The sequence below is a fragment of the Sabethes cyaneus genome, chromosome 1, assembly GCF_943734655.1.
Source record: "Sabethes cyaneus chromosome 1, idSabCyanKW18_F2, whole genome shotgun sequence".
Classification (NCBI taxonomy): Eukaryota; Metazoa; Arthropoda; class Insecta; order Diptera; family Culicidae; genus Sabethes; species Sabethes cyaneus.
In genome coordinates this window covers 116,728,005-116,800,093 of record NC_071353.1, presented here as the reverse complement: position 1 = coordinate 116,800,093, position 72,089 = coordinate 116,728,005, and the positions used below count along the sequence as shown (strand labels likewise).

Genomic DNA, 72,089 nt, shown 5'->3' with positions numbered 1-72,089 from the left:
AAGAAATTAATGTGCATTGGTAAACACTTTGAAATATATAAAGCTTGAAATCATAAAACAATTTTACAAGAGCTTTTCAAAAAACGAATTTCTAAAACATATCCGAAATTACAGTGGTTGTTGAAAATATTATCCAGCAAATATTCTAAAACGACCTAGTTTTGAAGACATTCAGAAGATTAACAAGTAAAAATAATAGAAATAGAACTTAAAAAGAATTTACAGTGATTGCACTCATGCGACCTTTGGTCATATGATGACGATTTCCAGCAATATCTTCAGATTAAAGCAAAAAACGAATTTCTAAAACATATCCGAAATTACAGTGGTTGTTGAAATTACCATCTAGAAAATGTTATGTTGGCAATTGCGTGTGACTGTCAAAGAGTGAACGTTGTTATGATATGCTAACAATAAATTTTTGTTCGTAAAAAAATTGAAATAGAATTTGAAAGAAATTAAAGTGCGTTGGTAAACACTTTGAAATATATAAAGCTTGAAATCATAAAACAATTTTACAAGAGCTTTTTAAAAAACGAATTTCTAAAACATATCCGAAATTACAGTGGTTGTTGAAAATATTATCCAGCAAATATTCTAAAACGACCTAGTTTTGAAGACATTCAGAAAATTAACAAGTAAAAATAATAGAAATAGAACTTAAAAAGAATTTACAGTGATTGCACTCATGCGACCTTTGGTCATATGATGACGATTTCTAGCAATATCTTCAGATTAAAGCAAAAAACGAATTTCTAAAACATATCCGAAATTACAGTGGTTGTTGAAATTACCATCTAGAAAATGTTATGTTGGCAATTGCGTGTGACTGTCAAAGAGTGAACGTTGTTATGATATGCTAACAATAAATTTTTGTTCGTAAAAAAATTGAAATAGAATTTGAAAGAAATTAAAGTGCGTTGGTAAACACTTTGAAATATATAAAGCTTGAAATCATAAAACAATTTTACAAGAGCTTTTTAAAAAACGAATTTCTAACATATCCAAAATTACAGTGGTTGTTGAAAATATTATCCAGCAAATATTCTAAAACGACCTAGTTTTGAAGACATTCAGAAGATTAACAAGTAAAAATAATAGAAATAGAACTTAAAAAGAATTTACAGTGATTGCACTCATGCGACCTTTGGTCATATGATGACGATTTCCAGCAATATCTTCAGATTAAAGCAAAAAACGAATTTCTAAAACATATCCGAAATTACAGTGGTTGTTGAAATTACCATCTAGAAAATGTTATGTTGGCAATTGCGTGTGACTGTCAAAGAGTGAACGTTGTTATGATATGCTAACAATAAATTCTTGTTCGTAAAAAAATTGAAATAGAATTTGAAAGAAATTAAAGTGCGTTGGTAAACACTTTGAAATATATAAAGCTTGAAATCATAAAGCAATTTTACAAGAGCTTTTTAAAAAACGAATTTCTAAAACATATCCGAAATTACAGTGGTTGTTGAAAATATTATCCAGCAAATATTCTAAAACGACCAGTTTTGAAGACATTCAGAAGATTAACAAGTAAAAATAATAGAAATAGAACTTAAAAAGAATTTACAGTGATTGCACTCATGCGACCTTTGGTCATATGATGACGGTTTCCAGCAATATCTTCAGATTAAAGCAAAAAACGAATTTTAAAACATATCCGAAATTACAGTGCTTGCTGAAAATGTTATGTTAGCAATTGCGTGTGACTGTCAAAGAGTGAACGTTGTTATGTCACGCTAGCAATAAATTCTTGTTCGTAAAAAATTGAAATAGAATTTGAAAGAAATTAAAGTGCGTTGGTAAACACTTTGAAATATAAAACAATTTCACAAGAGATTTCCAAAAAACGAATTTCTAAAACATATCCGAAATTACAGTGGTTGTTGAAATTACCATCTAGCAAATATTCTAAAACGACCTAGTTTTGAAGACATTCAGAAGATTAACAAGTAAAAATAATAGAAATAGAACTTAAAAAGAATTTACAGTGCTTGCAATCATGCGACCTTTGGTCATATGATGACGACTTTCTACAAAATCTTCAGATTAAAGCAAAAAACGAATTTCTAAAACATATCCGAAATTACAGTGCATGCTGAAAATGTTATGTTGGCAATTGCGTGTGACTGTCAAAGAGTGAACGTTGTTATGTCACGCTAGCAAAAAAATCAGATGGGTAGTGTACAAGACACGACCGCATGTATAGGTGCCGCAGGACTACGTAAGTCTGTAGTGATAGTGGCATGCTTGTTCATGCTTGTAAACATTCGATTCTTCATGTATACATGATATATGCAACATATATACATGCTACATGCTTTGTACTTAACATAACATTTATCGAAGTAGTAACATTGCATACGTTCAATTCTCAAAAGATTGTGCATTTGAAAACAATTTAACAAAATCAAGAACACAAACTATTGCTTTCCTGCTACCTTACTGAAATTAAAGATTGTTTTTATTATCCATGGTTTCCCACGTTGAAGTGATTTTACCAATTCAATCCTATTTTATCAACAGCACATCTTTCACTACACTTCTAATGAAACGGCAAGCATGTGTATTCATACAGAGTCGTATTATAACCGAACCGTACAGCTGTGGCACATTTTTCCAACACAGATATCAAATTCGCCGAGGTTTAATCGTCTCACAGTAAATTTGCGATCTGTTGGGACAACGAACTTGTGTATTTTTTTCTGGCACACTTCACTAACACATACATCAAATTGGACTAGGTTTAATCGCGTTCGTAAGAAATCTGTTGGCACGAGGGGGCTTTGATACTCTCTCTGGCGTACTTCCCAAGCAAGGACATCAAAATGGTCTAGGTTGAACCGCGGTGTTAAGGAATCTTGTTGAAATGAGGGAACCTGGTCACTTGCTTTGGCTTACTTCCCAAGCACAGATGTCAAATTGGTATAGGTTTAGATCATCGTAAAGAATCTTCTAGCCAATCACGAAGCGAGAATTCTGGTAAAACATAGGTTCATTATTTTCAATTTTTCAATAGTTCAACATCAAGAATCCATACTTTTCTTGATTTGGGTCAATTCTTAAAAGATTTTTCGATCGATTGGTGTAAGAATATTGAAAATCTATCGGAAAACCACAGAGCTATTAGCGCTCAAAACCTTTCATTTTTCGTGACGCTCGCATTTTTCGATTTTTTGGAATGACACCCTATCTCAAAACTTGCCGTAAGACGTAGTCCTACGTCAAAATTCCTGTTCGTAAAAAAATTGAAATAGAATTTGAAAGAAATTAAAGTGCGTTGGTAAACACTTTGAAATATTTTCTATATTTCTAAATATATTTCTAAAACATATCCGAAATTATAGTGGTTGTTGAAATTACCATCTAGCAAATATTCTAAAACGACCTAGTTTTGAAGACATTCAGAAGATTAACAAGTAAAAATAATAGAAATAGAACTTAAAAAGAATTTACAGTGATTGCACTCATGCGACCTTTGGTCATATGATGACGACTTTCTACAAAATCTTCAGATTAAAGCAAAAAACGAATTTCTAAAACATATCCGAAATTACAGTGCATGCTGAAAATGTTATGTTGGCAATTGCGTGTGACTGTCAAAGAGTGAACGTTGTTATGTCACGCTAGCAATAAATTCTTGTTCGTAAAAAATTGAAATAGAATTTGAAAGAAATTAAAGTGCGTTGGTAAACACTTTGAAATATTTAAAGCTTGAAATCATAAAACAATTACAAGAGCTTTCCAAAAAACGAATTTCTAAAACATATCCGAAATTAGTGGTTGCTGAAAACATTATCCAGCAAATATTCTAAAACGACATTCAGAAAATTAACAAGTAAAAATAATAGAAATAGAACTTAAAAAGAATTTACAGTGATTGCACTCATGCGACCTTTGGTCATATGATGACGACTTTCTACAAAATCTTCAGATTAAAGCAAAAAACGAATTTCTAAAACATATCCGAAATTACAGTGCTTGCTGAAAATGTTATGTTGGCAATTGCGTGTGACTGTCAAAGAGTGAACGTTGTTATGATATGCTAACAATAAATTCCTGTTCGTAAAAAAATTTAAATAGAATTTGAAAGAAATTAAAGTGCGTTGGTAAACACTTTGAAATATATAAAGCTTGAAGTTATAAAACAATTTTACAAGAGCTTTCCAAAAAACGAATTTCTAAAACATATCCGAAATTACAGTGGTTGTTGAAATTACCATCTTGCAAATATTCTAAAACGACCTAGTTGTGAAGACATTCAGAAGATTAACAAGTAAAAATAATAGAAATAGAACTTAAAAAGAATTTACAGTGATTCTGCAAAATCTGCAGATCATAATCCCATAGTTATAGTTGTTGAAATTGATGTAGCAGGTCTGAAACGTCCTCGCTTAGAAGAGGAGTGTACGACATCATGTTTCTTAGTCCTCATACTTGATCGGATGTTACATTACTGACTAATAACTTCTATTACTAATAACGTAACTAACTCGCTGAACAATTTGGTTTTTCTAGAACGGCTATTAAAATACGAGAAACCCGCATCATAATTATAGTTACCAAGGTTAACGAAAGCGATGATCCGATCTGCTGGTAGTATTTCTACAGCTGCAGTTGGCAACGATATTGGTTTGAAGAGAATTTCGTATCGTATTTCGGAAATTGTGGAGATCGTATTCTCGTGTTTGATCGGATGTTATTACTCGCTGAACAATTTGGATTGTTTCTTGATTACGAGTAGCCCACATCACGATTATAGTTAATCATGACGACGGGATCGCAAAATGAAGGTAGTATTCCAATCCAGTTGTTTCATATTGTTGGCCGTCGTCAAGCGTAGCTCACGTCCTACTAGAAATGAAATATCATTCGTCTAGAATCGAAATTGTTGATGTGGCCTGCAAAAATCAGGCAAAAGATTCAAAGTTAGAATGTTTTAGGACAGAATTGATGTGCCTACTGAAAACACAGTGTGTATAAATTTTATATACACAATAGAATTGAACTTACCACAGTAACTTTTTCCAACCAAACCTAGAAACTTTTTACTTTGTCTTCGTGTTTTCCACATAAAACTGTTACACGATGCCAACATTCTTTGAGTTCTCGAGTATTACAGGAACAGATAGTTTACACCACCACATATATTGTTAAAATAACAAATTATTACTGATATACTTGTAAGGCTTTGTAGCTTCCACTTAACCAAACCGAATTATGTACGATAAAGAACAAGACCGGCTATTTAAGAGCTAGTAGGTAAACGTTAACGAACATTCTACGTAAGAAATAAGTTTCTACCCTCAATCTTAGGTAAACTTCGTGTCTATGATTGGAATCATCCTTATTGTAGGTAACACCGAACCCAACATACAGCAAAAATACCATTGGATTTTCGATTAACAAAACATTTCCAAATATTTTCATTTCATAGTGAAAAAAGTTAGATTAACTTCTACACTTTAAGGGGACATAAACGACTAAAGATTTTGAAAAAATCAATATTTTTTATTTCAGATTTTGATTTTGCAGTCTTTTCCGCTTATTTTGATGCTAATTTTGTAATTATCCGACCAGTGGCCGAAAAACGATCATACACATAAGCATTCCAGTGCGGCGTGGAACAACTTCAGCGGAATAAAACGCCGCTCCTGGAAAACCACGATTTTCAAACTTTATGTACCTTTTTCTCGGAAACTATACAACGTTTTGGAGCAAACTTTTTTTTGTTTTGTTGGCTTTTATAACTTTTGAGTGTCGTAAATAAAACACAGCTTGAGAAAAACGAAAAAGAAGAAGAAAAGATGGCTGAAAAAATAAAATTTTGTCTTCTTTTTCTTCTTTCTCTGGCTGTGTATCGTTTACAAACCTCAAAAGTTATAAAAGTCTGCCAAGTTTGTACCAACAAAACAAAAAAAAAAGTTTGTTCCAATACGTTGTGTAGTTTCTAAGAAAAAGGTACATAAAGTTTAAAAATCGTGGTTTTCCAGGAGCGGTGTTTTATCCCGCCGAAGTTGTTCCACGCTGCACTGGACTGCGCGGCAGAGACTGCAGAATCAAAATCTGAAATAAAAAAATATTGATTTCTTCAAAAATTTTAGTCGTTTATGTCCCCTTAAGAGGATTTTAAGTGGTTCTTTAAATTTTAGGTAAACCAATTCAATTTATAGGTTATAGGATGATTCTATACAGCAAATTTTCTTTATGATTTCATAGATCCTATATTGTATCATACCGACTCGGCCTATGATGTTTGTATCATGCAGAAAATATACAACCTCCAACTCATTTCAATCTACTGATAATTCGATCCACTTAAGAAACCCTTTCAAACATAATTTATTTCAACCCCCTAAAAGTAGTGTCTAAATCCTAAGTAAACATTTATCCAGGAAAATCCGCTCTGTCACGGTCCCTCTAAACCTGATCACAATTTTTACCAGCGTATAACGGAGATATTTACGTACCGAGTAAAAATGGTCGGTCACCAAGCACAGCTAACTCTGCTTGCCCCACGTGAGCTTCGGAGCGATGATGACTCCGAATTGCCGGTTGCCTGTCGCGATTACGAAATGGATTGCTTAGATCCCTTAACCGCAAATCCACCTTCGTGTAATCACCAAAAACGACAATTTGCATGCAACCTTAGCCACCCCTAACCTCAATCCATGGCTGGCAATTCGACGTCAGTGGACAACCTTCATAAGTCTACCACACCGACTAACAAAACAAGCTAAATTGTACGCTAAAACGTTCAAAGCTAAGTCAAGCCTCACTCCTTATTCCTTTCCGACCGAGTCCCGATCCGTACGCCGCCGGCCGATTGGAAAACTACACGATTGCGTGTTTTGACAATTGTTGAAAATTAAGCTAATAATTGTGGGTGATTATAATTATTTAAATCACGACATACAACCTTTTTGTTTGCGTTTCTGGTTCTTCGGCGTTCGCTTCCAGAGGGGGTGAAGGTGGACGGTGGGTTTCACCTACCTGCACCGTGTACTATGATTCCGTGCTATTTAATCTCAGGTCTCGCCCCGCACCCGCAGGGACAGGGTCGGGCCGTGCAAATTGACCAAAAGTGTTCCAACATGCCCAACGTCGAGTCATGTTCGTTTGGCTGTTACGTTACTATCCTATGAGACAGGGAAATAAAAAAAAGTCAACATTAAGAAGATCTTCTCAAAGTTATACTTGTAAATTAAATGATCGAAGGTAGAGTACATAATCATTTTACTGAAAAATAATCGATACAAAAACCATGAAAAGTTTAAGTAGATTTTTTTCACATCCTATGAAACTGTGCCACACCGTTTCCCCCATTGGTTGTGGCAGTTAATACTGGAGTCATTTATACTAAATAGAACAGCTAAATGTGTTGTTCAGCTTTTGAATGGCACCACTCTACATCGGTTGGAATTTCCGCCGAATCGGAAGCGGAATATGTGCGTAAACAGTACCTAACGCAGTGAACGAAAAGGGAACTTAATTTGGCGGTGCGTTTTGGGGAAAATGTGCCTGACTTTCTTGGGCTTTTATTCAATGACTACATACAATACACAGTGCTACTGGCAAAGTAGGAAAGGTCAACAGGGACATAAAATATAATAAATTAGCACAAGAAAAAAACAACATCAGTTAGATGTGGCAGAACGAGCGCTAATTAAAACTCAATTTTCTGGTAGTAGGTTTCCGTTCAGCATAAATTAGCGAACGCCAGCGGCGCTGCTGTGCTGGTGGATTTTCCGCCTCGGGTGTCAATTTTCGTCGATAATTGTACAGGCAAGAGCTGAATGTTTCACCTACCTCGGCGACGCTATGTCACTAGTACTAATGATGGAGGAAGAGACCGCTGCGCGGACGGTAATAATCCGTAATACTACTCATTGGGACGGGGTATGACATAGAGAGAAGAAGATGAAGCGGATCCAAATCTTCCGGGAAAAGGCGCTTCCGGGATGAGAGTATGCAGGGTTGGAGAAGACGCGAAAGTTCTACCGGAAACACAACACGCGAGCCTAGTTGTGGCAAAATAAGAATGATGGTCTTGACGGACGACCCTGAAAGAACCGAAAAGCGGAAGTAGCATTTCGAAGGACTAGATGGAGCCAACCCTTACAAGTATACTAGCGCTGTTTGTCAAGCATGTCCACTTTCAAGCAGTTTCTTGAAGTAAAAAGATGAGAAGAAAAGCTGAACCGCGAAAAAAAGAAGCTTAAATGCCGAAAACTACGCACCAACTGACGCGATAGTTACCGTTCTAATTTTCACCCTACTTTAGGCTTAATGACCTTTTGCCGCCTCGCATTAGGCGCCCATCAATAATTGCCTGAGGCTAAAGAGCGTATAACCCAGCACATCGGGCCAGACGTTAGCTAGTTTTCCAACAATGGTGGCCCTTCAATCTACGCAAAGGCGTGGCTTCGACTGTGCTTTTTTTCTCAGCAGACTGTTGTAATTAGATCTCCGGGATGCGTGCGCAACCTTACCAAAACCGCAAGCATAAAAAGGACCCTCAATGAATTGAGTTTATGTTATTTTTTTCCCATTCAATGAATTGCGGCTTTCGAAGTCGATGCAAACACGTACTATAAATGTGGATAGGTGGGCAAAAATCGGTTAATGACTCTCAAAAGGAAAAACCGTAAATTATAAAAGATCAGGACCAGTTCGGTCGGAAAACGGAACTGGCTGCTGTGGCAGACTTACTAGTAACATCGGCTATTGAGAGACTCGCAGAGTAGGTACCTGCAGACCGTAACCATTAATGCCCTCCTCCAGTCACTAATATCCTGCTGGGCTGCGAGTCGGCTGGCTGGTTGGTATAGAAGCCGGTAATTAGAATCTATTATAAAGCAATAAATAATTGCATATCGTTCTGTTTCCTGCCTTCCTGTAATGCCAGATCCTGAGAAGATGCGAATGGTGCACTGGCAAGGTGAGGAAAATTTTCATGGCTGACTGCCCAGCGTGCCACTCAGAGCTTACAAATTTTGGCTCCATCTTTTCGTCCTACATCGACAACATGTTTGCGATCAGTCTTGGTTCATGCCAACTGCAACTGACATTCGGAAACGTCAATTCCCTAGGCTAATCAGGTATTCATGAGCTGAGAATACATCTCGACGCGCGCGTTTGCTGCGAGGATGGCTGCCAGTTCTCTGCGTTACATTTCCTTCGGTTGACGCCACTTTGGTTCACGCGCTTCAGAAAAACATGACGAAGATGATTTCATTAATGATGGGATGGCAATTTGCGTGCCAAATGGTTCTGTAAGGTTTTATGCTGCTTTTTGATGAGGGAAGGGTCGGGGAGGTGCGAAAATTACTATATCACATTTTTCACATCGCTTAAGATTGGAAGAAGAGGAAGGGCGTAAGAGAGAGGGAGGGAAGTCCACGTGATGGTATCCCCGATGCAATAATGCCTTCAGGCGTTCACCGAGTCCCATTTCATGAATTTTCTACGTGTGATTGGGTCGCGCTGGCTGGTGACGAAGGGAGCATATTTTGACAATCCGTGAACGATTTGAATACTCTATGTAGAAAATAGATTGAACATCGGTTATTTGCGGTTCGATGGAGATTGATGAGGGGCTACCGTGACAAATAGATCGTTTCACAGCAACTAGTCGGCCATTCCGGTAGTGTACGAACTTCCGGTGGTATGCGACACTTTACCATATCGAGAAGCGATTTGAATATTTTGATTGGATTTTCACTGATGGTACCAAATCAAGATGTATTTTTCGATTTGAATTATTTTAGCACATTTTCCACGACAGAGGGTTCTGAGGTCTATGTTTATGAAACACAATAATGAATGATTAACAATTACGATCGAAGATTTTAAGTAATTAAATAGCTCAGAAAGAAGGTCCTACGCAAGCGAAGTGGGCCGGAAATTTTTTTTACAGTCGTCCTTGGTTACTTGCAAAATTATTCAAGCTTGCCAAAATTTGTACATATTTGCAATTTTAAATAATGAATATGAGAAAAAAATACAACTGGGGGTGTTGCAAGTTACGCAATACATGGGTTACTTACAACGCTTTTCCTAATTTTCGTTTTTCATGTATATAAGCTTAATTTTCAAACCTCATTTAGACATTTTAGTAGGTATGCAGGCAGGTAGGCAATAGGGGAGAGTAGTCAACAGTGAGACAACAGGAACAGTGAGACATTGGGAATAGCTTTGCCATAAAACATACAAGATCCATGATATTTTCCTACAAAGTAAAGTTTGTGAATCTATATCACATAATACAGTTTGAGAAAAATTTGTTAATTTTTTAGTATATTTTTCAACAAAAGTCGTTTTTGGGGGGGTCAAAGTAAATTTTATTGCGATCATTTTCAGGCGATTTTTAACGGCAAATCGCATAACTAATCCAAATTAAATTTACTACATGGCATCTCATAGGAATTGGACCTTTATATGAATACTAGCTGACCCGACAAACTTCGTATTGCCACAAATTAACCTGTGTTGTACATAAATCATGATTCTCGGATGATCTTTGTCACAATCTCGAGTTTTGCAAGTTTCTGAGGAGTTCAGCCATAGATGATTCATTTTGGCAGTTACGTAACTATGAAAGCATCCCAGGTAACCAATAAGCATCACCAATGCTATTCAAATATAGGCCAATAAGCATTTAAGTCGCCTTAAATGCCACTTAAATACTATTTTGCCAAAATATACAGCTACTTTACTGATAACCTTCTTTTAGTGCTGACAATGCTAATTTACAGCTAATTACCGACACGAAGAATTTGTATACAATTTTGGATGCCAATTTACAACACCTAACACCCAGCAGTCAAAAAGCTAACATACAATAACGTGCAGTATAAAATGCCAGATACGCTGATTTGCTGCTTACGTTCAGGCTTATTAGTTACCTGGAATGGGTAGTTTAATATACAAATTTGCAATTTTTCCCCACAGTAAAGTAGAAAACAACTCCCCTGTCCCCTCATTGCATAGCCAGGAAGCGGATAGTAATATTCGCCATGATTGTACAACATTACGCCGAATATCATTTTGCGAAAAACCTTAAGCAGAATGTACCATTTCACGGAAAACTTTTTTGTGGAAAGTACCATTTCGCGATCCTCTCCTTACTCGCTGCCGCTCGTTTTAGGAAACCCAGGTAGCCCTAGGAAAATAAATAAACCTAGACAGTAGTGATTTCTGCGGGGAGCCTCCCCACAGTGGGCGGCGCTTCCGACGGCGGGTCGCCGGCAACACTCGCGGCCGTCTCGTCCTGAATGATCTAGTGTTACTATAGATAGTTTTTGTGGTCTTGTTATTGACTAATGTGTTATGGAAGAGTCTCGAATTTCTCGAGTTCGATTAGTTTTTGAGTTTCGCAAAAATTTCTGTTTTATTTGTATGAGAGTTCATATCCCCCTACCACAGGGGTGAGAGGTTTCTATCATAAAATAAATTCAAGACTCAAAAATCTCCTACATGCTAAATTTTGCTCCATTGGCTTAATTAGTACTGAAATTATAAGGAAATTTGTATTTCATTTGTATGGGAGCCCCCCCCCCCCCCTATTAAAAGGGGAAGGGCACAGAGAACAGACATCCATTCAGGAACAAATTTTTCGGGAATTCTTGGATAAAATTTCAAATTAAAATCACCTAATATGCTAGCGACACCACCACTATAGTTTCCCAACTAAATGATTCATTTGATTTGCACACTGACAACCTTTGGCTCCTCTGGCGCTAGTATATATGCTAGTGCCAGAAGCTAGCTGTTGTGAGTTTAGTGTAGAATTTCATGCGCCTTTAACGATACCATCACTATAGTTTCCCAACTAATTTGACATAAGTTTTATCCAAGTGGGGACCTTTCGCTTGGATGTCTGTTCTCTGTGGGAAGGGGTCGTAATTCACCATAGAAAAAATTCCATTTGCTTGATTAGTTCTCGAGATAAGAGAAAATTTGCATTTCATTTGTATGGAAGCCCACCCTCTTAAAGGGGAGATGGGTCATAACTCGCTTTCTAAAGAGGAGAGGGGTTTCAATTCACCATAGAAAAAAACTTGCCTCCAAAACCACTTACATGTCAAATTTGGTTCCATTTGCTTGTTTAGTTCTCAAGTTATGTAGAAATTTGTTTTTCATTTGTATAGGAGCCCCCCCCCCCTCCTAAAGTGGGGAGGGGTCCTAATTCACCATAGAAAATATTCTTGCCTACAAAAATACCCACATGCTAAATTTGGTTCCATTTGCTTGATTAGTTCTAGAGTTATGAGGAAATTTGTATTTCGTTTGTATGGGAGCCCCCCATCCCAAAAAGGTAAGAAGTCCTAAGTCATCATGGAAAAACCGCCACATGTCAAATATGGTTCCATTTGATTAATTAGTTCTCGAGTTATGAAGAAATTTGTATTTCGTTTGTATAGGAATCCCCCCTCCTAAAGTGGGGAGGGGTTCCAATTCATCATAGAAAAAAAATTTGTCTCCAAAAATACACACATGCCAAATTTAGTTCCATTTGCTTGATTAGTTCTCGAGTTATGAGGAAATTTGTCTTTTATTTGTACAGGAGCCCCCCCCCCCTCTTAAAGTGGGAAGGGGTCCTAATTCACCTTAGAAAATTTTTTTGCCCTCGAAAACCTTCACATGCCAAATTTGGTTCCATTTGCTTGATTAGTTCTCGAGTTATGAGGAAATTTGTATGGAAGCCCCCCCTCTTAAAGGGGAGAGGAGTTATAATTCCCCTTATAAAGAGCGGAGGGGTCTCAATTTACCATAGAATAAATTCTTGTCACCGAAAACACCCACATGCCAAATTTTGTTCTATTTGCTTGATTAGTTCTCGAGTTTTGCAGAAATTTGTGTTTCATTTGTATAAAAGCCCCCCCTCTTAGTGGGGGTAGGGGTCTCTAACCATCACTAAAAACTTTCCTGGCCCCAAAAACCTCTACATGCAAATTTTCACGCCAATTGGTTAAGTACTTTTCGATTCTATAAGGAACATACGGACAGACAGACAGACAGAAATCCTTTTTTATAGGTATAGATAAATATAGATGTGAGAAAAATCGGAATTTTCAATAATGCACAACAATAATGTATCCTTTATGCACAAAATAAACAGTACGACCTCTAAACTGTTCTTTGTAACCAAAAAATATGGTTTAAGTTCAATTCTAATATGTGTCTCAGTATACATTACTCGTTGTCTCACTCTTCCCACCTACTGGGGAACAGTGAGCCAAAAAGACACCTTACATTTGCGTTTGTAACTATTTTATCTTTTAACCAAAAGGGCTGAAACTTTTTTTCAGGCAACTAGAAAGATATACCTTTCAAATGGATTGAAGACCTCGTTGGTAACTATCACTAAAAAATTTTTTAAATTTTTGGAAAAAAAGTGTCTCACTGTAGACGTCTCTCCCCTACTGGAGATAATAATAGCCAATATTGCTTTCCAACTTCACCTATCGCCGTTTTAAAAATATCCAGTGAAAAAAGCACATAGAATTTTTCACAATTTTCAATTCTTCAGGAGATACCAAAAGAGAAAACTACGTCGTGCAGATGCAAACTAATTTTGTGCATACTGTTTAGTGTTCGACATCGTAAGGAAAATTGAAGTCCGGGTTCCGGTCCGGTCCGGTTAAAAGGCGGCACGATCTTTGTTATTCCGACTATAAAGACTAATAATCCGGTCCGATTTGGCTCTGTTCCGGTTCCGGGACCTGAATAAAGTCGGAATAACAAAGTTCGTGCCGATTTTTACCGGACCGGACCGGAACCCGGACCTCAATTTTCGTTCCGATGTCGAACACTAATACCACAGAGAACAGATCAACAGGCTCGAAGGAAGTAATCGATTTTGAAGTAGGACTACTTCTTTGATTTCTATATTGGGGTGCACTTCAGAAAAACGAAAAGGGAACATGTAACGAAAAGTGGTTATGGTTTACACGCTTATAACTCAGTCATCCCTCAATAGATTCTAGAGATATTGGTATCAATCGATTGGAAATTTTTCAAAAAATTCATTTCTACATAGTTTATTACATGTTTCCCTAACAGACATGTAATAATTAAGAAAATATTAGACGAACATTCATTAATTCAATATTTTCATTTTTTTCCCTCCCCACGTCAATGCTTCCCAAGCACAGATGACAGAAATATATACGAGATGAGCTATGGTTTAAGCTTCCTTTGATTGTATTTAGTTTACGCCTTGTAATAGAATCCGTTCGAAAATTGTTAGGCTTTAGCTGTTGCTGCTTGCTGCTTCTCCGGAATAAGGCATCGAAGACTTCCAAATTCACTGAGCGAGACGCCAACAAACCGAAGAAGCCATCGACTCGTCCGCCAGCAAACGATATGGTTTTCGCTGCTATCAATGCCCTGAATAATCAACGGATCTTCGCTGCAAGCCGTCTTCAAGTAAATCGCCGCCAGCCACAATTGTGACGTTTCAAGCTTGGTCACATTCGTGAAAATGGTTTTGAAATTAGGTAGCTGTCGAAAAGGTCGAAAAGCTGGTCCAAACAAAGAGAGCAGGCGCTTCCGATTCGTTCAAGGTTGATAAAACGGACGATAACAAATTAAATTTGCTAACTGCTATAAAGGCGGCTCCGATTAAAGCTGTACTACTGGAGTAAATATGCGGCTGCCCCCGAACAAAAATCTACTAAGCCAATGGAATCCACAGCAAAGGCACCGAAAGCCGCCAAAAGAAGTCGTTCCAGCGGAGAAGGTGGCACGAAAAAAGCTGCTGCCCAGATGTAAATTTCCTTGATTTGCATTACTAGTATCTGGTAGAAAACAATCAGTTCTTTTAAGAACTACTGAATAAGTGTACGAAGCAGTTAAATTGATTTTTCTCACATTTTTCCTCAATTTAAAATGAACATGACAAATTGGAAGTTTATCAAGTATGAACGTACGAGCCCGCCAGTAATGTTTAAGCTATATTACATGGCAAAATCCTCTGAAAAGCAAACTGCGCCACTTCGTAATTCGAGACGAAGCGTTTAGTGAGAAAATCGAATTGCATCTTCATGTATATATTTGGCCCTAAAAAGGGCTGATTGTTGGATAGTTACAGAAACCTGACCAGATACATTTACTATGAGTATTTGTACTTTGGTGACTGTTTCGGTACGTTCCGAGACGGCGCGCGCATGGCAAACTCACCCGGCAGCCAGCCACACTCACTATAACTTGATATTATGCTTGACTGAGCCGTAGTCAACAAACGAAAGAAAATAGCGTAGCGCTCCTAGCGGCGTGGCTTCTTCTTCTTCCTATCGCTTTTTGCGGCCTTTCCACTGGTTGTCGGTGCCATGACATGAAGACGATGATTGATCTACAGAAACTGGAAGCTTCAAACAACGTACAAAGTCACGCCTTATTTTCTTCTCTGCCATTCCCTTTTCTACGTGGATCAGCCTTTGTTACAAATTGCTGCCGTTTGCTCTGATATATAACCAACGGTAATCCGAGGAACCACATCATTTTCGCATAGGCATCGGTACCGAGAATAACGATCCAAAGCCAAAAAAAAGTCGTTCCAAGGAGAATGCGGTCCGAAAAAAGCTGCTGCCAAGCAGTAAATTTCTTCGATTTGTATTATTAATATCTGGTAGAAAACAATCCGTTCTTTTAAGAACTACTGAATAAGTATATGAAGCAGTTGAATTGATTTTTCTCATGAATGATATTCCTCATTTAAAAATGCACATGACAAGTTGGCAGTTTATTTATCCAAGCTTCAACACGTACAGTAATTGGATGTTTAAACGGCATTACGACAAATATTGCGAACTCATGTTAAAAGCATCAGGTTATTGTAACAAATGAACAAACATGCAAGCATTCACAGTTTCATTTTGTTCATTTTGTTTTAATAAGTTGCCTTCTTTCCAGCAACTTTCCCACAACAGATCCATTATGGAGTCGAAAAGACCATTATAGTTTTGCCAAATTATTAAATATAAAAGTTCCACACCAATTTCCAACAGTTTCAATAAAAGCGCTCGTTAATGAGCAGAAAAAGTTATTGAATAATTGTCCTGTACTATAACATACTTACTGAATACAACTGATCATATACCTACCTACATATGCAAAATTATGCCATTTCGTGATTCTTTCTGGAAAGCATGAAACGGAAAAGCCACATTACCTGGCAAAATTCTTTGAAAAGAAAACTGCGCCACTTCGTAATTCGAGGCAAAGCGTTTAGTGAGAAAATCGAATTGCATCTTCATTTATATATTAGGCCCTAAAAAGGGCTAATTGTATAGTTACAGAAGCCTGACAAGACACATTTACTATAGGCCGCTATACTTTGGTACCTTCCGAGACGGCGCGCTTGGCAAACTCACCCGGCACAACCACACACAACTGTGAGTGCACGTCTGCCATGCCCGTTGCCGTGCCATCCCTGTCGGCATTAAATGAAAGAAAATAGCGTTGCTCTCCTAGTGGCGTGGCTTCTTCTTTTTCCTATCGCGCTTTGCGGCCTTTCCACTGGTTTTCGGTGGCATGAAGACGATGCTTCATATTAGGTTGCTCTGCAGAAACTGGTAGCTCTTCATTAAGGAACCACCGGACACCGGTTTTGTTCAAACAATGTACGGTTTCGTTGTACGTTGTACCGCCTTTCTTTCGTGTCTATGATTCTCTACCCTACGTTGATCCGCCTTTGTTACAACTTGCTGCCGTTTGCTCTGGTATATAATCAGAAGTAAGCCGGCGAACGGCATCATTTTCGCATTGGCATCGGTACGGTGCCGAACAGACAGCAGAGAGTTGCGATTGTATCTCCCTCACTGGACTCGGCAAGGACAAACTAGTAAAACGCAGCGCAGCGGCAGCAGCAGCAGCAGCAGCAGCGGATCATTGTTTGGTGTAGAGTGCGCCGAACGCGTTGGTTGCCGGAGCATCGATCTATTATCAGCTATATTAGAACCAAATAGTTGCGGGGAGCGGAAGAGCTTGAATCAATGGAAAATGCTCTGTCCGGTAACCATTGTCACCTGGGAGGTGTTGTTTCAAACATTCAAGCCATTCTGCTGGCCGGATTTTCAACCACATAATTTACCACAACCCGTCCTTTTTAGGACGAACGAATTTGTTTATGAAGAGATGAAAATTTTCTGGTCCAAGCAAAGAACTGGCGCTTCCGGTTCGTTCGCCTACCAAACTTGCTAGCGAGAAGCAAGATTACTAAGTCAATGAAGACCATAGCAAAGGCATCGAAAACTCTAAAGCCAAAAGAAGTTCTAACGGAGAATCTGGTCCAAAGAAAGCTGCTGCCAAGCAGTAAATTTCTTCGATTCGTATTATTAACAGCTGGTAGAAAACAATCAGTTCTTTTAAGAACTACTGAATAAGTATATGAAGCAGTTGAATTGATTTTGCGAACGGCATCATTTTCGCGTTGTTTGGGTTACGATTTAGTGAGTGAGAGTTACGATTTTATTTCCCTGTCCGGACGCGACAAAGGTGGTAAAACTCGGCAGCAGCCGATTATTGTTTGGTGTAGAGTGCGCCGAACGCGTTGGTACCGGAGCATCGATCTATTATCTGCTATATTAGAATATTTGGTTGCGGGAGCGGAAGAGCTTGAATCAATGGAAAATGCTGTGTCCGGTAACCATTGTCACCATTGCCCTGGGAGGTGTTGTTTCAAACATTCAAGCCATTCTGCTGGCCGGATTTTCAACCACAACCCGTCCTTTTTAGGACGAACAAATTTGTTTATGAAGAGATGAAAATTTTCTGTATACTAAATTTCTTTAATTAAATTTCCAAATGTCGCTGATTCTTTAAATCATGAAGAATTTCTTCTGATTTGATCTATAAAACGTTAAATATGTGGTGACTCGCGGTCTTCTAACTCATGACGTTGCTTTAATTTTATTTTTGCTAAAAATTTTTGCCTTCCCACGCCAATGCTTCCCTAACACGGATGAGAGAAATATATAGGAGAAGAGCTATGGATTAAATTCCCTTTGAATCAAAGGGATCAAAGTTTGATTGTATTTAATTTACGCTCTATAGAATCCGCTCGAAAATCGTTGAGCTTCAGCTGTTGCTACTTCCCCGGAATAAGGCAACGAAGACATCCAAATTCACTAAGCGAGACGCCAATAAACCGAAGAGTCAACGGATCTTCGTTGCAAGCCGTCTAGAAGTATATCGCCGCCAGCTACAATTGTGACGTTTCAAAGTTGGACACATTCGTGAAAAAGGCTTTGAAGTTAGTTTTCAACAAGAGAAAGCTGGTCCAAACAAAGAACTGGCGCTTCCGGTTCGTTCGCCTTCCAAACTTGCTAGCGAGAAGCAAGATTACTAAGTCAATGAAGACCATAGCAAAGGCATCGAAAACTCCAAAGCCAAAACAAGTTCTAACGGAGAATGCGGTCCGAAAAAAGCTGCTGCCAAGCAGTAAATTTCTTCGATTCGTATTACTAACAGCTGGTAAAAAACAATCAGTTCTTTTAAGAACTACTGAATAAGTATATGAAGCAGTTGAATTGATTTTGCGAACGGCATCATTTTCGCGTTGTTTGAGTTACAAATAATAATGAGAGTTACGATTTTATCTCCCTTTCTGGACACGGCAAAGGTGGTAAAACTCGGCAGCAGCCGGTTATTGTTTGGTGTGGAGTGTAAATTACGCCGACCGTGTTGGATTCGAAACATCGATCTTATTGTCAATTGCAAGGAAAATTGTCCAATCAATAAGTGTGCAATCGCTCATAAAAGTGCTATTTTAGCTTAAATCGTTTCGGTTTCTTCGGCGCACTTATTGCTTGGAAGATAACGAAAAAGTGCGCCGAAGATACCGAAACGATTTAATGCAAAATAGCACTTTTATGAGCGATATCGCACTTTGGATGGTACAATTTTACTTGCAATTGACAATAAGCTGCTATAATAGAATATTAAATAAGCTAGAAACCCCAAATTTTGGTCGCGGAAGCAGAACGGCTTAAATTGGTGGGAAATGCTCTGTCCGGTGTTACGATTGGGAGACGAATTGCTCTACATTCGTAGTCCTACTTCAAGCCTGCGCCCGTGCCACTAGGCATGGACCCTTATACTTTTTTGTGTGTAAAATCTGTCGGTTGCGCCCTCCACACTCTTAAATGATTCTACCTGTAAATAGGTCGGATTTACTTAAAGCTAGGTTGGAACTACTCAAAATGCTCTTAAAGTGTACAAACTTTGAGATTTTGAGTAGTTTTTCAACCAAAAAATTGGTAGTAGGAACTTAAAAGTGCGTTATTTGTCATAGAGAATAATTCAATTATCGGTAGCAAGTAGCCAAAATTAGTTGAAATTTTTACCCAAAGTTTGAGTTTGTACACTTTAAGGGCATTTTGAGTAGTTTCATCCTAGCTTTAACTAAATCCGACCTATTTACAGGTAGAATCATTTAAGAGTGCAGAAATAGTTTGCCAAACCACCCCATCGGCAGGCAACCATGTTTTCGCCGCCAACATCTCGTGTGTGCGAAAATGAGATAGCATGTCAGCACTGTGTTTCACTCAACTGCCAGCAGTCTGATTTGGGCCCGCTGTCAAATTTTGAGCCCCGGACATGCTGTCGCTGACGTTCACTGCAGCTCGATATAGAGATGTCGATGGGGTGTGCCAAACGCATCAAAAAATATCCATATACCTTTATCAATATTTCTTTGTGCTGGAGTTACATAGCAGCGATGGCAGCGACATCAAGATTTAGTTTGTCACTTACTGCTCGAGGGGTGCTCTATTGAAGGATTACTCGTAGATTACATAAAAACCTTTTACACACTATTTGTCAATTACCTAGCAGTCTGTTCTCTGTGCTAATACTGTCTACTACTAAAACGCTTTTTTGACTGCCGCGGAGCAGCAAAGAGACCAGCTGGTCAAACCAAAATTCAACGCCAAAACCCTTATCCTGATTCGGAGTTGCGACAACCGACAACCAACCTTACTTACTGACTTAGTTGGTATTACGTCTTATGACAAGGGTTGCTTAACGTAATTCCTCCATCTAATTCGATCCATGGCAGCTCTCCAGTTTCACGGGTACCCAATCCTCGCTCCACCTGGTCTTGCCACCTCATCTTGTTCCTTCCGGATTCGATGCAAAAACCATTTTTGCAGGATAGTTGTCCGGCATTCTAACAACATGTCCTGCCCAACGTATCCGTCCAATTTTAGCCAGTTTCTGAACACTAGAAAAGCGCGAGTTCGTGGTTTATTATTCGCTTCCTTACACCGTTTTCTTGCATGCCAGAGATGCTCCTTAGCACCCGTTGTTCGAAAACTCCGAGTGCTGCTCCTTGTCCATCTCCTTGGGACCATCTCCTTGTCCTCTGCGAAATTCGAATGGGATCGGCAATCCACGCGAGATTCTCTCACAGCACTGAATCCCATCCAGCGTAGCCCCAATAAGTCCAGTAAGCTTACCCGGAAAGCCGTTTTTGCCCAGAATGTTCCATAGCTCCGGTTTACAATATCATATACGGTTTTGAAGTCAATAATCAGGCGGTGCATGGTGATTCGGAAATCGCGGCACTTCTGGAGGATCTGCCGCATGGTGAATATTTGGTCCGTTGTAGACCAACCCTCCATGAAACCGGCCTGATAACTTCCCACGAATCTATTGACTATTTACGACATTCGATGGAAGATTACTTCACTTGGGAAAGCATTATGTAGGCGGCATTCAGGATAGTGATATCGATTCCCACAATCTAGCTTCCTTGTAGATAGGGCAAATACCCGCGTCTTTTTACTCATCAGCTGATGCAAACAGCTGGTCAACTTGTCTGGGCTCATTTAAGTAAGTTCCGCTATAATACCTTTGTTTTGCTTCAGCCTCTAGATGGCTTCTTTACCTTCACTTATCGATAGGGGTGGCACATCTGCGTTGCTTGCTGCACCAATGAAGTCACTTCCTTTACTATCACGATCTTTCGACTGCACGCCATTCAGGTGTTCGTCGTAGTGCTGCATCCACCTTTCATTCACCGCACGATCATCAGTCAAAATACCTCCATCTTTATCTTTTCAAATTGCGGTCCGCGGCACAAAGCCTTGGCGAGATTCGTTGAGTCTCTGATAGAACTCCCGTGTGCGATACAGCTGCTCGAGTTCTTCGGACTCCTTTTCCTCCTGGTGGCGCTTCTTCTCCCGGAAGAGTCGGGTTTGCTGTCTCCGCCTCTGTTTGTATCGCTCCATATTCTAACGGCTGACTCTACGCAGCTTTTGTACACGCGCTGCGTTCTTCTCAGCCAAACTCCTCGTCAAACCATTCCTTACGTCGATTTAGTGCCACACGGCCAAAGACATTCTCCGCTTCGCTGTTAATTGCTGTTTTTAAGACACTCCAACAGTCCTCAAGCGGGGGCGGGACTTCATCCAACTCATCCTCTTCCGGCAGCGCGACTTTGAGTGTTAACGCGTAGCTTTCAGTGACATCCGGTTGCTTCAATTTCGTTAGATTGTACCGTGGCGGGCGACAGCATCGTATGTTGGTCACAGCAGCTAGTTTTTGACGTATCAGAACCAACCCCGGGCATCTACCATGCTTCCTGAAACCGTCACATTTTGAGATGGCACTACATGCATTTGGCTTTTAATAAGCACTATTCACACAACAGTGGAAGTGGCGCGACTGACGTGACCAAGCCAACGAAACTTAATCACGTATGTATCAATTATGTGATATGGTAGTGAAGATTTTTTTAGGAACAGTACATTGATGATTATAATTTACATTCAACCAAGAGAAAACGTAATTTTACTTAAATTACAATTACTGCTGGTTAGGGTGACCACACGTCCTGATTTACCAGGACATGTCCTGTTTTCACGACCGTTATCCTGGTGTCCTGGTTTACAGCGGAAAATCCTGACTTTTAAAATGAAATCCTGCTTTACTAAATAAATTTATGTACAAATGTTTTTAAAGTCCTGCTTTGTCAGTTCCTATAAAAACTTAGGTTATCTTATCTTCGATGCCTGATTTTACATTCTCAGTTTCGTAAATGTAGCATACTTGCAACTGTTTAAACTGCTGTAGGCCCGACGACGAGACGTGCGACAGTTGATCTTCATGGAGCATCAAGATCGTCATCGGGGTTATGAACGCGTCTATTGTCTACACACCGACACGAACGAGAACTTTGCAGCTTTTCGAGGCATGATGATCGAAAGCACTTTTTCCAAGCAAAGCTAACCACAAGCCCCCCCTTGGGATCACCTGATCAACGGGTATTGAGCCTAATCTGTTTAATTCTCAACGATGGCCGATTTTTCTCAAATATCATCAATATGCGTTCCCTACGGAATGCTGATACACCCTGAATAGTACCAGTAACTGTGCGCTCAAGCCTACCGACGGAATACAAAGTGCTCCCAGATTTTGTTGCGGCGTCTTTCTACAATAGCAAGAAATTTCGTGGGCAGTACCAGCCGAGCTTTACGAGAGACCGTGCTACTACGGGTCAAATTTTCTCACTCTGACAATTTCTCCAGAGTTGTCAGGAGTACAACATGCCCACGGTTAATATTGACGTGGATTCCAAGGCAGCATACGATACAGTTAAACGTGAAGAGCTATGGCAGTTAGTGCACAAGAACGGTTATCCAGACCAACTAACGCGGTTGTCTCCTTTCGAATTGTCCTTTGGACTGTTTGTTTAGCATCGTTATTGGAAGTGTGATTGATCTGACGAGCGAGCATCGGAACGAATGAGACGAACTTCAGCAAAAGTAGCCAACTCCTTGTCTTTGTAGACGAGTTTGATATCATTACTACTTCATTACAATCCACGCTAGTCCAAAAACGGAGGTTAAGAGGATTGGGTAAAAAATCAATGCGCCGCAAACCAAATATTTAGGGAGACCGCTAATAATTGTTTGCGATGCATTTAAGGTGCATTCAAGGATGCATTTAAGGTGGACTTTCTTTTCACTCCGCAAGATTTGTGCAGCCTTGCTTGTGGAAGATAGACGTGTATTTGTACGAAAGGTGTTGCGGACTGTTTTTGGCGGAGTACAAGTAGAAAGCAGAGAATGGCGCAGGCATATGATTCCCATCGTACACGTGGTGAAAATCGGGATGCTTCGGTGGACCAGCCATGTCGCAAAAATGCACCAGCGACTCTAGAAAAAGAGGGGTCTTACGTGCTGCGTAGCTCGACCAGATGGCAGCTGACTTGCGAGTGTCGAGATGCTCAGCGTATTGGCGATGAATAGCCCAGGACGAGTACAATGGAGAAAAGCTCTTGATATAGCATGAGCAACCCCGGGTCCGTATGGTATGCCTTATTCGTTTTTGGTCTCCTATTTGATGTTTTTCTGGAGCTTGCCAGGATATTTGGGGGCCTTTCATTTGATTTTCGGTACCATTTCGACGGTAGTTAGGTTTAGCTGGCTCACTGAAACTCACCATAGCATTTATACAAGAAAGCATTTAGCTCCACAATAGAGTTTAATTTGGTTATCTGTATGGTTGGAGTGGTACATCATAACGATCATATTTGTCTAGCATTGTTGTGAGAATTGTACATCTAAACACAAGGAGCGGAAGGTTAGGATGGTCGATTTATCGAATCTAAATCTTCATAGGCCGACGGCGATGAGTTTGGGTAGTCGACTAATTTGTGTACCTTGGGTCATTGGTAACGGCAGACAGTCGAGCAGACTAAGTTCCCGTACATAGACAAGACGCTTATTAGACCGGTTGTTTTACGGGCATGAAACTTGGACAATGCTCGAGGATGACCTGCGAGTACTCTGTAACCGTCGGCTTAGTCTCTGCCCAAGGTTTAGGAGACTGTCACGCGTGCAAAATATTTTATGAATGTCCCGCAATAAATTGTCAAGAGAATAGTTGGAACTCTCTATTGCGAACAGCTTTCCCCGATGACGTGTACGCAGCCATACGTCAACGGCTTCCACCCACCCACTACCAGGTGGCGGAAAATGGAGCAAAGCTAACATGGATTGCGGGTGGCGACAAAGAGTCAAGAAAACGATAAGCGATAGACAGTGGAAGTTTTAGCGTGAAAAGATCATAGATCGTTGGACAAAAGATAGCTTCAGCCATTACCCTGTCCGAAGTTAAACAGTACGGTACCGAAAAACGAAATACAGCCGCACAACTGGGACAGTGAAGACAAAACTAAAAAGAAAGTCTGCAAAGCAAACAACAGATATAGCTATCAGAAAATTCTTACGGCGTATTCCCGACCATGACCGCTCCAAAACTCGACGCTAAACAAACCATCTCGCTCTTAGGATCCCTGAGTTTTCTGCGTTTACCTGACGGTTACCAACCGAATTTGGTCCTCACATCCGCCGTTACCACCACATCGGTCTATCTTAAAGCTGAAGGAGCGTCCCTGCCAACGACGCCATCACAGTTACGCCGCGTCGTCGCCATAGCGCTTATTCAGAGCCACAAGTGCGCCCGCAGCCGGAAAGCCGAGAGTAGACCATCAAGCTTCGTGCCAAAAGTTATCGACCTGACCGCAAACGGATCCCGGTCAGTAACTCCGCCGGAAGTGAAACCCCTAAATGTCAAACGGTAGGAGTTACCGAGGGAAAGCCGGTAATAAAGGGAACAGTTTAAGCAGAAGGTTTTCAGGTGTTTTCTTGACAATAAGTCGCGAACGTTTGTAGTCACTGAGGTTTGTTTCAGGGGGTGTCGTAAGTGTTGGATAGTTACGACCCCGTCAGTTACAACTCGGAGTTTTCGGAATACGAGTACTAAGAACGATCTTCGGCGGCGTACAGGAAAACAGAGTATGGAGGTGGAGGATGCATAAACTGGCACAGCTCTATAGCGAACCCAGTATCTCAAAAGGTGGCTAAAGCGGGACGGATACGATGGGCAGGGCATGTTGCAAGAATGCCGGACAACTACCCTGCAAAGAAGGTGTTTGTCTCAAATCCAGTAGGAAGAAGACGAGCAGAAGCGAAGCGAGCAAAGTGGTTAGACCAGGTGGAGATCGGGCGGAGAGTACTCGGTGTCCGAGGAATTGGAGAGCAGTTGCCCACAGCCGAGTTGACTGGCGAAACGTTGTTCAACAGGCGTTGACTTAGGACGGCAAGATACATACTTAAGTAGGTAAGTAAATATTCATCGGCATGTTTGGACAAAAAATGTCCTGATTTTTAGTTGGATCGATATGGTCACCCTAATGATATATGATATATGAAAGATTTCAAATGCTAAACTACTAAACTACTGAACGAAACTGAACAGTTTATATGTCGTTGGATAGATAAAATGATCAGCAATTTTTAGGGGGGTAAGAGAGCGATTTTAAGGGGGGGCGTAAGAGAGGGGGCTCCTATACAAATGAAACATAAATTTCCTCAAAATTTAAGAACTAATCAAGCAAATGGGACCAAATTTGCCATGTGGGGGTTTCAGAAGGCAGGATTAATTTTCTACGGTGTACTGAGACCTCTTCTTCTTCTAAGAGGGGGGCTCTCGTACAAATGAAATACAAATTTCCTCAAAACTCTAGAACTAATCAAGCAAACGAAACCAAATTTGGAATGTAGGGGTTTCAGAAGGCAAGAATTTTGTCTATGGTAAATTAAGACCTCTCCCCTCTTTAAGAAGGGGGCACCCATACAAATAATATTCAAATTTCCTCATAACTCGAGAACTATTCGAGCAAAAGGAACCGAAATTGGCTCGTGGGGGCTTTTGGAGGTAAGATGTTTTTCTATGGTATTTTTTCTTCTTTTAAGAAGGGGGGCTCCCATACAAATGAAATACAAATTTCCTCATAACTCTAGAACTAATCAAGCAAATGGAACCAAATTTGACATGTGGGGGTTTTAGAAGGCAGGAATTTTTTCTATGGTATAATGAGACCCATCCGTCTTTTAACAGGGGGGGGATTTTTTCTATGGTGGATTAGAACCTTTGCTTTCTTTAAGGAGGGGAGATCCTATACAAATGAAATACAAATTTCTTCATAACTCTAGAACTAATGGGGGGGGGGGTTTAGGAAGCATGAATTTATTTATTTTATGATGCATTGAGATCCCTCACTCCTGTGGTAGGGGGATAAATCATTACCGATAAGAAATTTCTATGTCTCAAAGGTTGCAGGCGTTGTACTTATGAACCCCGTCCACGTATTTTCAAAGCCACTATTGCATTAAATGAAGAATTGGATCTCAATATTTCGCTCTTCTCTTTTAAACATTCACTTAAACAATGGCACTCACAGATTCTTATAAACATACATATGCCAGAAATGCAGTTTACATTAGTCTTTGATCTGATGATCTGATATAGTCCTACGTCACCCTTTCGTACAACCCTTAGGGCTGTATACCTTGTAGTTTTTTAAACTGAATCAATTAGGCCTCTTGCGACTTGGTCGCGCTGGTCCTTTAAGCTTTGAACTGATCAAAGTGTAGTTCTGTCGACTATGGAACAAACAAGATGACCATATCTGTAGACGCCTCGGAGACCGAACACAGTGAGTTTCTGCTTCACCAGAACCGTATTTCCAGGGCTTTTCATGACTGCTTTTTGGTTATCCAATTCGGTACCACCAATTGTTGAAGACGCCAGACTCCCAAGAAGTTTTAGAATTTTTAGACTCCCCAGGTTGGCTAGTAAACGGCTAAATAATGCGTACCGTCGGTGCCTTGCGCATCTGTAGGCATAAAAAACCCAACAGTGGTTCACGGCCTCTTATTCAGCAGCTCATCGTGGCACCTGCCGGAATACGAGCACCCTTGGAGCGAAGGAGAACTCTTTCGACTTCCTTGGTCCTCCGGTGAAACTCTGGTGTTGCAGGCTTTGCAAGCCGCTCTAACGAAAAAAACTGAAGCACGTCACTAAACGAAGACCAAGGAAATTCGGACTGGAACAATTGGAATAGACCATCGCGACGAAAAAGGACATGGATTGAAAGCTCGGGACGTGAAACTACCGATCTCTCAACTTTCAAGGGAGCACTCAAGTGCCCTGCGACGTATTGAAGAGCCGCAAGTTCAACGTCGTAGCACTGCAGGAGGTGGGCTGGAAGAGCTCAACGGTACGTACGTTAGGACACGGACATACCATCTACGGCAACTGCGGCTGCACACACGAACTGAGCACAGCTTTCATAGTGATGGGCGAGATGCGGAAACGAATGATTGGGTGGTGGCCAATCTATCCTCGAATGTGGAGGTTGATAATCAAGGGCCGGTTCTTCAAAATAAGCATCATCAACGTGCACAGCCCTCACGTCAGAAGTACCGACAACAATGTGTCAACGGTGACAACAATGAATTTTACGCGCAGTTGAAGCATAAGCATAACCGCTGCCCAAAACATGATATCAAGATCATCGGGGATTTCAATGCTCAAGTCAGCCAGGCGGACGAACACAAACCGGTGATTGGAAGAGTAGCGCACACCAGCTGGCCAATGAAATGGGCCTAAAACTATCGACTTTGCCGCCTCCAAGAACATGGCAGTGCGTTGTACATTCTTCCAGCATAGACTCCTATCCAGCTTTTTACGAGCCATAATGGCAGACGTACTCGTAATATTTGAACGGCATTTTTAGAATTTTGGAGTAAACCACAACTACAACTCGAGGTCACCAAATCAGACAGAATCGCAGATCAACTACGTTTTTATCGTCTGTCGACACTTCATAGACCTTATCGATGTCAGATGCTATCGAAGCACTAACATTGACTTGAACCACTACCTAGTAATGGTTAAGATGCGCTCAAAATTCTCCATTGTGAATAACATTTGGTACCAACAACGCCAGCCTTGGTCGCCAGACGCCGCGGCTGAAGCAGCCACACGTCGTTGCAAACTACGCGCACTCACTCGACGCTGCGCTGCTGGAAGAGGAAGAGCTGCACGAAGCCCCTCTCGAGGACTGTTGGAACACCATCAAAACAGCCATCAGCAGTGTACCGGAGAGCTCCTTCGGGCATGTGGTTCGGAATCAGCGGAAGGATTAGTTTGACGATGAATGTAGGAGGGTGATAGATGAGGAGAACGCAGAACGTGGAAAGACACAAACAGAGGTGATTGCCTCTCATGCCTGCTGTTTGACATAGCGCAATAGAAAGTCGTGTTTACTATGGGCTTCACAAGCAATTGCGGTCGAGCAAACTAAGCCCCCAACAAGACGCTTATTAGACCGATTGTTCTCTCCGGGCATGAAACAACGCTCGAGGAGGACTTGCGAGTGCTCGGAGTTTCCGAAAGACGTGTGCTAAGGGCGATCTTCGGCGGCGTACAGGAGAACGGAGTATGGAGGCGGATGATGAATCATAAACTACCACAGCTCTATGGAATTGGAATGGACAGGGCATGTTCCAAGAACGCCGGACTACTTTGCAAAGATAATATTTGCCTCAAAACCGGTAGGAAAAAGATGATCAGGAGCGCAGCGAGCAAGATGCTCAGACCAGTTGGAGCGAGATCTGTCGGAGAGTATTCGGTGTCCGAGGGGTTGAAGACCAGTTGCCCACAACCAAGTTAATTAGAAAAACAGGCTTTATCTTAAGACGACAAGCCACTTAACTAAGAAAGGTCTATAATATCCGTATTCCTGAAGAAACACGTAGACTGCTTACTGACACCGTTGCTCGGTTTGTTTCAAATGTCCATCTCCAGTGGGATTTTCCCGTCGTGTTGGAAATTTGCACATATGTTCCCTGTACATTGAAAAGCAAGTTAACGAGATGTAGACAACTACCGAGACATCACATCGCTAAGTGCAGTTTCGAAACTATTTGAGCTGGTGGTCACGGAACCTCTGCTTTCCCACTGTGCTCTGTAATATCTAAGTGCGGATCAACATGGCTTCACTTCCCAGCGCTCTACCACTACTAATCTGTAGTGTTTTACATCATACATAACGGAAGGTATGGCACAACGAGCTCAAACAGTAGAATCAATATATATAGAATGTCAGTGTCGCTGTTTTTCTATAGGACTCATTGTGGTAAACATGATGCTAACAATCTGTATCAAGTCTGTGAATCGGGAACTTTTCGTTGTCAAAGTTGCTCATTGTTATTGCTGTTGCAGTTGAAAACCGTAATAATCGACTCGCGACATTCGCTTTTATTCTTGTTCTGTGTGTCGCAACTACGTCGCACGTGGTGCGCTGTGATCGCACATTGATGCGCTGTACAGCGCACCACGTGCGACGTAGTTGCGACACACAGAACAAGAATGAAACCGAATGTCGCGAGTCGATTATTACAGTTTTCAACTGCAACAGCAATATTTATCTGTTCTTTATCTGTGCGCTGGTTGGTGCTGTCATCAGTGCGTTCTCCGCTGTGTTTTTATGCCAGTGAAATGGTTTTAAACGTTCTTTTTCTTTTCGTCCGGATGAATAGAATTCCACAACTGCGCCCTTTTGCACTGATTTTTTCAGAAATTTGAAGCAAGCGAAGTTTCCAATCACATTACTTGGCAGCCATAATTGTAATTTTAAACTGGTTGTCAAAGTTTGACAATGAGATTCCCCTTTTGATGAATCTCAGGCACGCACACATTTGCATATATAATGTAAATACATTATCTGAACATGTGTGATGTTTACCACGCGCACTGCAGCGACACTGGCATTCTATATATATTGATTATACTGCTCAAACAGATGTTTAATACACTGACCTGTCAGCAGCCTTTGACAAGATAAACCACGCCATCACAATTGCAAAACTACATAGACTGGGTGTCGTGTTAGCGACAACTTTTTGCAATGGTTTCGCTCATATCCTCACCGATCGACAACTGGTGGTTGCCGTTGGCGATTATCGATTCGATAGCTATCCAGCTTCATCAGGCGTACCTCAAGGAAGCCACCTAGGTCCTCTGATTTTTCTGCTTTATTTCAACGACGTTAATCTAGTCACTAAGGGCCCACGGCTCTCGAATGCAGATGATCTTAAAATGTACTTTCTGATCCGCTCGACTGACGACTGTCACTTTCTTTAAAATCAACACGTGCCGCTTGGTACGACGTGAACTATATTATAGTTAACCTGGAGAAGTGTTCAGCAATATCGCACGATGTCGATAGATGGCATGACGCATGGATGGCATGAAAGTTTTGAAAAGTGGGCTCTTTTTGCTACCAACGGCATTACAGCTCTACAGCGGCGTAAATACTAAAGATAAAGCTTTACTTCCACATGCCCCACAACTTTTTCTATTTCTACTTCGCTGAAGTCCAGTAATCAAAAGAACAAAATCAAAGCGAAAAGTGTATGCCAAGCTTGTCTGCGACTAAGTCTGCTTCTATAATACCGTCAGTGATATGGGAAGCATTTGCGGAGTCCCGGAGTGTGCTCTGAGGACCTAAATAAGAAAATGGGAAATGTCCATGGTAGAATCAAATTGGAACGCCACGAATATATCCAGACAAGCAAAAAGATTCATAAGACCGAGTGCAGCAAAAGCCCGGATCTTATTAAATCTTAGTAAAAAGGATCTTCGGGTAATTACTGGTCTGTTGACTGGTCACTGCCCGAGCAGATATCACTTAAATAAAATAGGTAAAAATGATACTACTGAATGTCGTTTTTGCCGACTAGATATAGAAACTGCTGAACATAGGTATACTCTGCAACTGTGGAGCATTATTCAATCAAAGGATGTCAATATTTGGAATGAAGCTATTAGAGCCTTTCGAAATTTGGCTCTTTACGTTGAGATTCTTTACGTTGAGAGTTTATAAATGCCAACAGTTCTTGGGAATCGCTCTAAGACAGCTCTGCTGAAGCAAGTTATGGGCAATAAACATTAAGGAGTTAAGGAGCTTGTAGTTTAGCATTAGCATATGCGTAGTTAACGAACTTTCGTGCCGTCCGTGCACTATATCATCTATCGATATCGTGCGATATGCCAGACTATGCCATCATCTTTCAAAATAAATTAACGGTAAGAGGCATCTCTGACCAAAGACTCTAAGAGTTACCGTTGGTTCAGTACCGGATACAGACTTCTTATTTGCGTAGTAACTTATTTTATTTACACTTTCGATTGAGACTTTAAATGACGTGACAATGTACTATTGATTACCTTAATATTAAAAATCCCCTGCAAAGTCCTTCTTTACTGATAGTACAGTTCCAGGTTCATTCCGTCATGTATTTCATCTAAAAGCAAAAAATAAAAATATACATTTAACTACTGGTGCTACTAGGTAACTTTGCAAACTGCTAATCGCAGTATTACTCACAATCCGATAGTTTGATGTTATCCTTGAAGATGGTGTACCACTTTTTTAGCACAATCTTATCGTACCGGGTCCCCGTTTGTGCGGCAATAAGCTTTTTTAAATCTCCAATCGTGTCATCTGGATTACACTTCACGCGTACCTGCCGGAAATGGACGAGTGTTATTATTACGGTTTCTAACTGCGCGTTACAACTTTAGCGATTTACCTTCTTACCCAGACGATCGTTGCAGGTTATTTCCAGCATTTTTACTACGTTACAGTCGAACAAAAAGAGCGATAGCTTAGCCTTTTCAACAGTATTATTTGCAAATGTTTCGGCAAGTTTCCAAGCTACCTTGTTCTTTACAGTTGCAAAATTTCTCACAATTACAATGGAAGTTGCAACCAAAAGCAATGCAATGTTCCAATGTTTCGGTTATCGGTTTACTGAACGTCGGTGAATGGGGAAATGGAAGAAAGAGAAATGTCAAAATGCCGCTGACTGACACTGCGAAACATCAGGGCTGAATTTCGGTCGAAAGACCCAGGTGGCGAATGATAATTATTATACCCCGATTTACACGATTATCACAGTCGAATCTCGCACACGATTTCGCTCAAAGAAAATGAAGTGAAAAAGAAGGGGAAGAAGGAAAAAGAAGTCAAACTCATTAGTAGATCAAACTAAAAGCCACTCTAGTGTCAGATTAACAGTGCAAAATACGGTGCGTTGCATTAAATGATTATCACAGTAGTCTAAACAGTCATAAAAGGGGCAATATTTCTAACGAAATCGTGGACATACAACTTTGACGTGTGTTTTGCTTAAAAGAGACTTATTTTCGTCCATTTTGATGCTGCTGGACTTCATTGTCATGAAAAATACATTTATGGCCGGCCGTCCTATCAAATGGAACCACTGTGCAGCGTCTCGACTTGATGAGAAACTTTCCGTTGCGTATCCAGCTTTCCACGAGCGATAATGGCGGATATTGAGCACAAGTGGGCACAATCTTTTGACATTCATTGGAGGAGCGTCGAGTTCGCCCTGACGGAGTTACTATGGATACATGCATGATTGTTTGTTGTTCGAGTGTAAAATGTAAACATTGTTCAATTTTGCAGATCAGCGATTAATAGATAAATAAAATTAATTACGACTTGTTAGCTTTAAGACACAACTCGCCGGTTAATTCGGTTAATGTTACAGCTTGGATGACAGCCATTGCTAGATTCGTTAAAATTAGACACCAACAATTATTGATTTAAGTTTTTTGTGGTCGTAAATTTTAATGTTGAAATGCAATCGGCTGCACATTAAAATCGTCTTTTAAGGTTTTCATATATTCGAGCGCTTTGAAAGCGTGATGGACCTGGTTATTGAATACAAAAAGACGAATTTTTCGTTCAATAAGATAATATTTTTTCACTCTTGCTATCAACCAGTTGTGTTTATTTACATGAACTAGACTTAATTACTTTGCACAACTTGTTGTATTAATGGATGAAGTTAGGCGTAGGCTCACGAAGCCCTTCTCTAAACAAACAGATGCCGAAACTGTTGTAGTTTGGCTTCGGTAATCACCGCTCCGACCAGTTTCCGTTACAGCTGCATTCTTGTATAGCCAAGCCACCTCTTGGCCGCCCATAGGAACGCGTATAATAAGCTTTTGGCGACCGGTAACGACCAGAATTTGCCGCTCAATTTCTTGCAACTGTACATGGACGATGACATCGGCAAGTATCGATCAGTCCCGTCGGGATATCCGCCATAAAACCGACGGTGTCCATAAAGAGTACTTCCAGCTTGCATGGAAGCCAGCCAGCATGAGCCGTTACATCCAACGTGGCAAATAGCTGATTCCGCGGTTCGAGAGATTTTTCCTCGGTGAAGGCTTTAATCAGAGAGGTTTTACCGGCACTGGTGTAGCCCACGACAGCAACAATTGGATAGCCTTTCTGTTTGCGTCTATTGCGGAGCAAATCGCGATGCGACCGAATAGATGCCAGTTCATTTTTCAGCTTTCTCTCGCGGATGCGAAGCATGTGCCTTTGTGATTCGGTAAGATAAATACGACTTTTAGTACTGAGTCTTGATTCTTCATCTGATTCCAAATGTATGGAATTTCGGCCATTGCAACCTGCAGTTTAGCTTCAGTGCTTATGGCATGCAAGCGCAGAATCTGTATTACTACAGAATAACGGTCCATTACGGGAAGTTTAAAATGTTCTTCTAGTATCTGCTTTTGCACCAGAGACAAAGTGCCCTTACTGACAAATACACAAGTGATTAACGTTCCAGAAGTTTGCAGGTTTTGCAAACACATTTTAATTTTTTCCAGTTTCCCAACGCCAAAAAGACGCTTTTTATTTAGCGATTCCAGCGGAACTTTCAGGGCGTACTCTACTGTCCATTTGGGTATCGAACGAACCAACGCTTCCGCCTCCGCAAGTTGATGTTCTGATTTGCTGGAAGACTTTTTCGGTCCCCACTTTATGTATGGTTGAATGATAAACACGTTTTGTTCGTTGTGCAGTGTTTTCTGCACTCGCATGGCATTGTTGGCAATGGTGTCGTATAGTCGGCATCATCCAAGCTGAACTCATCTAAATCTGCTCCATCGGTCGAACCAGCGATCTCTCTGTTGGTACTCTTAAATTTCCCTTTATAGTCTTTGTATTTACTGGAATCAGTGTATTTATATCTCGTAGTAGTCACTTCAGCTGATCTGCAAAATTAAACAATGTTTACATTTTTACACTCGAACAACAAACAATCATGAATGTATCCATAGTAACTCCGTCAGGACGAACTCGACGCTCCTCCAATAAATGTCAAAAGATTGTGCCCACTAATAAAGCTGAAACTTTAGGGAGGTTCTTCTTATAGGTCCGAATAACCACACGCGTTTGTACTTCGAGTTGTAACATAAAACTAAACTTTGCTGAGTTCGATCAGCAGGCTTTATTTACTATTCTGTTTATCCAGACTATGCTCGTAACACGACAGTGCTACCAGAGATTATTTAATTCTATCTGTTCACATTACAAAGTACTGTGCACGAAGGTGTACAGTTTAATTATTTTTATGGATACAACAACTCTTTACCCTTTTAGTTATAATGTTAGCTAAATCTATGTTTACAATTATAATTTGAAAAAATATTAAATTCGATAGTAATCATTTACAAGCATTTCCATATATAAAATTTCGTTCGATTTTAGCTTTTTTCAAACGCTTCGATCTCCTTAAAGTAGGAGTTGTAATGCCTGCTGCTTCTCTTCGATCTTCATTAGACGACTCCATTCTCCGATTCTTGATGGCGGGTTCTTCGAACCCTCGAAACACTTCCTCGTTGCAAATACTTGTTGAGCGAAAACTTCGCTTGCGGTTGGTACCTTCGACACGCACCTCCTTATCGCTGCTAGCGCCAGGGAAAACTATTCCGCACGCCTTAGCAGGTGAATATTTCGCTGGTTTAAGTTGACTACGATGCGCCGTGATGACGACGTTTCCAACCGACACCTGAAAAATGTTTTTAGAAAGTTTCCGTAAATAGGATGCTTTTAACCATCTACTAAAATCTTTGGGATTGTGATTTTTATAGTAAACCACATCACCCATCGTCAGTTTATCTAATGGTTCCTTGAGCTGTACTTTATCTTGCTCAATGATCTTTGGTTTAGTTACATCATTGGATGCGGTTGGTTCAGCTAACTGATATTTATAACTGTGAATAGGATTTAGCAAATCTATTAACATTTTGGGCTTATACCTAAATATCCTTTCTGATGGGAAATCCCCTTCAGACGCTAAACATGTATTTCTGTAGTTCATCAGAAACAAACTAATTTGATCCTCAACATCTAATCTTTTGACTTCCTGTTCTAACATAAATTTCTTTAAAACCTCTTTTACAATTCTCACTGATCGCTCCGCCTGACCGTTACTAGAAGGATTGTAAGGAGGACTTTTCAAAACCTTAATTCCCTGCCTTTCCAAAAATGTTATGAAATCACAAGAATTAAATGGAGGACCACCATCAGTCACCACTACATCTGGCAACCCAAATCTAGCAAATACTCCCACAAATTTTCTTAAAACTTTTTTTGCATCGGTTCCATGTTTCATATACTCAACTTCGATCCATTTTGAATAACTGTCCACAATCAATAAAAATATTTTGTGGTCAAAATGGAAGAAATCAGCATGAATTCTGCTAAATGGTTTCTTAGTAGGAATCCAAGAAGAACTGTTTTTTTGTTTGGGAACCACAGCCATTCTGCTGCAAGATTCGCAAGCCCCGACATATTTTTCAATATCTGAGTTAATCCCGAACCAGAAAACTGCTCTACGAGCTAACTTTTTCATTTTTACAACCCCTGAATGATTGGCATGCAATAATTTCAAAATTCCATTCTGCATGCTTTTAGGTATTATAACTCTATCCTGAAATAATACACAATTGTTTAAAATTTCCAAATCTATACCATTAGAGAAAACATGAGCATAACGCTTGTCCACTCTTTCTGGCCAACCATTCTGCATATAATATATAACTTGTTGCAAAAATTCGTCCCTGCTTGTTTCATTGGCAACTTGGGAGAAATCAACAGGAAAATCTTGGCTAAAATTGATGCTTTTCACGATTTCTTTATCAAATTGTTCTGGAACAGCCTGATTCAATGGAAAACGTGAGCAGAAATCAGCATTTGCCATTTTCTCAGACGGTCTATATCTGATTTCAAAATCGTAAATAGCCATCTCTAAAACATATCTCTGCAACCGAGTAACAAAGATCGCATTCTTTCCTGCTTTGCCAAAGATTCCTACTAAAGGTTTGTGATCTGTGTATATTACAAACTTTTGACCATATAAATATTTGTGAAATTTCTTCACCGTACAAACCAAAGCTAAAGCTTCTAAATGGAGTATAGGATACTTCATTTGAGCACTGTTAAGAGAAAAGGATGTGAATGAAATAGGCTTTTCAATTCCGTTAATGTCATGCGCAATCACTCCTCCTAAACCATATCCTGAAGCGTCCGAAACAACAACTATTGGTTTTATAGGGTCATAAAATTCTAGAATATTAGCATTAAGTAGCTCATCTTTACACCTAACGAAAGCCTTGTTAATATTCTCATCCCACACATACTTTACGTCCTTTTTTAATAACCTGTATAAACTACTAAGCTTCGAAGATAAGTGGGGTACAAATTTGCCGTAATAATTCACGAGCCCTAAAAACGCCTTCAGTTCAGTCACATTCTTTGGAACAGCTGCTTCCCTAACTGTTGCCAGTTTTTCCGGACAAGGAAGCAAACCCTTTTCAGAAATAATGTGACCTAGATATGGAAGAGAATTCATAAAAAATTTACATTTACTCCAATTGACCTTGATATTAGCTTGAGACAACTTCTCCATAACCGCAAAAACCTTTCTCCGACAGTCGTGTATGTCCCTTCCTGCAATAAGTACATCATCTAAATAACAGCGAACATTCTCTAACCCAGTCAAAACTTGATCCATGACTTGTTGAAATATTGCTGCACTTGATGAAGCGCCTTGTGGTAACCTGTTGTAAGTGTAAAGTCCCTTGATCGTGTTAATAACTACAAATTTTCTTGATTTTTCTGACAATCTCAGTTGAGTATATGCACCTTCCAAATCAAGGGCACAAAAAACCTTACAACCCGCTAGATTTGCAAAAATATCCTGCGCTAATGGTAAGGGATAGCTATTCGCAATTATCACCTTGTTAATTGAAACCTTACAATCTATCACCATCCTAATCTCACCATTCTTTTTAGGTACAACAACGACTGGAGAAGCCCACTCACTTGTTTGGATAGGAGTTATGACATTTTCCTTCTCCAACTTTTCCAAATGTTCGACCACCTTTTCTCTAAGCCTATATGGGACCTCGTAAGCTTTTCTAAAAATAGGAGTATTCTGCTTCAAAACAATATCCGCTTCAAACCCTACGATCGGTGAAGACAGATCTTTAGTAAAAACGTTTGAGTATTGCTTTTTGATATCCATCAAAAAATTATCAACCAGATTTAACAATTCAATATTGTTGACCTGTGAAGTATTCATAAAATATTCCCTCCATTTGGGAAAAAATACATCCAACCACGTACGTCCTAGTAACGGAATGAATTCATGATCACATTTCAATACAAATAACGGTAGCATACATTTAATGGAATTCAACTGTACCATTACGTCAATTTTTCCCAAAATATCAAGCTTAGAACCATTAATCACAACCAAATCCTTTTTTGTTTTCTGTAAAGGTATGCTAAATATTTTTTTATAAAGATCTGAACCGATTACTGACACTGCAGACCCGCAGTCAACTTCCATTTTTAATCGTTTACCTTGCACAAATACTTGCAAAAAACATGCACTGCTAAATCTATTTACGGAAGACACCTGCATGCATCTATAGTCACCTGAGTCACTGTCGCTGTCCGTATCGTTCATGTCCGCATTCAACTGGTTGAACATGTCGGCTATTTTATCGTCACCAAAAGTCACGTCCGCCCTGCCGTCAACAAATTTCACCGATTGCCTCTGCATTTTCCTCCTTTTAAAGCAAGAACGCTTGATGTGGCCCTTCAAGCCACAAAAATCGCAGATCATATTCGCATAGCGCCCCGTTTGTCTTCCTTCCGTACTTCTACTCTGCCATCGCCGCTTATAACCGTTATCGCGGCTTCTACTTCTGCTACGGCCATTATCGTGTAAGTCCCTTCGACCTAAACGCCCTCTAATCGACGCAACTTGGCCACCGTTACGATCATTGATCATTCTTGCACGAGCACCGGCTAGCTCCCAGTTTACAATCATCTTCTCCGCCGTTGATAAACTGAGAGTGTCTTCATTCAATAGTTTTTGTTGGAGGGACTGATCATAAACCCCCATTACTAATTTGTCGCGGATAGCCGTTTCCCTAAACTCTCCAAAAGCGCAGAACTCGGCTTGCAGTTTCACTGCAAGCACAAAATCCTCCGCTTTTTCGTTAGGACCTTGTACCCGGTTATAAAATTTATACCTTTGGATAAGATCAGACTCAACACGATCAAAACGCTCTCTAAGTTTTTTAGAAATGTCTGCATACGTAACTTGCTTAAGATCTTCCGAAGATGGGTAAAGAAGCTTAAGCTCATCGTAAACCGCAGAACCGCTTAACGTAACAAAAAGGGCTTTTTGTTTAGCAACGTCAGTAATTCCATTTACTTGAAATAAATAATCAAGCCTTTCAGAGTAGTTAACAAAAGACGATCCTACTACATATGGCTCTATTGAGCCAATTAAAATGCTGCCACTCTGGCGAGAACTTTCACCGCTATAAGCCATTATCTATTAAGATATATCACTTAATTGAACCAATAAAAAAAGAATTGAAAACGCTTACCAGATACCGGTATACTCTTGACCGCAAAAGTCTGTCAAAGAAATATTCTGACCAGACTCGCTGGCTCAATCCTCTTTTTTTTTAACGCTGCAAAAACTCTTCAGGCTGCACCCGGTTGATTCAAAATGTCCAGAAGATCTATCCAGTAGCCGTCTTTAAACGTTTCATGGAGCTTGTTCCGCTCTGAATTAAAATAATCCGGTCGTTTGTCCTACTGGATGATTTGTCGGCAATTTTCCAAAGAACCAGTGAGATTTAAAAACCTATTGGTAAATAGAAAAAGGAAAACAATGAAACAAAGCTGTCAAATTTTTTTGTTTTAAACAAAAAAGCAACTGCAGCCTTTGTTAACACAAAATGGCAAGAAAAAATTTCTTTATTTGGCAAATAATTATATTAAATAATGGCGGTATCCGAAATAAAAGAATCACAAAATAATCTATTCTTCCCCTAGCATAAAAATATGGCGCAACACAGCGGACGCAAAAGCGGTTTTTTACCACTTACGCAGACACCAGCTGAATACAAAACAGCTGCAAACTAAATCTGTACACTGTCCGGCTGCGAAAACGCAATCAAAGCCACGGACTTTTGCACTTTTGCTGTTTTTCTCGCACACTAAATTGCCTAAATCCACTAGGTGCAGTACGCCGCTGCAACAATGTTTTCTGCTTTCCGAAGCAAACACTACCGGTTACACTTTTAATTTTCCACTTTTCTCGTCGCCACTTAATAAAGCTGAAACTTTAGGGAGGTTCTTCTTATAGGTCCGAATAACCACACGCGTTTGTACTTCGAGTTGTAACATAAAACTAAACTTTGCTGAGTTCGATCAGCAGGCTTTATTTACTATTCTGTTTATCCAGACTATGCTCGTAACACGACAGTGCTACCAGAGATTATTTAATTCTATCTGTTCACATTACAAAGTACTGTGCACGAAGGTGTACAGTTTAATTATTTTTATGGATACAACACCCACTTGTGCTCAATATCCGCCATTATCGCTCGTGGAAAGCTGGATTTGGACATTCTCTCCGACTTCTTGTCCGTTCAATTCTAGATAGAATTAACAAAAGGGCGAATGTCGCAAATGTAAACAAAACGGATGAGAGTTATTTTTTGCTGGACCAGCATAGGGAAATCAACCCTCACTCGGTTTGTTTATGCTTGTGACATTCGCCCTTTTGTTAATTCTATCTTCAATTATGTTCCTCGTTGGCATCTGCAAAATTGAAGATAGAACTAACAAAAGGGCGAATGTCGCAAGCGTAAACAAACCGAGTGAGAGTTGCTTTCCCTATGCTGGTCCAGCAAAAAATAACTCTCATCCGTTTTGTTTACATTTGCGACATTCGCCCTTTTGTTAATTCTATCTAGAATTGAACAATGTTTACATTTTTACATTCGAACAACAAACAATCATAAATGTATCCATAGTAACTCCGTCAAGGCGAACTCGACGCTCCTGCAATGAATGCCAAAAGATTGTGCTCACTTGTGCTCAACATCCGCCATTATCGCTCGTGGAAAGCTGGATAACGTCCCAATGCGCAACGGATCTTATCAGGACGAGACGCTGGCCAACTCACGGCTTACCAACAACACTCGGCTCGACCAATATGAAGTTAATGTTTGTCTCTGCCCGGTCAACCACTCGTGAAATTCCTTTGTAGTTCTTTATACAAAAATAAAGCTTTGTGATGATAAATCTTTACGTTTAATTTTCAATAATATCGATACGAATATTTGAACTTCTTCATAGATCGATACTCGCATTTAAAACATTTTCTTTGTCAGTAATTTGATAAAAATCTTTAAAGATATTACACTAAATTTTGTTCAGTATGAAAGTATCGCAAAAACTTTAATTCTCTTCGCAGATATTTATCTAAAACTACTTCTGTTTTGATATCATTGCATCTTTTAACATTGATAAAGGATAATGAAGAATGGCATCGATGCGTATACATGTGCATATATGATGTATGTTCAACCCGAAATTAACAATATGTTGGCCGAATCATTTGAACTGAGCACTGAACCCAAGCATCTTCTTCTGCCAGTTTTGCCAAATTAGTTCGCGACTCTCGTACATAGACGAATTCGCCAATAAGTTATATACATGCATGGGTCCTTTAGAGATTGCCATTTTAATCTAAGCTCCCCAAGAGTAGTCGTAGATCTGAGGATTAGTGGTACAGTTTAGAAATTGTACAGTTCGGAACTTGCCCGAGCCAAAAATAAAAACAAAAAAAATACGTAAAGATTAATAACCAATTGGCGACAGAAATTGATATTTATTTTCGAAGATGACGGTTGATAGCGATATTTTGGTGAAGATCTTTATAAAGTAAACTTTAATTTTCTATTAAGTTTGAAGAAATTTCTTTTAGAAATGGTAACGATCGCCATCGATTTTCTCTATTGGTGTCTTTACAGACTGATATATCGAAAAATGAAGAAACATGAAGAAATGGTTGCCCGGGTGAGTGCATTCGAGTTCGAGTATTTATTTCGCACGATTTTAAAGGGGATTTTTTGAGCCGGTGCTTTTATAGGAAATTATGACCACAAACCACAAAAGTTTGCTTCCGTTCAATTATGTTCCTCATCCGCTGATCTGCAAAACTTAACGATGTTTGCATTTTTACAGTCGAACAACAAACAATCATGGATGTTTCCATAGTAACTATCCGTTAGGGCGAACCACAGAGAACAGACATCCAAGCTAGAACAAATTTTTCGTAATTTTCTTTGTAAAAATTCAAACGAAAAACCGTTAAAATTACAACAGTTATCAAACGCCGCCTAGCCTACGAATCGCCAAACTAAATTGACTGTCAATCACCGTCAAGTATTTCCGTCAATTAACGATGAGAAATAACACTTGAAATAACTATCGATATTACGGGGCTATTTATCGATGATTTGACGGATACTATTTCGAACAAAACTAGTCAAACATCAACAATAATAATAATGATAATTAGCATAACAACACGATAACATCAATAGGAGACGGAATTTTGCCACGTGTGTGTCAAAAATCGCAAAGCATTTCTAACAATGAAGTTTGACGATACTATCGATACCACACTAGTTTCGATAGTATCAACAAATCTTTGTACCATTCCCATCGTTCGGTTTGTTTCAGCGGGGTGGTGTGGCTGTCAAACTACATACATTGTACATGTCCCACTCATTGGTTTTGGTACTTTTGGTTCTAGTGCCTACTTGAAGGTTTATCGATTTTAAGACTACTGAAACTAATTAGAAAGCAGTTAAACACAGCCTTTTAGCTATAATTTAACTAATTTTAGCTGTTATTTTCGGTATACTGGCTGGTTCCAAGTTGTCGCCGTCCATGGATGTTTAGTCCGCTAAATTTTGACAATTTCACACCCCTGGTTTGTTTACTGATAAGCTTTTGATGTTTTTTTTTTTTGGTTTTTGCATAAGTAAAAAAGTTAAAGAAATATATTGGATTTCAGTTTTGCGGGTGGCACCGCCATCAAACGAATCGCCAAACTAACAAATGCGAGGGGTAACTTCGGGTAACTTTACCGTGGACGAGAGGTTATTTCGAAATGGCCATTTCAAAAATTTATACAGGTTGGGTATGCCAGCCTGGATATCTGTTCTCTGTGGACGAACCTAATAACGCACCTGCAATGAATGCCAAAAGATTGTGCCCACTTTTGTCCAATAGCCGCCATTATCGCTGGAAAGCTGGATAGATTATTCTAGCTATTATTAATATTTTAATATTTAACATTAGTGTTCGATGTTCATTGCACTATAAAGCTAAAGGAACGTGCAGAAAAAATAGTATTGTAAATATGCTATATATGATGCAGAAAATGTAAAAAATGCTGTTAAATAATATTACAAACACGGCAGTAGCCAATATTTTCTGGCAACTTTGCTAACTTAGAGCACTGGGTCACAGCCCTGCTTACAGTGTTGCTGGGTGGCACATCACATTAATGGCTGCTCATTTAAGTTCGTGTGTCTCTACTGCGAAAAATTCCCAATTTTCTAGTGAAAATCGATTCGCAACGTTCGCTAGCAGTGCAGCAATCGGTAGTATCGTTTTGTAAAAAGTAGTTTTTAATATTTGTATGCTATAAAATCATATCTATTAAGGAGTATTTGCGGGCCATAAACTGCAAAATTTACGAAATCATATTTCTTCAATCTGCTGTAAGTGTGCGTCGTGTACAGTAAGAAAACGAGTTCCAATTTCCACCCATCCTGTGTGTGCGTTCATTGAGTAGCAGAAAGAAGGAATAGAAAAACATCTGTGATACAAGTTCCGTGCGTACGAGTGAGTGAAAGGGGAAACATTCAAGATCTCGAGAAAACGAGGAAGAGTTTGCATTATCGTTTTTCGTTTTTGAATATAAAAGAGAGAGTGTGTACGTAAAGTTTGAACTGTCAAATAGTCTTTAGTGTTAGTGATACAACGTCAAAAAGGTGTAAAAAGAAACTTTTTCGTCCATCGCCGAACAAACGAAGCAAACGCGAAGAAAATCAGCAGCGAAAGTGATATCCGTGGGTTGAGTCGACGACTGAGACGGAATAATGTCGGAATCAATATCGATGGAGTTGCAATCGTCGATGCTGCTCGAAACTTTACGGCAAACACCGACTATACAGGAACATCAACAAAAAGACAGCGGCGGAAGTAATTTAACCACTGTTTCTGGCGATGAAAAAGGAAAGGGAAATTCCTGTTCCTCACTCCCATCATCCGACAGTGGCGGTGGTGGTGGTGCTGGAAATGTAGGTAATTCAGATGGAAACAGTGAAAAAAGTGCATTCGAAGCTATGGATCCGGCAATTCTATCCGCTACGGCACCGTCAGAATTGGCACCAAGCGATGGTGGAGATGCCAATAATGAAAAGCTTTACTACAAAAGGTATTCGGTAAACCAGCTGCTAGCACTTCGTAATGTAGAGCTTTCCAAGAAAAAACCACCCTGCATGAAGGAACCAAAGTCGGAAAAGCATGCCAAAATGTTCTTGATGTTGGTTAAACATTCGGAACCGCCGTTTGACGAGGAAAGTGGTAATCCATCATCATCTGCTGGAAATTACGGAAGAAATCGTGGTGTCTATTCATCGACTAATGGTGGTGGTTCGAGTGGTGGAAGTGGACCCGCGACCAGTGGAAGTAATGGAGGTGTCGGAACGGGTAGAATGGAAATGCGTAGATCTGGTGGTTTGGATATACGTGACCCAAAAGAGAGATTACGTAAAGAGGATGGCATTGTTCTTTCGCCTCAGCGCAGATCTTTCAATATGGGTTGTCAGATGCCCGCTGCCCCTGCCAGCGGCACGAACAGTCTCTCTATCGGAAGCAGTTTGCTTCGGAACGAGCGAGATATTCTGGGCGGACGAGAACGGCGTATTGGAAGCGGACGGATTTTGTCACGAGATGTCTCTTGGGATTACCGTCCCGATAAGGATGTTAGTGAGAGCAATGATTTCCGTTCGTCCAATAATCTCGGCTTTCGCGATCGTGATCGGGATGCACGTGATTCTAGAGATTCCCGTGAACCGCGTGAAAGGTCGGAACGCGAAAAAGAGTTCCGAAAAGATTTTGACCGAGACCGCGAACGAGGCGGAGATGAACGTTTTGAACGCCGTCAAATTACTAGAGGAGATCACGATCGCAACGAGAAAGATACTCGCCCATCGCGCGTATCGCGCTATTCAAGTTCCTTCGGTTCCAACAATGACTCCCACGGAAACAATAACTACCATTCCAACAGTTATTCGTCTAATCATTATCACTCCAATCACCACGAACGTCGCAGACAGTACAGCGATACTAAGGATGAAGAACCAGAGTGGTTCAGTGAACCTACATCCCAACACGATACAATAGAATTGCGTGGTTTCGACGATCCATTACCGGAAGAAGACTCTAAATCGGACAAAGATAACAACCCTGAAGAGGGGAATGCTGACCGCTTGGATGCTAAGCCATCGGATAAGTCGGATTCCAAGCTAAAACAATTGACTGCAAATCAAAATGACAAAAATAATAATCCCGATCTACCACCGACCGACAGTGGGAACGATAATCAAACCGCAACGAAAGCGGCTTCCCCCGGAAACTCACTGCAGCAGGATCGAACTCCTGGCGATGGAGCTAGCGAAGGAGGACCAGGCAAATCTGCCACTTCCTCCGCAGTAAATCCGCTGGGGTTACCCGCTGGCGCCACCAACTCCAACGCAATCGGGCAGTCGAAAATAACGGACGACGATTTCAACTTTGAGGACTTTATTGTCAATATTGACAATAATTTGCTTTACGTGAGTATTTCTGTTATTGTTTATTCAATACACTTATTTCGTGTTCATTAAACTGTACTGTTTTATTCTATCTATGTTTGTTTTATAGCCGGACATGCCCAGCAAAGAAAGTGGTGGTAGCGGAGGATCACGATTTTCGCAATGGTTTCGCCAAGAGCCATCACAGGCGCAAACTTCGCAACAATTGGGACAACAATCCCAATCACAGCAAAAATCGCAATCTCAGTCTAATCCTCACTTTGACAGCCGACGTTCATCGCTGCAAGATGAGATTAATAACATGATTAATGACTTCACATCCAGCGGACTAGACGATCATATTCCGGACTCGAATTCAAGCAAATATTTTGCTCCGATATCTCCGGCAGCAAACACATCTTCCAATTCGTTACTAGAACTGTTCCAACGTAGTGAAAAGCAGCAGCATCTGCAACATCGTGAGCGGGACAGAGAACAACACCAGCAGCAGCAGCAACAACATGGTCATCCCCTGCTAGGCAACCATCCGGCGAATCATCCGGTTCTTCATCACCAGCAACAACAACAACAACAACACCATCAGCAAATTCAGAATCGCAACCTACAGCAAATGCTTGGTGTCACTGGTGGAGGAAACATGGGCGGTCATGGACCCCTGGGACCTGTTCCAAATAGTGGACCAAACGTAGGACAAATCCATAGCGTTGAAGAGCTTGAAGCTCGTTTTCGGCAAAATGATGTTGAGAATAGTAACCGCAATGCTCCGAATACTGGTCCAACAATCCCGAGATTAATCACACCAACCACAAATGTTGACCAGCAGCATGAGCGTGATATGAATGCTTTCAAGAAACTCTTAGCTTCAATTTCTGAAAATCAGCCACACCCAACGCATAATGTACAACCTCCGGCGGGTGCTCATCCGTCCCATCATCCAGCAGCCGTCAACCATCCGGCGGCTGTTGGCCTATTGCACCAACAACAGCAACAAAATGAATTGTTACAAAAAATGCTGCATTTGAAACAAATCCACCATTTACCCGCAAACGATACCCGTCAAGCGGAAATTCTCAAACGCCCGGAAGCTCAGGCTTTGCTGCATGGGGTTGCTCGTGGAGAACTGTCGCAGCATAACCTCTGGCAGCAGCTGGCCAATCCAGCAACCGCGCAGCCTCATCGCGAAATCCTGTCATCCGTCTTAAGCACCTTCAATACCAGTCCTCGTGTAGTTTCGCCAAATATTTTGATTCAGCCCAGCCCCGGTGGCGGCGCCGTTCCACTGCTACCACCGCAAGCTACCGTACCGCCAACTGCGGCAGCGGCCGCGGCAGCCGCAGCAGCAGCCGCTGCAGCTGCAAATAATGCCAATCTACTGTTTCAACATCACTCCAAGCAGCAGATGCGTCTTTCTCCACTACCCAACGGCATACCGCAACGCATCCCGTCACCACGCGAGTTGCAATTTCACACACAGTCGATTATGCAGAATGCTCTGATTCGCAAAAAGTTGGAAGAACAGCGAGAAAATTATCGTAAACGTCAGGAACAGCAGCAGCAGCAAAACCGGTGAGTTCTAGTACTAATTTAAGAATCCGACTTGACCACACCTTGACCTTTGACGTAAAAAAAACATGGAACATTCCATGGTCATGGAAATAATTTTGTAGTCTTCCTAAATAATCAAAACTATTATTTATGCTTAACGTGCCAGTACCATATCCAAGACCGTGCCTAATTCTGGACAGCTGCAAATTTTTACTTGAATATTGACAAAATTCTAGCTGCTTAAACCATTTTTAAATTAATTATTTTTAATTTTAATTAAAATGAATTGTTTAAATAATTTTATGGAAATGGACGACGTCGAAGGGCAAAGCGCACAAATCTCTGCTGTACAGTTTCGATTCTGTCAACTCAATTGTCGAAACTTGCCAACAATATTCAAGAACTGAACGCACTAATGAGCAAACATGAAGCCTAGATTTCTAGATGCCTTACCGAATACATAAGATATATGCTGCTGGAACGATAATTTGCTATCCTGCGGCACGCCCAAACCTTTGATACAGTTTGTTCTTCCAATAGCGGTCCCCAAAAATGTGTATTCGAATGTGATATGTTCTTATTTTCTTGAAAAAGTGATGAGGACCTGTTCCTCTTCGGTGGAACAAGCAAAATGGACTGTAGGGCTTCTGTCGGAAGAAGCAAACAAGGCGACGGAATAAGGATTCCTGGTGGACACCTTGCTTTCACAGGATCACTACTTGCAGAGCACTAGGTTGCTTCTGCAGACTCGCTGGGATGGAAACACTTGCACTAGAGTCAGGACTATTACTGTTCTTCACCTTTGGACTACACTGCTAGTAAAACACTGGTACTGGTTATCGAATATAAACGCGGTATATTTCACTTAAAACTTAAAACTAACGTACAAGGAGCGCTGTCCTAACCTAAAGTGTACAAGTCGCACAAGCGATTTATTAAAATACATAATGTTGTACATAAGTAAATACCCCCACCACTTGCGTTCGATGTTCCACGGGAGTTCCATTAAATGGTGCAAATTCATATTGGAACAAAAACGGCTGCGCAGATAAAGTTCCAACTAGATCGTTGTCGACTAAGCGGGTGCAGTACAAATGTCGCATCGGTAAAGCAGAAGAAAGGCACGTTGGTTAAACAGGACAAATGTCGCTACGGCGGGTGTAGACAAATGTCGATAATGCAAAAGTATGGTTATCGATGTTGCAGAAACAAGATGAATGTCGATAATATTGCGATGATAAAACAGTTCAACTTCCAACTGGAACATACTCCGCCCCGTTGAAATATCTTTTCAATTCATTCCTTGCCAATATTATACCCTTTTAGATTAGCATTTATCATGCAGCAAGCAGCTTTGTTGTCTTCAATCGGCAAGATTGATAATTTGGTAATCGGGCGACGAAAAGTGGTGTTTTCACTGCGAACGTCTGCAGCGCGTACTAAACCGTCGGTGCCTGGATAAGTTTTAGTTACTGTCCCCAATTTCCATTGAAGCGGTGGCAAGTTTTTATTGTGGATCAAGACAATCGTTCCTGGAATGATGTTTGTATTTACCTTCCAATTTTTCTTCCTAGGTTGAAGACTGCTAAGATAGTCCCTGTTCCAGGCCTTCCAGAAATGTTCTCGTAACATCTGTAAATGCTGCCATTTGTCCAATCGATTAACCTTAATGTTCTCTAAGGAGGGCTCCGGAATTGCCGTCAGTGGACGACCGATAAGATAGTCTGCCGGTGTTATTATTTTAATCTGGTCCGGATCCAATGTGGTTGCGAAGAGAGGACGTGAATTCAGGACAGCTTCAATCTCCGTCAAAACAGTTGCAAATTGTTCGAAATTGAGAGATGTGTTTCCCAATACTTTTTTTAAATGAATCTTGGTACTTTTTACTGCTGCCTCCCACAAACCACCAAACTCTGGAGCATCCGGTGGTATGAAATGCCAATCAATAGCCTTTGACAAACAGAAATATTCGATATTATGTGCTTGCTGCTCTCTTTGAAACATCTGGTACAGCTGATTTAATTCATGTGAAGCGCCACGAAAATTAGTACCGTTATCTGAATGCAATTGCTGAACGATACCTCGACGACTGATGAACCTCTGAAGGGCTGCCAAAAACGCATTAGTTGACATGCTTGACACCAACTCCAAATGTATTGCTCGTGTAACCATGCATACGAAAACTGAAATATAAGCCTTCACTGTAGCTCCCTTCCGTACACCTTGTTTGATAAAAAATGGTCCAGCATAATCCACACCGGTTACAGCGAAAGGCGGTGCGGGCGTTACTCTATAGGCAGGAAGGTTACCCATGTACTGCGATGTTTCTGTCGGTCGCACCCTGAAACATTTAATGCAGGCTCTTGTCACTGAGCGGATGGTGGAATTAGCATTAACTACCCAGTAATTTCGCCGAAGAACGTTTAATAAACCTGTTGGACCTAGATGAAGGTGCTCAACATGTAACTGGCGAATAAAGGATCTGGTAATAGGACTATTATTGGGCAAAATGATTTGGTGCATAGAAGCAAATGGAAGTTTAGAGTGTTGAACTCGCCCTCCAACTCTTAGCAATCCGTCCACTAAAATCGGACCGAGAGCGGCTAGTTTCTTACACATCGTACCAGATTTTACTCTCCCAATTTCATCACTATACTCAAGCTTTTGAGCAACCTTGAAGATCACAAGCAACGCCTTTCTTTGTTCGTCGATTGTTGGTAATTCCTTGAAGACTCGTGCCGCTGGATCTCGTTGCTTGCAGTTATGAATAAATCGCAGCATCAGAGCGATGATTCGTTGCAATTTTCTAAATGAACTATATTTTGAAAACACAGCTAATGGTTGTTCCTTCGTTACAGGTAGGGCGGTGACTAAAGATTTCATCTCTGGAAGTTCACTGTTTGGAAGTTCTACTGGGTCCGACAACTGATCATATGCTGACGCAAGAAAAGATGGTCCATACCACCATAACGTGTTATTTTCTAGCTCCTTGGGCATTTGACCTCGAGAAAGAATGTCGGCAGGGTTCTGCGATGAGCGTACATACTTCCAGGAAAAATCACGTGTTGTTGATTGTATCTCGGCTACTCTATTACGAACGAATATATCTAGCCTTTCGGTAGGTTTCTTCAACCAGCTCAAAACAATTTGGCTGTCTGACCAAAGAACCACTTGCTGGAAAGAAATATTTATGGTCGGATATACCTTGGCGACGAGGCGACCAAGTAACCGTGCTGCGCTCAACTCTAACCTGGGTATTGTTACCTTTTTCAATGGTGCTACGGTTGATTTACTGCAAAGCAGCTGTAGTTGCGCCGACTCATTGGAGTGAATACTGCGGACGTAAACACATGCTCCGTACGCCTGTTCGGAAGCATCAGCAAATCCATGAAGTTCAAGAACACTGCAGTCGTCTGAAATTACGCGCCTTGGAATGCGAATATCATTAAGTTGAGGAAGAGCGTTCTGGAACTGTTTCCATCTTAACTGGTGCTCTATGTCGACTGGTTCGTCCCAACCGACCTTGCTGCGCCATAAATCTTGCATCAGTATCTTAGCCAATACAATTACGGGAGAAACGAGTCCTAACGGATCAAATAATCTCGCGATTCCAGAAAATATTATCCGTTTGGTCGGCACATCAAAGGATTGATTCGCTTCAGAAGGCTTCGATAAAAACATGAACTGATCAAACTGCGGATCCCACATTATTCCTAAAACCTTAATAACTGTGTTCGTGTTGGTGTCTGCTAAAACCTTTTTTTGTTCCCGTTCGACAGCAGGAATATATGCCAGTAGTTCGTCCGAATTCGAGCACCATTTATGGATTGGAAAACCACCACTTGCTAATAGTTGCTTGACCTGCCTTTGTCGCTCTAATGCCAATTCTAATGTATCATCGCCTGAAAGGACATCATCAACGTAGAAATCGTTCATTGCAGTAGCAGCTCCCATTGGATAATTATTTATTTCATCGTCTGCTAGCTGCTTCAGGCATCGTGTCGCTAGGAATGGAGCACTTGCTGTTCCATATGTTACTGTCGTCAATTCTAAAACCTTCAAGGGTAATTCTGAACCTTCTCGCCAGAAGATTCTTTGCAAACTGGTTTGGCTAGAATCTACAGAAATTTGGCGATACATTTTGCTAATGTCTGCGGTGAATGCATATTTATGTTTACGGAACCGTAATACTATGGAGAACAAATCAGATTGAACAGTACCACCTACCATTTGGACATCATTTAAAGACAAACTGGAACTTAAAGGCTTAGCAGATGCGTCGAAAACAACCCTGCATTTTGTCGTAGTACTGCCTGGACGAATTACGGCATGGTGAGGCAAATAACAATTTCGCTGAGCTGGAAGATCCTTCCGCTCGTCAACTTGCTTGCAGTGGCCAAGACTTTCGTATTCTTGTATGAATTTTACATATTGCTCCCGAAGCGCTGAGTTACGAGAAAGACGATGTTCTAGCATATAAAATCGCTTTAATGCAAGATCTCGGCAGTTGGACAGATGAACAACATTCTCCTTCAACGGCAGCTGAACGATAAACCGTCCTGAAGAATCACGCTTATGCGTGGCACGAAAATGCTCCTCACATTTCTGCTCCTCTGAAGACAAAACTGGTGCTTCGGCGACATCTTCTATTTCCCAGAAACGTTGCATAGCTTTATGAACGTCTTCAACGGTTATCTTATGAGAATACACGGAGTCAGCTTCGACTAATGGCTCATATACTTCTCCAGTTACAACCCAACCAAGTCGAGTTTCGCGGAGTTCTGGATAATTCGCTCCAAGCTTATGCTGACCTGGTTTCAGCAATGCAAAGAAATGACTGTTACCTATAAGCAAATCGACCGCTTGCGGAGCGTTGAAATAAGGATCGGCTAACTGGAATTCTGGAGGTATACACCAGTTGCGAGTATCAATAAACGAGCTTGGTATTAAACCGGTTACTGACGGTGTTACGATGCATTCTAGGACTGTTCGAAAATCGTTGTTGGTTGACAAAATCTCCACATTGGCCTTTTTGTCGCTTTTGCTTGCCTTGTTATTAACACCAGCAATCAAAACACTGCTGGGAAAAGTTTTCAAACCGATCAAATCAACCATTCGTTTGGAGATAAGGTTGACCTGCGATCCACAATCTAATAAAGCGCGACAAGAATGAGCCTTGCCTCGACGATCGACGATGTTGACCATTGCCGTTAAAAGCATGACTGTCCGCTTAGCATTGGACTTGGCGATTGAACAAGTTGTTGCTACAGCATCGCTAGTATTAATTTCTGCACTGGATGCTAGTACAGGAGAACGATCAAATTGTGGCTTACCGGTAACTGATGGATTTGAATTCTGATATCTCGATGATCTCCACACGCTATCATCATGCAGCTGCGTGTGATGACGCATTCGACATTTTTGGCACTTACGCTCGGAGGGACAATCTTTTATACGATGCCCTTTCTGGAGGCAGTTGAAGCACATGCCTAATTCACGCACCTTCTCAACACGTTGCGATAAATTCATGCCTCTGAAGATGTCACACTGAAAGTTTTTATGAGCACCTTTACAGAAATCACACAACTCGCTAACACTGTCTGTAGCTGCATTCGTGGTTACTCTCGGGGAAAATGCTGATTTCTGTACTAACTTGGAACTACTTGGCAACTTAACTACCTCTTCGCAATTTTCTAGTACGTTGCACTGTTTTTTCAGGAATGTGATTGTGCCATCGTAGCTTGGCAACTCACCCTTCGCAATTGTTCCTTCCCATTGCTTTCGCGTGTTTCGATCCATGCTGGCCGAAATTAAATGAACCACCATTAGCTCGGAGATGCCTGTCAGCTCATGCTTGAAGTACCGGAGATTTTCTATGTGCTTTGTACAGCTATCGAGTAGTTGACGCAGCTCTCGATGTGATTCGGTTGACATCTTTTTCATCGTTAGCAGACCTTTGATGTGATTGTCAATTATCACTCGTGGATTCTCAAAGCGTTCGTTTAGTATCTCCCAAGCGTGTGCGTAATTGTTTTCATTCACCGTTTTGGCATCAAGTATCCCTGCAGCAGCTCCTACAAGCGACTTGTCCAAATGATATAGCTTGATAGCGTCACTATCATTGGACTGAGACATGATGTCGAGAAAGGTAGCCTTGAATTTTGGCCAATTCTCGTAAAGTCCATTAAAGGTTGGGACCGGTGCCTTGAGAGGCTGCTGACGGATGACCACTTGCGGCGGAGCCGGCTCAACATAATTCCTCTTCTCTAGGATTAAGGTTTCCAGTCGAATCATCACGTGATGATATGTTTCCTCAAAAATAGCGTAATCCGTATCATGTTCATCCATTTCTTCATTGGAAAGAACCGCTGTTAATTGGTTGTGGAAAGAACAATACTCCTGATATGCTGACTCTACACACTTCACATACACATTGAGCTGGGCAAGCGGAACTATCGAATCTTCTATCATCGCAGCGATACGCTGAATCTTCGCTTGCGCTTGAGATTGTTGACGAGAAAGAACCGTTATCCTTTTGTCAACAGCACTTGTAGAAGGGCGCTTCGCGCCTTCATCGAAACCATGGAAACTTTCACTTTCACTATCACTTGCATCTTTATCATTGGGCGACTTAGCCCCTTGCGACCCCTGTGGGCTATGCGTTATTGGCATTTTTTTTTTTTTTTCACTTCACTAACGTGTTTATTCTTCGGGTTCGTTTTCACTTTTCACTCAAACTAGCAGCGTATCCAATGGCAAGAAGGAATAACCGGCTCGGAGATCCGGTTCGAAGGACCATATGTTCCTCTTCGGTGGAACAAGCAAAATGGACTGTAGGGCTTCTGTCGGAAGAAGCAAACAAGGCGACGGAATAAGGATTCCTGGTGGACACCTTGCTTTCACAGGATCACTACTTGCAGAGCACTAGGTTGCTTCTGCAGACTCGCTGGGATGGAAACACTTGCACTAGAGTCAGGACTATTACTGTTCTTCACCTTTGGACTACACTGCTAGTAAAACACTGGTACTGGTTATCGAATATAAACGCGGTATATTTCACTTAAAACTTAAAACTAACGTACAAGGAGCGCTGTCCTAACCTAAAGTGTACAAGTCGCACAAGCGATTTATTAAAATACATAATGTTGTACATAAGTAAATACCCCCACCACTTGCGTTCGATGTTCCACGGGAGTTCCATTAAATGGTGCAAATTCATATTGGAACAAAAACGGCTGCGCAGATAAAGTTCCAACTAGATCGTTGTCGACTAAGCGGGTGCAGTACAAATGTCGCATCGGTAAAGCAGAAGAAAGGCACGTTGGTTAAACAGGACAAATGTCGCTACGGCGGGTGTAGACAAATGTCGATAATGCAAAAGTATGGTTATCGATGTTGCAGAAACAAGATGAATGTCGATAATATTGCGATGATAAAACAGTTCAACTTCCAACTGGAACAGGACCCATTTGCTTGGATTTACCTTCATACGATTTGTGCTATCACCAATCTGCAAAACTGTCCCATTACTGTTGAAGCATACGGACATCGGCGATAGAGCTAATCTTACTGAACATCATTATATCGGTATATCGTCAGCGAAAGACAAACGGGAAAATTTTAGTTTGAAATTCACATCGTTGAAGTATACATATAAGGAAAATCAATGGTCCAAGGTAGCCATTAGGAACCCCAGACGGAGCAGTAAATTCATCTGAAAGATTATAACCGGTTTTCACTGTTAACTGATAACCAACGAGGTACCAACGTAGCCAGCTAATAGCTCTGCTGCAAAAGCGTAACTTTCCCAATTTAATAAAGGCGATTTCGCGTTTAATGCTGTCGTAGGCTACTGTCAGGTCAAAATAAATTCGAATAGAACACTATGGCACAGACAAACAGACATAACTCTTGGACGAAAAATCAACAAAAATTATCGTACCTCACATTTTGCTTGAACAGTAGCACCATGTCTGTTTGTCTGTGACTATGGCATGGATCTATGGCGGTCTTCAACAATATATTTGTGGCAAAATCCAACAATCCGAGCTCGAACAAGTTAGCAAACGAGCTCAGGGCGGAAATTTCCACAAGGCTGGAAACTTACCATCCACCTAAGACATACTAAAAATACACTGCCGTGAATCGCATAACTAGAAAAAAAAACTAGATAGAATAGAACATTGATAACTAGACTACTACGTGACTATTTGACCAATCACTTGACATTGTCTGATCTTGTAATCTCCAGAGTCAATTCGCTACTGCGTTTTATTGGCTGTCGTAAGCTGTCTCGGCAGGCATGATGACTCTTGGAGGCCCCGATTTAAGATCACCCCTCGGGCCTAGTGTAGAAATAATGCGCTCATCAGCGTCCAGCTAGTCAACCCCCCACAGATTACAGATTACAGATTCGTCTATCTCGATATGGTTGAACGACGACTGATGAAATGGGACCACTTCAAAAGCAGATTCAATTTGTTCCAGCGTTAAAACTTCCTCCGAAAAAACGCTTTTGAATATATCGGCAAATAGGTCGCTAACCGTCTGTGACTCGGAGCTCCAGTGAACTTTGTACATCATAATAGAAAGTAGTTCAGATTCAAGCCTCTGTTCTTTTTAAAAACTTCCAATAAGATTTTGGATTCGAGTTTAATGCATCGAGCATCGTTGCATCAAGTTAATGGGTCAAACGACGATATGCATGATTAAGTCTAACTTAGTGATCCCTCAAAATCACACTACGATGCTTTGAAAAGCGTCGTAAAGCTGCTCGCTTTACGGTATTCATTAGACGTAACTCCCTTGTTTGCCATGGTGCATACGAAAGCTCCGAAATCACTCGCATCGGTACAGGCTGTCGATTGCATAGCTCACACTATTAGTGAACGTTTGTACTGTGGCATCCATTCCTTCCCAGTTTTACACATCTACCTAATCAATACTTTACAGAACGTCAGAAATGGTGTCATAGTCAGCGTTTTTTAAAATTGCAGAATACTGTAGCTGTAGCTACAGTCTGGCGGAAGCGACTCACGACTCGGTTTTGGTGGACAATATGCAGTGGAGGATGATGGAGCACATCCGTTGCTGCTCAGCAAATTCGCCCATTAGTGTTCTCGACTTGGTTTATTTGTTGCAACATTACAACAGGGTGGTACTGTACGAATCCAGCAGAGTAGCGATTCTGGATGACAGCGTAGAGTGATCGGCATCCGAGTACAGAAAACCGAATCATGCTGGCTGTTATTTAATACCTGGGAGGTTGAAATCACTGTTAATGTTGAAATCCGACGAAATTCTCTAAAGTTTTAGTCCTGAGCACACTGTAGAATTCGAGTCAATATGAACTGATGACAAATCTGTACCGCAGATACGATCGGTTAGTAGGTATATTGTGCACAAAAAGAGGGAACGATCAGTTAATTTGATCTCCATGCAAACTTGTTCAACGCTTAACCACAGACAAACAGACATAACACTCGATTTCCATTCTTCGTACCTATTAAACCGTCCTTTCAAATTTGGGCTCAGTTGAGAACGTCTCCGTTTTGGTTAAAGTGGCGCTTTTTGACGAAAGAAGGGGAAGGCCCCATAAAAAATACTTGCTAGTTCCAAGGATACTCCTGTTGCTATTTGATATTTGGGAATGTCCATCATAGATGGTGCTAGTGTTTAGGCTAAATGTGAGGTACGATAATTTTTGTTGATTTTTCTTCTAAGAGTTATGTCTGTTTGTCTGTGGCTTAACCATGAATCATTCGGAACGATGCGCGGATTTAGCTCGCGACAGATGGCAAGCGTAGAATTTCTTCACATCAGAAGCGAACAGCTGCAATCTGCTTTACCTGCGTCGGCCAGTCATTGAGAAGAAAACTAATGATGGATTCAGTGGTATATCTTGGAGAATCGCTTTGACATCGTTTTCAAAGTGAACAATTTGTCGTTGAAACGTACTTGAGCTCGGAATTTTACAACAAAAGGATAAGCGCCCAACGATGTAGCCTATTGACAATATAAGCAAGAATGCCTTTTTTCGATCCCATAATCTAAAAGTTTTGAAAATCAGCGTAAAGGCTTCTTTTTTACTCGATCATAGTCTACTTTTGCAAGCGTCAAGGAACATGTGCATGACGATGACGTCAACAAGGCCTATGGGATGGTTTTGACCTTGCCAATCGAGAAATGATGCACGATTGTAGTTCCTAGTTCGTACCTTGAAACATCGACTACATTAATGATAATAGCTGGATGGTGCTGCTAGAGTCAGTAGGTCTTGCACCCCATAATTGACCTGTACTTTAATGACCGGTTGTGAAATTTGTCGATAAAGTAGTTCCAAGTCTTAACCCTCTCTGTACGATAAAAAATTTGGTTGATTTACAGTTTTTGGTCGTCTGAAAGATTTATCAATAGGCATTTCGTAAAGCAGAGATATTCAGTTTATAAAAGATAATGTGACTTTGTATGTATGTATTTTCTGTCATAACTCCAGAACGCCTTGACCGTTCTCCACCAGATTTGGCACACATGTTTTTTGACCTAAGGGAATCCACACTGCTAACAGGGGATGATCCAAATATGTAAAAGGGGATGCGTACTTACTTGTACCAGCCGAGAGCCGAGCTGGCTCTTGCCGTATCAAAAATTCTTCTCCATTCATTGTACTCGGTCCCGGGCTACTCGTCGCCAGTTCGTTGAGCATCTTGACATTGACACACGCAAGTCGGCTTCAACCTGGTCGAGCTATTTAGCACATTGGGCTTCTCTGTTTATGGTGCCTTTGGGGTTCTTGAAGAGAATGGATTTTACTGCCTACATCCTTGCGACGTGGCCGGCCCACCGCAGTCTTCCAACATTTGCCAGGTGTACGATGGGAATCTCTCCAAGCAGTGCCTGTAGCTCGTGGTTCATACGCCTTCGCCACTTTCTACGCTTTCTGTTTGTACTCCGGCAAAAATAGTCCGCAACACCCTTCGTTCAAATACGGCAAATAGACGTATGTCTTCCATCAGCAAGGTTACTGTCTCAAGTCCGCAGGGGACTACCGGTCTGATAGGCGTTTTGTACATCGTCAGCTTTGTACTGCGGCCTATGCTCCATGATCGAAGCGTCCTGCGGAGGGAAAAGTAAGCCCGACTTCCAGTTTGAATGCGTCGTTGAATGTCCTTACTCGTATTATTGTCGGCGATGACCAGAGATCCCAAATATAGGGACTGATTACCCATTTCCAGTTCATTCCCGTCAATAGTCACTGTCCGTGGGAGGGAAACGTTGTCTCTGGAACCTCTTCCTACCATATATTTGGATTTCGACGCATTGATTTGTAACCCTATCCTCCTAGCCTCCGTTTTTAGTCTGGTGTAATTTTCCTGCGCTGTCCCAAGGTTTCTAGTAATGATGTCGAGGTCGTCTGCGAAGGTTACTTCGCAAGAAGTTGGCTACTCTTGCTGAAGATCGTTCCTCTCATTTCGACGCTTTCAACGCATTTCGGTTGCTTTCATTTGGCTCGCCGGATCACACCTTCAATAACAATATTGAATAACATACATGACAGTCCATCTGCTTGCCGTAACCCTCTGCGCGATTCGAAAGGACTCGAAAATGTCCCCGAAAGGCGCTCGTAGCACATCACTCGCTCCGGGGTAGCTTTGATCAGCCGCGTCAGTTTTTCCGGAAAACCATACTCGTGCATTATCTGCATAGCTGTTTGCGCTCAAGTGGATCGTATGCTGCTTTGAAACTTACGAAAATATGGGCACGTTGTAGTCCCGACATTTCTAAAGGATTTGCTGGAGTTTAAAATTTTGATCCATAGTAACACGCGTCCCCATAAAATCCGCCTGATACTGCTCTACGAATTTTCTTGCCATTGGAGATAGACGACATAACAAAAGCTGGGAGAGCACCTCATTGACCAACGAAATGCCGCGATACTACTAACAGCTATCTACCCGATCGCCCTTTTAGTAGCTGGGATAACGGGTGGCAACTAAAATTTTGGAATTTTTTCGCGACCCTTATGCTCAACAACAAACGAGCTCGGAGAGAAATGAGAGTATGTATGTGTTAGCTCTCTCTCTCCTCTTTTTGTTAATATTTTTGGTTTTGTTTATGCTTGCCCAGTTTTGTTAAAAATGGCGTCGAAACAAGAAGCATTTCGGGAGCGCGTTGTACATTTTTACGAACTGCAACAGAAATCTCGCCAAAAAGTATACGGTACAACATTTAAAAAGCAAATATGTTGCGGCTTTGACTGTTTACCATATCCTCAGATGCCCAACAACTATTCGCAAGCAAGGTAGTGGAAGACCAGCCAAAATTATGGACGCAAAAGGACATCGTTCTCTTTCTCGTTTCTTCTACAACAAGCCCTCTGGTTTGGCTATCAATTAAGATGCACCAGATGAATGTTTGAGCAAAATTTTGATCCCGTTTCTACAAAAATATCATGCAGATGGACAATACGTGTTTTGGCCGGATAGAGCATCATCGCATTACGCCAAAAAAAACACAATCGTTCCTGAATACCCATTCGATCTCTTTTTTACCCAAAAACCACGACCCGAAAAATCTGCCTCAGTGCACCCAATCGAAGATTTCTTCGGGATTTTGAGTTCCTTGGTGTACAAAAATAACTGGAGAGCCAAGAGTTGCATACAGTTGATTGGTAGAATCAAGAGATGCATTCGCAAAGTTGACATGACGGTCGTACAACGCTCCTGTTTCGACGTCAAACAAAAGCTTTGCCGAACAGTCGATTACGGACCGTTTTCAAATGTACACTAATTTTTTTTCAACAATGGATAATGTATCTTTAATTTCGGTAAACTAGATCTTCTTCATGTGTATTTTTTTGACAGCTTGAGAAAAAAATTCCAAAATTGTTGTTGCCGCCCGTTAGACTACACCATCCATTCACTACTCCGGTAGTTTCTCCTCCTTCCAATGCCTTGAAATTATTAGACGAAGTGCCGTTGCTAGCGGTTCTTGGCCATTTTGGTAGAGTTCTACTGGAAGTCGGTCCTTTACAGAGGTTCTATTATTCTTCAGCTGACCGATCTCTTCTAGGGGTGTCGTTTCTCTTTTGTTTAAACCGACCGAGTTGCGCAACTGGCTGGGACATAAAAAAGAGGAAGGGTTATGGAAATGGTGTTTATACAGAGGGGGTGCACCTAGAAGGGATATACGAAAAAAGGCTGTTTCTCTTCGGTAGGTATAGGAATTTTCATAGAGCAAACAAATGCATAATTGGTTACATGACAGAAAGCGGAGCTGACTGGGAGGGAGAGAACGATGAACATAAATTTGAATGTATGTTTGTCCTAACTCCGGAACGCCTAGACACTTCTTTATCAAACTTGGAACACATGTTCTTTGACATAAAAGAATCAGCATAGGCGAGCTGACAAATAGGGAGACGATCTCTTACAAGCGAGAGGAAAGTCAAATGAATAAAGGGGGGCGTTTTTCTTGCATTTAAATCGATAGCAGTTGTACTGGCTGGATGACAAGACTGGTTGTAGTGGCTGGATGACAAGAGAGGGTTTCTGAAGAAGGGATAGGGTGACCACGGACAATAGAGATGTTCAAAAGCGTAAAAAAGGCTTTGTCACGCATGATAGCGATTACCGAAAAGAAAACAGATTTACAAGTGGCTGGTGGACAAAGGGAGGGAGAACTGACAAAGGAAGCAGACACATTCATATGAAGAAAAAGGGTATTGATTCTTGCATTCTGCGACTTTTTCTTGCAATAAGAGATGTACGAGTGTTTGAGAAACAAAGCTAGTACAACCTTTTGGAACCCTCTCGTTTTCGACTACATTCTATCAGACGTGCCTCTACGCCGCGAAAACTGTGTTAAGGACTTGGGAATACTGCTTGACTCTAAGCTCGACTTCAAACAGCACATCGCATATATTGTCGATAAGGCCTGCAGGAATCTGGGATTTATCATGCGGATCGCCAAAAACTTCAACGACATCTACTGCCTCAAAGCTCTCTACTGTGCTCTTGTCCGGTCCAACCTTGAGTACTGTGCTCCTGTGTGGAGTCCGTACTACCAAAATGGAGTTGACCGAATCGAGTCAGTGCAGCGCCGATTCATACGTTTTGCACTTCGAAGATTGGAACGACCCCTTTCAGCTGCCCTGCTAGGAACAACGCTGCAGACTCATCGATCTTGACCCGTTGATCACTCGTCGCGACGTGATCAGAGCAATGGCAGTCGCCGACATGCTGACCTCGAGAGTGGATTGCCCATGTCTACTCGCAAACCTCAACATATACGCCCAAAGTCGTGTTCTACGCAACGGTCCATTTCTGCGTGTACCGCATCGGCGAACCAACTATAGCACATTTAGCACAATCATCGGTCTGCAACGCCATTTCAATCGATTCACACATTGCTTCGACTTAAACGTCAGCCGCGAGGTACTGAAAACTCGTTTCCTGGCACTAGCACGTAGATTCTAGTTTAAGTGTATCAGTAGGGCCAGTAGGCCTGTTGATATTTTTTATACAAATAAACAAATAAACAATGTTTCTACCACGTTCTCTAATAGAAATATCCACATTGCAATGCCTTAAATCTGTATGTAATTAGATGATTTTAGTGTCAGAAGACCAGGATGAAAGCCATCCTTGTCCACGCCAACAATTTTTATTTGAAACATGGCAAAGAGACGCTTTTCTACTTTCAAGTGGAAAGCAGAGATCAGTCATATTTTTCTCATGTCATGAATATGGTCTGAAGACCGATTTCTCACCGTTCATGTCGGTATCTTAGTATGTATCTTCATCTTCATTAATCGCACGTTAGTTTTTCTGCAGCCAGGTGCACTAAAAATGTTGAAAAAGCGAACTGCTTTCCAACTATTCAACGTTGTTCCGTTCCTTTCAAATTTTATTCATCTTGTACTGACAATGATCAAACTGAAGTCTGTGCTAGAAATATAACTCGTTTCCCTAACAAACGTACTGCAAATGACAAAAATAAGACATAGTATGACATTTGGCAGTTTTTTTAATAGCGCGTACTTAAAAATCAATATTTTTTGTAAATAAAAAGAAACACACTCATAATAATGTATGATCATTTCCTTAGCAATCAACCGGAGACAAGCTCATCATCTTCAACGGCATCCACCAATACGACAACAACGGCAGGCGCTATCTCCGCCAACTCTTCAACACCTCAGACCGGAAATCATTCGAATGCCAACTCATCCACTACGACAATGGTTAGTTCTGCATCAGCTGGTTCCACCATCACTACTCCAGCAATAGTGAATGCGATTAGTTCGCCCGCAAAACAAAATCAAGGATCCCACTCGCAGCACACATCCTCACCAACCCCGCTAGCCTTCACACCAACCTCTGTCCTTCGTAAGATGACGGCGGAAAAAGAAACCGATCAACTGTCATCCAACAGCAACATTCTGAACGCAGGCAATGCGGCTGCGAACAGTCACCAAAACGAACGTCCACTGATCGGAGCAAACAGTCACAATCCAAACCCGATCTTGATGGGTCCAAACAATCCCTTGAACCAGCAGCAACAGCAACAACAAAGAAATTTCAACGCACTGATTGGTCAACCCCCACCCATGCAACCGACACCGACACAGCCTCAAGGACCGCCTCCACAATTACCCCCACCTCATCATCACCATCCCCACCACCATATGGGTGGACCAGGTCACCTTCCCAATCCATTGGCTTCGCAAATTTCCCAACAGCAGACTCCTCCACAGCAGCCTCAATCCGCACACCAGCAACAGCAGCAGCAGCAAATGCGTGGCAACCATCCACCACCAGCCGGTGGACTGCCTGGCAATATTCCGTGGAATCTTAAACAACCGCACCCAGGTCAACAAATTACCCCAATTCCGAAGCCTCAGGGAAGGCCAATTTTGAAAGGTAAACTTTTCATCATCGTTTATTTGTAAAAAATTGACTAAAGCAATTCGATTAATTGTGCATATTGCAGGAGGGAACACTCAACCGCAGCCGCCGCAGCAGCAACAGCAACATTCTTCGCCAATGGCTCAAATAGCATTTGCTTCAAACCTAGAATTTCAGCAGCAAATGCAGCAGTTCCAAAGCCGCAGTGGCAACCCAATTCTTGGAGCACACCAGCCGCCCCAACAGCAGATGTTACAACAACAACAGCAGCAGCAGGCGCAGCAGCAACAACAACAGCAGCACGCTCCGCACCAGAATCCAATGAACCCGCATTTACAACAGCTACTTCAGCAACGTCAGCATCAGCAGCAGCAACAGCGCGCCATTCGTAATCAACACATGCAACAGGTTCCGCCCTCGTTCCGCATGGGTCCCCAGCAGCAGCAGGCTCAGCCTGGTCAGCATCCACTGCAAGGGCCACAACAGCAGCAGCAAGCGCCACCACAGCAGCCACCGCAGCAAGGTGGCTCCGGAATCATCAACTATAATCGTGATGGCGCTCTCTCACCCACCAGTAACCAGCTGGCCCGCTGGTTCTCACCGGAACTGCTGGCTCAAGCTTCGGCCGGAAAGCTTCCTTCGCTCAACATCAGCCAGGCTATGAGTCTGGAGGAGTTCGAGCGCAACATGCAGCATTCCTCGGCTACGGTGCATAACTGAACTTTAGCACGGCCGGTGAATTTTTCACCGACTAATAACGTTCCACAGCTGCAACAACCTCCGCCGCAGCCTCCCTGGATCAGCGGGCCCGCGATGCAACGAATGTTAGATTTACGACGGCAGAATAGCTGCGTTACTAGCACTACCGCCAATAATAACAACAGCAGCAGCAGCAACAACAACAACAGTAACAACAAGTTCTCCTGCCGGCCCACTGAGTAAGTAAAATTTACTATGATTGTCTATCTATAGAACCGCGCTACAAAAAGTCCACTATCGCTTACACGTTTTTTGAAACAAAACCGAAGATTAATTCAGAAGACGCCAAGATTAATGGGAATAAATATTGCATATGGTTTAGGCAAACATCCAAAAAGCGCACTCAATACACGTAAAATATATGGCAAATCCCGCTGTAGACTTTTGGGAAAAATATGTATAGACAAAAGATCAATTCCTCCCGCCTCTGCTCTTCGAACATGTATTTTGACTCGTTCTAGTTAGATAGATAGCTCTTATCAAATGTCCACAAATGCATTCACAAATTGGTGTGTGTACCAATAAGACAAAACAAGCAAAAAAAAGATCACCTGTCGCCAGTTGGACAGGATTTGTACAAGTCGTTTGAAGTTGTTAAGTGTTTCTGCTTTGTCAAATTTTTGTCTTATAAGATAACATTTAGAAGTTGGAGAAAATCGTTGGAAAGGAAGCATGAGTTTTGTTTTCTATACCGTTTTATAATCAACTTTTTGTTTTGGTGTCGCTGGGAAGTCAGTCTACTGGCTTTACCAGCTACGCTGGGTCATCGTAATAATGGCTAGAACTTCTTTTTTTTTTGTAAACGGAACTAAATTTTTCATTGATTATATTGCGAAAGATTTTCTAACACAGTGAACTAAATAAAATGGGCTTTGATTGTGGCAGCAATAGTAAATCGTCATCATCAGATACTCTGCAAGCATTTACATTGTAGAAATAGTTAAACGCCATAGAATTTATTTGCTCTCAATTACAGTATGAAATAGGTGTGATGTCAATTTTTAATGTAGTTTTTATTGTTGACGAAAGGAGAACACTTTTCTTCAATGATTTTTATGGAATTAGAAGTTGACGAAAAGTGAGTTCGGAAGTGGGATTCTTCAACTGAAGAATTGGCAAAATGGCTAGTTGAAGATTTTCAAGCCATGCCATGGAAACTTCCTAGTCGAGCGGTTAAGAGCACAGGAGATTTCGTCGATAAATTAAAAAAAAATCTGGCAATATTAGGGTTGACGAATTGATTATTTCTTTTGTTGTAGCTGCGTTGCTCTACAATGTTCCAGAGAATGAAGTTTTGTCTCTTTTCGGAGAATTAGGATTCGGAATTAGAATTTATATTCGAGACTGTAAGATTGTATGGTTATAGTAAAAGGACCATACAAGCGATTCTCAATAAAAAGAGAAGAACCTAATACAACCGAAAAGCTTTTACAACATATTTCTGGAGTGGATAAAGCGAACAATCAAAAATGATTACCCGTATCATTTCATGTCCAAAGTAGCCGAACACAGTGTGAAGGAGAACCATCCAATATCTCGTGAAATTTGCAGTAGCTCAGATTCTTGCTCTTTTTGTAAATTGAAGATGGAATGGTTTGTATCTTCCACTTAATCCTCCTGTAACGGCACTTTTTCCCACCAAATATTGGCTATTATCCAGTTCGGCACACTAGTCAATGCAATTCTGCCCTCTTTAATGACTCACTTCATAGATTGGCCGACGCCACCCCCAACGGCCTTACTGTTTTTTAGCCAGCCAATTTTCTCCTTTTCCTGCTATAGATCGTAACCTATCGGCAGTATTCCAAAGGTTTCCTGTAATGGCTTCAGTTTAGGTGAGTTTCTCCCCGATTACTCCACGTGTGATGTACAAAATGCAACAGCACGTGTATTTTACTGCCTTATTGGTCCATGTCCGGCTCGTTGGTCCGGGGACACCTGACGTCAACGATGAAATCTCTCTTATGAACTTTGATCAACGTGCCCACCCGAAAAGCTGCGGTTTCAGCAATATAAGCTAGCTGAGGTGAACTGACAAAGATGATTTAGCTTCTATGTTGGATTACATGCTTAATAATGCTGATACAATTTCAGTCAGCCTCAGAGTTAAGAGTTGTTCAAAATGTTCAGCCTTCAGCCCATCTTTTTAGCGTCTTAGCATTCAGCTAAGTATCCAAATCCAAAAGGTGACAAGAAATGGGGTCCCTCCACAGTCTTCAATCATATCATACTGAATTCTGTTGTCGTCATCGTCGCCATCTGCATAGAGCCGGGGTAGCTACTTTAAGCAGTCGTCTTAATTCAAGTCGATCATGGGCCACTCGTCGCCAATTCCGCTGTCGTCTCAGTAATCGCAAATCGCTTTCGAGTTGATGGAGAAATCTTGCACGGTGGGTCCCCCCCCCCCCCTGTTCGTGGTGTCAGTGGGGTTGGTGATGAGAACTGTTTTTGTTCCACTGCCGCTCCACAGATGTGCTTGGAATCTCTCCAAACAGTGCCTGTAGCTCGTGGTTCATACGCCTCCGATCCACTCCGGTTTCAGCTTGTACCCCGCTAAATATTTCACTCGAACACGACAAGGGCGCAGATGTCTTTCGTGAACATCGCCACAGCTTCAAATTCTTAAAGAACTATCGGTCTAATGATGGTTTTTGTCGTCGCCGTTAGCAGTTAGCATCTGTGAGAGGCGCACGTTTACCTCCTTTGAGCCTGTTCCTTTCAAGTTTTTAGTCTTCGGTGCAGTTATTTTGAGCCCAATCTTCATAGACCCCGCTTTCAGTCGGCCTAGATTGCCTCCGCCGTCGCAAAGCTCTTGGCTATAATGATGATATTAAAGTCATTTGCGAAGCCTATGAGTTGGCTACTTTTATTGAAAATCATACCTCTTGCTTCGAAGCCCGCTCGTCGTACCACAGAATGAATAGCATGCAGGATAAGCCGTCATCTTGTCTCAATCCTCACCGTAGGTCGAAGAGACTCGAAGGTCAGTTCGTCCGGAAAACTGTGCTCGTTCTGCCATAACTGGTCCCTTGAGGAAAGTACCTTGTAAGAAACGTTTACCAGCGTTATGCTGCGATATTTGCAGCAGTCAAGCCGATCATCCTTTTTGTAGATGGGACAAACAGCTGCTTCCATCCATTAGTCCGATAGCTTCTCGCAGTGTAAAGCTGCTATTAGCGTCTCTCGGTCATGTTTGTCAAGATCTGCTTGTTGGCGATCCTTTACGGCTTAGCTTTGTAGGTCTTCGGTATTCCAATTTCTCGTTTGACTTCCTGGAGATCATGCGCATTCCTAGGATAACTTCCGTTCCACCTCCTTCTGCAACTTCGCCATTCTACCTGTCGATCGGCTTACTCTTGATTGTGATCAGATTCCCTCCTTCATCCCATATCAGTTTTCGGTAGGTTACCCCTAACAATCTTAGTTCACTTTCTCGTAAAACCTACGCTTGTCATTAGCTCGGAATAGTTGTTCCAATCCTTTACCTCCTTCTGGCACTTTTTACTCCTCAGGATCGTAGTCAATTGGTGCCTTGCTCGTCGGTACTTGACCAAGTTCTCCCTGGCGTCAATGCTCAGATCATTTTTAGGGTCATTTTTTCCTCTCCGCCGCTAGTTGGCATTCCCCATCAAACAAATCATTCAGTATATTTCGGTGATCTTCACCTAGTACCGCAGTACCGACCTCTCTATTCTGCCTCAACCGTCGTCGATGGTTGAAGCAACTTACTCCTTTTTTTTCCTTTCCTGTAGAGCCATATCACAACTGCATCCATTGATATGGACTATTGTTGTATGACCCATGTTTGATTTGGTGCTAGTCAAATATCCCATCACAATTAAGGTGTGAAGAACTTACTCCTTGAAAGAAGGCAGTGCCTCATCCAGTATTTGAGCGTAGTTCTGGACAGATTGCGGATTATGTAGCTGCCTAATGTTCAGCCGACGAGGACGGCTTTGACTGGTATACGGTTGACAGTTTTGACCGCTCATATAGTGCTGCTTGGTAATGGCCAGAGTTATCCGCAACCCGTAGGGAACGTATGTTTGTGATGTTAGAGAAGAACCGGCCATCTATGAGAACGTGGTCAATCTGGTTTTTTTGTACGATGGTCAGGTGATCCAGGAGGCATTGTGAATATCTTTGCGCTTCAAAGTATGTTCTCAGTTCGTTAGTAATTCAATCATTCTGACAACGCTGGCTCTTTTCTTCCAAACCGCTTCTCCTTTGCAACACGTTTCCTACAGCAGAGCTACGATGCCAACTTTGCGGGGTTCAAGCTGTTCGAGCAGCACCTGGTCGCCACATAGATCTACGAAATTCAGCGATCCGCAGTTCTAAGTATCAAGTTTCCATTCATCGACCTTGTTTCGTCGTTAGGGTCAATGCCGAAAATTTCAATGCGTGTTTGCTTGAATGTACGTAGTACTCATCGTTTAGGTAGGTTGCCTTACTAGGGCCACGGTGCCAAATGTCGTGATGGGACTCTCATCTTAGCTTTAGTGCCGAGACATCATGTTTCCTAAGTCAACTACCCACACCGGGTCAGATGCTGTTGTGTGCCGCTCTCTCCTAACCTGTAGTTCTGGCGCTCACTGGGTTTGGGAATGTAGAACCGTCAAGAGTCACCCCTGACATGAAGACAGACGCTCATGGCTAGTAGGGCTTCTCCTCGTACTGACACTTCGTATGAGTGTCTCCTTCCCTGTCCGTATACGACGTTAATTTCCAACAGGGTGGGTTACTGCATCTCCACAAAGGTTCTTCGTATTCCGGCTCGTACCACGAGGTACTGAGATCCACTGTAGGGTCTATTTTATTCCGCAGGTGCGCGAGGCAGGGATGGTTCGATCACGTTGACTCAATTTTAATTCATTTGACAACACCGTTTCAGCCGCGCAAAATTTGACAAAGTTATATATGGGACATTTGTAGAACTAGTTAGTATCTACAATTTTGCTGAATAAAGTTTTGCTGTAAAGCATGGTACTGGCTCCAGGTGCGTAATGAAGCCTCTTGCCTGGTTCTAGACGGCGAGATTGGTTGAAATATAGTAAGCGCATGAATAGCAAAAACTGTGAAAACTTCAGCAGCATAGATAATAAGCAGTTTGCTCACTCTTTTCGCTCATAAGTCCACTCTCTCTTGCCGAGATGAACTATCTATTTTCAACAATCGCTTAAGGTGCAGTGTCACACATATGTATTCGAACAAAAACAAAAACAACAACAGCTTAGTAGTGTAATTGGTTAAACAACACGCTCAACTAGAGATTGGGAACTGTGAGTTCGACTCTCACCTTTGCCAAGTCTATATTTTTGGCCTAATACCAAGAATTTTCAGTTTGCCTGAATCTACATTTTTCGCATTAAGCATTTATTCTTCCCCAACAACAAAAACAAAGTCATAAATTTTTGTAAATAAAGGCTTTATTTCGAATTTTAGTTTTAGAAGTTGTTTACCCATAGATACAGAACGCAACAAACAAACATTACTCTGTTGAATCGCCTTTTGCGACGAATACGCTCTCAAACAACCTTTTTGACCTCTGCAGCTCTAACACTTCGTTTTCCTCCGATTGTTTACGGTTTTCAACAGATCCCGTCTTGACAAATTTTTCTCCTGTCCAAATCCTCTTTTTATGCCGACATGTTTTAGGTCACGAAAAACAGTGCCGTATGTAGCACCGTTTCGGAATTTATTTATTACCAACGACCGTAACTCAAACATGGCACGTGCACACCGAACGAGACACAATACGGAAATGAAACTACGTCAAGTAAGATTTAAGTCATGATGACTCACACACATGATCTTTGTTTGATTGGACCAATTGTGTATGTCGTTACAAGCATAAAATGATTTTTGTTCGAATATATATATATATATGTGTCACACTGTACTATCGTTTTTTTCAACAGTAACTTCGCGTAACTTTTCAAAGGGACTTAAGTAACATTGAGAGACTCTCTTTGGTCTCACTTCCTTTCGATTATTACGGCGACATTAATGCATTTTAACAAAAGCTATCTTGACGATTAGCTAGCTTGTGACAGCAGCAACCGATTTATGCAAGGCTGATGTTTTAAAGTGCATTTGCATTGCCGTGGCAACCGAAAGAGAAGAGGCACAAAGAGAATATCTCATTGTTACTTAGGTCCTTTAGAAAAGATACGCGAGAGTTCATAAAGAGAATAGAAACCAAATAAGTTTGTCATCGGAAATGAATTTGTGGTATGGTAACGTACCAACTATTTCATACTGTATAATCAATAGATGGTCAAAGTCACCACTAACGATCAAAGTATGATTGCCAAGTAGCAACTCGAGTTTTATTGCACTCTTATTGCCAGTTTAGTGATCAACTTTAATTACTGTAACTGTTATAAGGGCGCAGTAAAACCTATATTGTTACTTGGGTTATTAAAGTTTGTGTAAAAAAGCTCATAACATGTAAAAATTTAACAAAAATTCATTTTTTATTTGTTTCTTAACGCCACTTTACTAAATTTATATAAATCTGACGCTAGTTTTCTGGCTCAGAACCACAGCAAAAATTTGTGTCCGTTCAATATTCATTTGGCTGTGTGTTTAATGTATAAAACATTGTTCGAAAAATGGCATGTAGATGGTGTTGTCGTTTTTGTGTATAGATCTTTACTGCATCAGCCAAGAATATTTTTTGTTTTGGAAATTGCTTGTATTAAAGGTTTGGCAAGCCATGCATTATCCATCATTGGAAAGATTATCCAATAATGCTTGTTGTGTACATATGTGTAGGATAAAAAAGCATTGCAAAACTGTAAAACATTTAAACAACTCCAGCTCGGGAGTCGTTATGCCTCTCTCGATGTACATCATAGAAAGTTTACATCGATTATGCGCATGGGAATAAATGAGGACATTTGTAATAGTATAAAATGATAGAGTAAAAGTAGGTTACTTATTCTTAAAAAAAAAAACTAGAGCTTGGATATTCTACAATTGTGAGCTCTAAAATGATGACCGTACATTAAAGGAAAACCTTAATCAGTTTAACTGTCTAAAAGATAAAGCGATAGTGGTTGTTAAAAGAAACTGTGAGATGCTAAACTAAACTATTGACAAAAAGAAACGGGTTCACATTACATACATTTGGCAATTAAGAAACACTTTCCAATATCCACTGTAACTGTTTGTACTCCGTCTTCTAATCTAACAAGTGTTCGTACGTCTCAAACAGCAATCTTGTCCATTGACTGTTGTACATAACTGGAAAGGATTCTTAGTATCAGTATGACTATTGCACTAAATTCTGTACGCTATTTGCCGCCAAGTCAGTTCCAAAAGCAAAATATAGTGCCAAGGTGTTGTTGCTTTGCTTTGAATTGGCTTTCAATGCAGCATATTCACATGAAGCAAGATAACCTTTACACATTAGACATTTTTTGAGACTGTATGTAACTTGTTTGTTACAGTTCATAGGGAAATTACCGATTACGGACGGACGGACCGGTTAATGTTCGAATATTGTGCAAATGTGAACCCCGTGGCTAACGGTAGGAAGGTTGTGTTATTAAAGGAATAATAAAGGCTAGATAAATCGGTATTTGCAGTCGATCTGTTACCAACTGCTATTGAATGTTGCGCCCTATTGTATAGCAACGATTCGAATTAAACACAAACATTACATATATTCAACAAAAAAACTGATGTAATTAAACGCAAACTGTGTCGTGTAACGGTTATGTGTTATGTGTACCAACAAAGCAAAAAAAAATGCTGAAGCAGTAGCATGTGTACATCAAAGTACTATTCGATAAAATTAATTGTGTAAGACAGTTTACTCGTTTTATCACTAGAATAGAAGAAAAATACAGTTTATTTGTTTCTGTACAGGTGCATGTGATTCCGATATACTATCATAAAATATTTTTGTTCGTAACGTCGTATCTTGATATGCCCAAGCATAATCTTCAGTTATACTGTAACCCTCGACTAGATATTTCCGGGATAACTTGGCCCTATTTATCTGTTTTTGATTGTGATTCAAAACCATACTGTTAAGTTCTCAACTAAATTAAAAAAATAAACTATTTTATTGAAACAATCTTGTAACCTTCCCCTTAGGTTATAGCCGTAACTATTAGCTGTTTAAGCCTGATCGACCTAGACAACATTTAGCTGATAAGCAAAAATAATAATCTAAAACTAAAGTTATATTCATAAAAGTCACGATATTAAGATCGCTGTATAATAGTGAACGATAGAGTAGCAGAAAGAAGACACATGAACCTATAAATGAGAACGCTATTAAACAGAAACAAAATGCATAAACCGCAAAACAAACCGCAAAAACACTTGGTTTATAAATAGAAACAACGCCGCTAGTAGAGGACTGTGTGTAGTTTCGTAAAAAAACATTCAAGCTGAAGCTACTAGTACTACTACCGCATAAGCTACAACGCTGTTTAAAGCAGCAACCAAACACTTAAACCTTCAGTGAAAAAAACATAAACTGAGCATGTAAAAAATAAAAGTGTTGTTTGGTGGTAACCTACAAAAAAAAACTAGAAAATGGAAAGCAAACGTTTAGAAACTACACAAAAAAAAGTAAATGCTATGCAAGTTGAAGAAAAAAAGAGAAAAATAATTAAACTATTATATGTGAGCATTACAATGAAATTATATCATATGTAATAAAAATTCAATTAAATTGATCCCGAAGCAGGTCTTTCTACCGAAAAATTCCCTGGCTTTTGGCTGAATAGAAGGTTTCGAATTACCTGCGCAGGTGTCACTTGGAAAAGGCAACAAGTTGAGCCGGAAAGTGTCAGCCAGTGGCCAGCGTTTACCTCAGCGTTTGACTCACACTACTGGAACTACCAAGTTCACTGAAACATGGACTTTATTTTGGCTGAGATA

General features: G+C 41.0%; 1 protein-coding gene and 1 pseudogene across 1 annotated transcript; one reads left to right on the top strand and one right to left on the bottom strand.

Annotated features, from left to right (window-relative positions):
* Window positions 1-32,941: 32,941 nt before the first annotated feature.
* On the bottom strand, window positions 32,942-34,171 carry LOC128746148 (putative GTP-binding protein 6; annotated as a pseudogene).
* Window positions 34,172-42,709: 8,538 nt separating this feature from the next.
* On the top strand, window positions 42,710-71,832 carry LOC128732976 (homeotic protein female sterile-like). The gene is made up of 4 exons (XM_053826483.1): window positions 42,710-44,994; window positions 45,083-46,539; window positions 61,627-62,441; window positions 62,512-71,832. Exons 1-4 carry the CDS (start codon window positions 43,255-43,257, stop codon window positions 63,144-63,146), a joined length of 4,647 nt encoding a protein of 1,548 aa, XP_053682458.1. The 5' UTR covers window positions 42,710-43,254; the 3' UTR covers window positions 63,147-71,832.
* The last annotated feature ends 257 nt before the right edge of the window (window positions 71,833-72,089 follow it).

What these genes read in the sequence shown, in the direction of transcription:
- LOC128732976 (XM_053826483.1), top strand. Translation starts at nt 43,255, where the DNA reads ATGTCGGAATCAATATCGATGGAGTTGCAATCGTCGATGCTGCTCGAA. An exon ending in CAGCAGCAGCAGCAAAACCG is followed by an intron (nt 46,540 to 61,626) that starts GTGAGTTCTAGT and finishes TCATTTCCTTAG; the next exon opens with CAATCAACCGGAGACAAGCT. An exon ending in GGGAAGGCCAATTTTGAAAG is followed by an intron (nt 62,442 to 62,511) that starts GTAAACTTTTCA and finishes TGCATATTGCAG; the next exon opens with GAGGGAACACTCAACCGCAG.